Source organism: Urocitellus parryii, chromosome 11 (assembly GCF_045843805.1).
Source record: "Urocitellus parryii isolate mUroPar1 chromosome 11, mUroPar1.hap1, whole genome shotgun sequence".
Classification (NCBI taxonomy): Eukaryota; Metazoa; Chordata; class Mammalia; order Rodentia; family Sciuridae; genus Urocitellus; species Urocitellus parryii.
The window spans coordinates 92,392,786-92,464,874 of record NC_135541.1 but is presented as its reverse complement, the minus strand read 5'-3'; the positions used below and the strand labels follow the sequence as shown (position 1 = coordinate 92,464,874).

The 72,089-nt window shown below is 41.2% G+C and overlaps 1 protein-coding gene, 1 non-coding gene and 1 pseudogene across 2 annotated transcripts; 1 reads left to right on the top strand and 2 right to left on the bottom strand.

Annotated features, from left to right (window-relative positions):
• Positions 1 to 22,081: 22,081 nt before the first annotated feature.
• Positions 22,082 to 22,554, bottom strand: LOC144249434 (18S ribosomal RNA). Its single transcript, XR_013342231.1, has one exon. It is a non-coding gene; the product is annotated as an 18S ribosomal RNA (ribosomal RNA).
• Positions 22,555 to 30,594: 8,040 nt separating this feature from the next.
• On the top strand, positions 30,595 to 55,207 carry LOC113177306 (protein arginine N-methyltransferase 6-like; annotated as a pseudogene).
• Positions 55,208 to 67,165: 11,958 nt separating this feature from the next.
• On the bottom strand, positions 67,166 to 69,626 carry LOC113177307 (PRAME family member 5-like). The gene is made up of 5 exons (XM_077791581.1): positions 69,340 to 69,626; positions 68,671 to 68,962; positions 68,401 to 68,571; positions 68,107 to 68,265; positions 67,166 to 67,507 (listed from the first exon to the last, which is right to left on the bottom strand). Exons 1-5 carry the CDS (start codon positions 69,624 to 69,626, stop codon positions 67,166 to 67,168), a joined length of 1,251 nt encoding a protein of 416 aa, XP_077647707.1.
• Positions 69,627 to 72,089: the final 2,463 nt, after the last annotated feature.

Sequence of the window (72,089 nt, the reverse complement as noted above, 5' to 3'; positions counted from 1 at the left end):
TCAGATTTATTCTTATTTTTTTTCTGTGTGTGCCTAGCAAAGTCTTGGTATTAAAACAATATAAAACAATACCTCACTAAATATTGAATGAATTAATTAATTAATCAGCCACATAATCAATGGATGAAATGAGCATGCACATACTACTTGTTTCCTACTATCTCCATATTAAGAAATAGAGCCAATAAAGAGCTTGGTTCCTACTATCTCTGTATTAAGAAAGAAAGCCAATAAAGAGCACCACAGATAACAGTAAATACTTGCTAAGTTTAATTCATGCAATTTTAGAGCCAAGAGGACCTTAGAGATGATTCCAGTTATTTCTCTCCCTTTATGAGTACATAGTTGTATTGAATATGTATTAGCAAAAACATTCAGTTTTTCTCCCTCCTTGAGGGCAAAGACATTATAATGATCAGTGTCCTTGCCTTCACCTCACCTGTTCACCTGTTGCTTGGGGGATTGTAGGCACTCAAAAAGCTTTCTGAGTGATGGTGTGAGAGTTCATGTAGCCCTCTGTTGTCCAATAAGCAGTCATTAGCTACATGAGGCTTTAATTAATTAGAATTAAATAACATTTAAAATTTATCCTTTGTCACACCAGCCACATTTCAAGTGTCTGTCATCATATGTGGCTAGTGACTACCACATAAGCAGAGAACAATCCCTTCATTGTAGAAAGTTCTATTGGCCAATGCTGGTCTAGACTATTTCCCTCAATTTGCAGAACTGAATGAGCTCAGGGAAGTTGTCACTTGCACAAAAACAAGCTATTAGGAGTAAAACTAGAAACTCCTAAATCAAACCCATTGTTGTTAAGTTATAGATGATTCATTTCAGAATTCCAATTATGTGTAACCTTAACTTAGAGTTCCAGTAGTATTATACAAAACATGGTCTTTGTCTTATGATTGCTATAGAAGTTATTTGTATTTTAATTATCAATTCAAATGTTTTATAAAAAATATACAGCAGGTACAAAATGTATCTAGGAGTTCTGTACTTCTGGTTTATGAGGAATAAATGATGCTAACTTTCAAAATGCTTTCAAAGTGTTTAGCAAAACAAAATTAAAATATTATGGGTTTGTGCCAATTTAATTAGAAAAATTGATTCATAAAATAGGCTCTAATTTTAAAGGGTGCTTTTTATTTTGGTTTATTTAATGCAGTCCTAGATTTACTGATTTGTAAAAATTGACTGGATCTTAAACAAAAATATGAATACAGTTTGTTTTGACTTGAAATTAAAAGTTGGTTTGAATTTGAAAAGTTTTTTTTTTCTGCTTTAATAGGGAGCATCAGTGTTTTTTTTCAATGCCTTTAGAGAAAAAGTCTCATTTTCTACAACTTCCATGATGTCTTTGTTTATGAAATTAGTGTTTAGTGTTCTCTGGAAAAAAGAGAAATCCAGTTCAGCCTGATAGGACCGGAATAATTATAAAGAGGTGATGTGATAGTAGGAGCAAATGTGACTCTGTTTTGTTTTATGACTTCATCCTGTAAAACAACCATGCCAAGAAGAAGAGTCATAACCTTGGCAAAATGTTCTTTTCCTTTTGCTATAGAAACCTTTAGGAACACAGAACTACCTAATGGGGCATTGTTTCTGTCACTAGGGTAAATGGGCTCTGTTTCTGTAACTTGGGTGACTGGGCTAACTGTAATTGGTTAGGCTTCCCTCCACTTGACTGCACTGTCCTGCTTCTGTAACCTGGCTTCCTTGCTTTGGCTAGACCCCCTGAACATCCCTTTTGCAATTTTCAGGCTTATAAGGAGTGCCCTTGCAATTGTTCGGGGCTGATCAGGGGAACAGCTTTATGCTCTGGTCAGCCACCACTGGTGTGCTTCAATAAAGGGTTGATTCGATTATTCATGAGTGGTCTGGAAGTCAGTTTATGAAACCCTGGGACAAAGCTTTAACTATAACAGTGACAAAGCCACTGTTCCTGATCATTCATCTGGCTTCCCTAACAGTGGACTATCAAGAAGGCTAGGTATAAAAGGATCAAGTAAGAATTTGGAGATCCCCTTCAGGCTATCCCCTAGAGAGGACTTAGAGCTCTCACAGTTGCTAAGCTGAAGATCACTCTTGATCCACTCAAGTTATGTAGTAACTAGAAAAAAGTTCTTGATAAGCATTCTCATTTTTTTTTCTCTCTCTTCGTTTTTTTATTTGAGCTTTCTACTTATACACAGTCGTTGAGTTCATCCCAACAAATTCATGGTATTTTATTTTGTTTTTTATTCTAGGAATTGAACCCAGAGGCACTTGACCATGGAGCTACATCACCAACGCTTATTTTTTATTTTGTTCTCCTAAATTGCTTAGGGCCTTACTAATTTTTCCAGGCTGGCCTCTAACTTGTGATCCTCCTGCCTCAGCCGTCTAATTTTCTGGAATTACAGGTGTGCACTGCCACATCTGGCTAAACATTATAGTTTCTGATAGAAAATTATACAATCTACTATTTGTTTTTAAAAGCTACAAAGGCAATTTTTCATCTTTCCATAGAAATTTGAACATGGGTCAAACAAAAAGAAATAGTGAAAAAGAGATCAAGTTTTAGCATTAAAAGATAATTCAGAAAGGTTCTATATTTGAAAGCTTTTATTCTTCAATCAGGTAAACTAGTATTAAAGATGATTATGTATCAGTTCTTAGGGATCAATAATATCTATTCAACCACAATACCAAAGACAAATGTGTGTTTACCACCACATTTCTTCAGAAGTGAACTTTTTAAAAACATTTTTAGATGTTGATAGACCTTTATTTTATTCATTTATTTATATACAGTGCTAAGAATTGAGCCCAGTGCCTCACACATTCTAGGCAAGCACTCTATCACTGATCGACAATTGCAACCTATGAAGGGAATTAAAAAAAAAAAAACTTTTTCTTGGCTATGAATGTAATTATTTTGAGGTAATATGTGTTATTTAAATAATTCAATCTCTCTCTCTCTCTCTCTCTCTCTCTCTCTCTCTCTCTCTCTCATACCCCCCCACACAAATTTTATAGACTTCCAATAGGGAACCAGGCTGATAGAGCCTTTTCCATCTACAACACCTGACTTCAAAGGTCATTCTTGACACTAATATGCAGCCATCAGATGGGAAGAAGATTGACAGGATCACACCCAGGCGTTCTTCATGAACCAGGCTTGGAAGTTGCACACATTTTGTTGACTGAAATTTTCTTGCAGCTATATCTAATTACTAGGAATAGTTTATGTAAGAAATATCAGCTTTGGGAGTTGAAGGTGTTCGCTCTAAGAAGTTTATGACTTTATTTTTTTGTTTACAAGACCAAGGTAATATTTATACTAATAGGGCTCTTCATTTGAGGAGTTTATTTTCAATTAAGCTGGCAGTTGGTAGGATAAGGAGGATGATGGTGAAGTATAAGACTGATGATAGTTGACCAATAATAATGAATGGGTTAGTGTAAATAGGTCAGCTACCAGAATTCAGAATATACACTGACTCAATGGTAGGAACATCATGCTACTTTGTTTAGATATATGGAGTATAGGAAAGAGTATAAGAATAAGGATAGAAAAAACTAAGGCCAATATGTCTCCTAGTTTATTAGGAATAGATCTGAGGATGGCATAGGCAAATAGAAAGTATCATTCTGGTTTAATGTGAGGGGTTGTTTAAAGGGTTAGCAGATGCATAAAAATCGGGGTCTCCTAGGAAGTCTGGTGAGAATAAGACAAGGACTATTAGAACTAGGATAAGGAGAAGGCCCCCAAGGATGTCTTTGATAGTACAGTATGGGTAAAAAGGGATTTTATCTGAGTCAGAAATAAGGCCAGAGGGATTCTTTGACGCTGTCTCCTGGAGGAAAAGAAGGTGATTATTACCAGTGCTTCTATAATAAATGATAGTACAAAGTGAAATGCAAAGAATCATGTTAAAGTAGCTATGTCAACTGAGAATCCTCCTCAAATTCATTCCACTAGGGTGGTTTCAATGTACGGGATAGCAGATAGAAGATTTGTAATAATGGCTGCCTCTAAGAGTGATATTTGGCCTCAGGGAAGAACATAGCCTATAAATGTTGTGGCTATTACATCGAAGAGAAGAATAACTCATGTTTCATGTTTCAAAGTAGGTGTAGGACACATAATACAACCCTCAACCTATGTGAAGGAAGAGACAGATAAGGAATATTGAGGCGATGTTAGCATGTATATAATGAATGAGTCAACCATAATTAATGTCTCCACAAATGTGAGTGACAGATGAGAAGGCTGTTACGGTGTCTGATGTGTAGTGTATTGCTAGAAATAGCCTTGTAAGAATTTAGATAGCTAGGCAGAGACCTAAAAGGGAACCCAAGTTTCATCATATGGAAATATTAGAGGGTGCAGGTAAGCCGATAAAGGAGTGTTTGATGTTTTTAATTAAGGGATGAGTTTTGCAGATATTTATCATTAATATTTTTATACTTGAATAACAATGATGATTTTTCATGTCATTGTTCATGGTTACATTCCATGTAAAAATAATGACATATGTTACATATTTATTAAGCATACTTTTTGTTTTAGGTTTTCTAGGATTTTCCTCCAAGCCATCTCCTATTTACCTTAGATTAGTGTTAATTGTTAGTAGAGGAATCGGGTGTGAGGTTGTATTATATTTTGGAGGGTCTTTTTTAGGTTTGATAGTATTTTTAATTTATTTAGGAGATATGTTAGTGGTATTTGGTTATACTACAGCTATAGCAATGGAAGTGTAGTAATTTGGGATGTACTGTTGTTACGATTTTTAATGGAGTTTTTGATTGTTATGTTTATGGTATTGCATGATGAGGTAGAGATTGCAATTGAATTTAAGAATTCTGAGAATTGAATGCTGTTTGAGGGGGGATGACTTAGGGTTGATTCCTGAGGATTTAATGGGGGTGGCAGCTATGTATTATTATGGGAGTTGATTGACAGTTGTAGCAGGTTGATCATCATTTGTTAGTATTTTTATTGTAATTCAAATTACACATGGAAATAGAGTACAGTAATAATTGCAAGTAGTGTTGAGATTAGGAAGGAGAGGAAATACAATTTGATGAGACCCTTTTGGTTTGAGGTTTTAACAGAGACCATTGAGTGAAGGTTGGCAATGAGTTTGAGGATGGCTTTTTCTAATCAGACTAGGTCTAGCAGGGTTGATGAGAGTTTTGGACTCATAACGAGGTTAAGGTAGGTAACTGAGCAGTGAATAATAGTAGGGAAATAGCCTAATAGTTTGGAAAACTTTGATGTGCTTGAGTACATTTTAGTTTTAAGATAGAGGGTTATTAAATTTAGTTCCATAGCAATTATAAATTCTAGAATGGTGATTATTAGTGCTGAGATTTTTAGATACATAGGCATGGTTAATACTGGAACATTTATAGGCGGGATTTGGTAGGAAAGGATAAATCCTGCAAAGATACTGCTGATTAGAAAGCGTTTAATTGAATTAAGTAGCTGGGGGTTGTTTTCATTGCTAGAGTTTAGTGTTGAAAATCAAGGCTGTCCTTTAAGAGCATAGAAGATAATTCGTGTACTATATACAGCAGTTAGGGAAGTGGCAAGAAGTGTGATAGTAAGGGCTCAGGCATTGGTGGTATATGATGTGTTTTCAGACTCAATAATTAGGTCTTTGAAATAAAATCCATTTAGATAAGGGGTCCCTGTTAGTGCTAGGCTTCTAGTAATGAGTGAGGATGGGGTGAATGGAAGGGCTTTGAATAGGTCTCCTGTTTTTCGAATATCTTGTTCATCATTTAGGTTATGAATTGATTGACCCAGAACATATAAATAGTATGGCTTTGAAGAATGCATGGGTGCAGATGTGGAGAAATGCTAAGTGGGGTTGGTTAATTCCAATAGTGACTATTATTAATCCCAGTTGGCTTGAGGTAGAAAATGCAATCATTTTCTTAATATCATTTTGGGTGAGGGCACAGATGGCAGTGAATAAGGTGGTAATGGCTCCCAGGCAGAGAGTAAGTGTTTGGATAGTCTTACTGTGTTCTATTAGGGGATAAAAACAAATTAGGAGAAATACTCCTGCTACTACTCTAGTGTTGGAGTGGATTCGAGCTGATTAGGGAGTAGGGCCTTCCATGGCAGAGGGCAATCAGGGGTGTAGGCCAAATTGGGCAGATTTTCCTGTTGCTGCTAAGAGTAAGCCTAGCAGGGGAAGTAGAGATACATCTATTATGAAGAGTTGTTTAGTTCTAATGAGTTTGAGTTGAGTAGAAATCATGCTATGGCTGAAACAAATTCAATGTCACCAATTTGGTTGTATAGAATAGCTTGGAGAGCTGCTGTATTAGCATCTGTAGGATCATATCAATAACCAATACATAAGAATGATATAAAGCCTACTCCCTCTCAGCCAATGAATAGTTGGAATAGGTTGTTGGATGTGACTAAGATTATCATGGTAATGAGGAATATTAGTAGATATTTGAAGAAGCGGTTGATAAAGAAGTCTGAGTGTATATATCATATTGAGAATTCTATGATTGATCATTTAACAAATAGTGCTATGGGCATGAATAGCATAGAGAAGTAATCTAATTTGAAGCTTATGGAGAGAGTAAAAGTTTGAATTGTCATTCAGTGTCAGTTTGAAATAACAAGTTCATAATTTGAATTGATAAATATTAGTGTTGGAATTATACAAAATGAATATGCATAGATAATAGATATTTTTACATAGTTTGGGTAGTTGCTGTGTTTATAGGGGTCAGTTATGGTAAGGAGAATGGGAAAAGTTAGAGTAAGAAGTGACATGAGGATGAGTGAAGAAAATATATTAATTACTTTTATTTGGAGCAATTTTTTGCTCCTAAGACCAACGAATTACTTCTATCCTATAAAAGTTAAGAAAGTTATGGGTGTAATCATGGAGAGCATGAATTAGCAGTTCTTGCATACTTTCTTGGTAAATAAGGGATTATGATTCTCTATTGTTAGATTCACAAGCTAATGTTTTATTTAAACTATATTTACAGTATAAATGTCCCAGGATGATAGTAGGATTTGCTGATACAATGACAAGTGGGAAGAGGTGAAGTAACATGAGTTTGTTTTCTCACCTGAAAGAAGGATTAATGTTAGACGTGTGGTATGTAAATTTTCCCAGTTGTGTTATGATTAATATATATAGTGAGTAAAGGGCAGTGATTAATATATTAAGACCAGTTAAATTAATCTTAATATTTGATCAGGTGAATGATGTTGTGATAATGAATAATTCTCCAATCAAGTTAATTGTGGGGGAAGAGCTAGATTAGTTAGACTAGCCAGAACTCATCATGTTGCCATAAGGGGAAAAATGTATTGTAAGCCTTGGGCTAGCGTTATAGTTCGGCTATGAATTCACTCATAATTAGTGTTTGCGAGACAAAATAGTATGGAGGATATTAATCCATGGTCAATTATTAGTGCTGTGGTTCCTATAAAGCTTCAGGGTGTTTGAATTACAATTGCCACAATAACTAATTCTATATGACATACTGATGAGTAGACAATGAGGATTTTAGGTCTTTTTGTTGTAAGCGGATTGAGCTTATTATAATTATATCCTGTAGCAATAACATAATAAAGGGATATGCCATATTACTCGCAATAGGGTGGAGCAGAGCAGAAATTTGGATTATTGTGTATCTGCTAAGTTTGAGTAGAATAGCTGCCAGGATCATGGAGCCAGCAACAGAGGCTTCAATATGGGTTTTGGGGAATCAAAGGTGATGGAGACAATTCAAGGGTATTTTTACTATAAAGGCTATAATACATGCTAGTCACAGGATATCACTAGTTCAGGAAGAAGAGAGTACAGATGACTGGTATATACAGATAATAAAGTTAAGGGACCCGATGGATTTTTGAACAGACAAATGCTACTAGAAGGGGAAGGGAGCCTACCAGAGCATAAAATAGAAAGTACAGTACTGCATTTAGACACTCGTTTTGCTTTCCTAGTCGAGTAATAATAATTAGTGTGGGGATTAGGGTTGCTTTGAATAGAATATACAATACGATTATTTTGGTGGCTAAAAAAGTTATAATTAAAAATGATTGGGCTGGGGATGTGGCTCAAGTGGTAGCATGCTGGCCTGGCACGCGCGTGTGTTGCTGGGTTTGATCCTCTAACAAAGTAAAAATAAAGATGTTGTGTCTGCCGAAAACTAAAAAATAAATATTTAAAAAATCTCTCTCTTTTTCCCTCTCTCTCTCTTTGAAAAATGATCGAAAAGAAATTAGTATAAGAATATGAAGTGTTTTGTTTTGTTTTAGGATCCATGGCTCTCAGGCTAAGTGGTTTTGGCTTGCTATAATTATAACGGGAAGGACTCATGGTGTTAAATCAATAAGGGGGAGGATAGGGGATTTGAGAAGAAAGTTAGTGATAAAATTAGATCTGTGTTTGCTGTTTGTTTTAATGTAAGGAGCACAATTACGCTAATTATCAGACTATGGATCGAGGGGTTGATTCAAATTATTGAGGGGTTTAAGAATCATATAAGGGGGGAGAGTAGAACTGTAGGTATAATAATTTTTAACATTGAAGGATATTTAGGTTCTGAACATAGTCTAGTCCATATGTGTTAGACACTATTACAAGGAGAGTTAGCCCTAAGGACACTTCACAGGCTGAAACACTAGTAAGACAATAGGGATTATACATGATAAGGAAAAGTGAAAGTTTAGAATTAGGAGGGAGCATAAGACAAATATAGATAATATTATGCCCTCTAGGCATAGTAATGAAGATATTAAATGAGACAAGTAAAGATGTTGTATAAGCTAGGAGGATGTTAAGTATGATAATAGGCATTTTGATAATTATGGTAACCCATAGTCTAGTGAGTCAAAATCACTTCTTTTATCTTAAACTAATTATCATATTCAATTCATTCCAGGCCTTTATGAACTCATTCATATGCTAAACAAAGGATGAGAATTATAATTAGAAAAAAGTTATAGTTAGTATAAGATTGAGATTGTTTGAGAGGCTGAGGGAAGGGGAGAAGTAGAGAAATTTCTAAGTCAAATAAAAGGAATGTAATTGCAACAAGAAAAATTTTATTGAGAATGGTAGGTGGGTAGATCCTATGGGATCAAAACATATTCATAGAGACTTGTTTTTTAGGTGTATACATTTATCTGGGGTAATCACAATGCCACTGAGATTAGTAATAGTGCAATAGAAGAATTGATAGGTAGGGAGATTATAAGGTTTATTACTCTCTCCTGGGTTTTACCAAGGCTTATTGATTGGACGTCAACTGTACTGATTAATACTAAGGGAGTATGAGCCTCATCAATAAATAGTTACATGAAGGAATAGTCATACAGCATCTATAAAATGTCAGTATCATGAGGCTGCTTCAAATCCAAAATGGTGATTAGATGTAAAGTGGAAATTTAATTGACGGATAAGGCATACTAAGAGCAAGGTTGACCCAATAATAAGGTGGAGACCATGAAAGCCTGTAGCCATAAAAAATGTTGAGCCATATACACCATCTGAGATTGTGAAAGATGTTTCTAAGTATTCTGAGGCTTGAAGTAAGGTTAAATATAATCCTAGTGCAATCATGATGGATGATGCTTGAACTATGTGTTTTCGGTCCCCTTCAGTTAGACTGTGATGGGCCCAGGTAATTGAGACCTCTGAAGCTAAAAACATGGAGGTGTTGAGTAGTGGAACTTCTAGGGGATTAAGTGGGTTAATTCCCATTAGAGGTCATCAGCTGCCTAATTCTGGATTGGGATCTAGGCTGGAGTGATAAAATGCTCAGAAAAATCTAGCGAAGAAGAATACTTCTGAAATGATGAATAGGACTATCCCATATCATAAACCTTTTTGAACAATTGTTATATAGTGCCCTTAGAATGTACCTTCATGTACAATATCTCATCATCATTAGTATATTGTAAGGATGATGGCTATTAGGCCTAACATGAAGAGAAAAGAGGAATTAAAGTGGAATCATCTTACTAGACTGGATGTTAAGAGTAGGCGAGAAAGGGCTCCTGTTAAAGATCAGGGGCTAGGATTAACTATATGATAGGCATGGGTTTGGTGGGTCATTAAGTATTATCATGTAAATATAAACTTACTAGGAGGGTAAAGACATAGGCTTGAATTACTGCTACAGCAAATTCAAGTATTGTTAATATACTAGAATAATGAAAGTTAGGATAGCTGTGGGAGGGCTAATCAATGTTAATACTAGGGTGGCTCCTCCAATTAAGTGTATAATAAAGTGGCCAGCTGTAATATTAGCTGTTAGTCATTTGGCTAGTGCTATGAGTTGAAAAAAAAGGCTAATTGTTTTTTTTTTTAAGAGAGAATGAGAGAGAGAGGAAGAGAGAGAGAGAATTTTTTAATATTTATTTTTTAGTTTTCGGTGGACGCAACATCTTTGTTTGTATGTGGTGCTGAGGATCGAACCCGTGCCACACACATGCCAAGTGAGAGCACTACCACTTGAGGCACATCCCCAGCCCCAGGCTAATTGTTTTGATAATAATTAATATTGGGATAAGGGAGATAGGGGTTTCTTGTGAAAGAAGATGGGCGAGGTATGCTTTAGTCTTGTGGTAGAAACCAGTAATTACTGCACCTGCTAATAGGAGAATGGCCATTCCTAAGTTCATTGACAGCTGGGTTGTTGGTATAAAGGAGGGAGAGAGTAGACCTAGTAGATTTGTAGAGCCCATGAATATAATCAGTGAAATTAGTATTAGGGATCAGGTTGATCATTTTGGGTTATGTATGGCCATTATTTCTTTTAGTACAAGTTGAATTAATCACTGTTGGAATGATACTAGGTGGTTGTTGATAAGTTGGTTTGGTGAGGGAAAGATGTTGTTGGGGAACATAATAATAAAGATAACAATGGGAAGTCCTATTATTGTAGGGATAATGAAAGAGGCAAGTAAATTTTCGTTCATCTTTCTTCTCATATGGTTTTTTGTACAGTTAAACTAATGTCTTTGGGGGAAGGGTTAGACGGGTACAGATGGTTTGAAATTTTAAGTTGAAATATGAAAAATAGGGCTAGGATCATTGATAAAATTGTAACAAATAATGCTGATGTGTCTAATTAGGGCATTTCATTATGAGGAGATTTTGGCTCCTAATCTTCAACTTAAAAGATTGATGCTGCTATAGCTTCATAATGAATTTATAACATTGGTGAGGATCAACTTTCAAAATGTTTTAATGGGACCAGATCAAGGACGATTAGCATAAAGCTACAGATTTCAGAACATTGCCCATAGTCAATCCCCAGCCATGTTGATGTTAAGGCAGCTTGATTAAGTCAATCTGGAATTGCATCCTTTTTTAAGCCAAGGGGTGGGACCACTCAGGAGTGGAGCATGTCTTCAGATGAAATTATTATTCACACAGGTAACTCTATTGGAAGTACTACTCAGTTATCTACTTCCAGAAATTGAGGATCTCTTGGGGCCAGATCCAAGGTTGGAATCATATAGGAGTCAAAACTAAGATCTTCATAGTCTGTATATTCATAACTTCAATATCACTGATAGCCTATAGTTTTTATCATTATAGATGGATCATTAATTCCGTCTATTGTGTATAGAATATCTAATGAGGGAAGGTCAATTGATATGAGAATAATAGCAGGAAGAATATTTCAGATAGTTTCTACTTCTTGGGCGTCTATGGTACTTGTATGTGTTAGTTTGGTAGTTAATATCAATGAGATAATGTAGAGGATAAGAGAGCTAATTAAGAACACAATTATAAGAGTCTGGTCATGGAAGTGTAGGAGCTCTTCTATAATAGGTGATGTGGCATCTTGAAATCCTAATTCAAGGGAGTATGCCATAGAGATATAAAGGAGTTTAACCTATAAGTTAACTTTTACAAAGTTATCCAATTATTTTACTAATATCTCATGAAGAAAGTCATAATGGTTATGAGTCTGGCTTGAAGCTAGTTTTAGGAAGCTCAATTCTTCCCTTTCTTTGTCCAGGCTTTAATAAAAGTCGGTTCTTCAAATGTGTGATAAGGTGGAGGGTACCTGTGTAGTCATTCTAAGTTATTGGGTGTTAACTCTATGGTAAGAACTTCTCGTTTTGATTCGAATGCCTCTCAAATTATAAAAAATTATAATTATGATAGCCCTGAGGGAAATAAATGAGCCTATCCAAGACAGTGTTTCATGCGGTGTATGCGTCTGGGTAGTGGGAGTATCGACATGGTATTCCTGATAATCCTAAGAAGTGTGAGGGAAGAAAGTTAAATTTACCCCTACAAACATTACATTAAGTGGATTTTAGCTCATATGATATTTAGCATATAGCCAGGAAAGGGGGGAAATCAGTGAACGAACCCTCCTATAATGGCAAGTACGACTCGTATAGATATGACATAGTGAAAGTGGGCTACAACATGATATTTATCATGTAAGACAATATCTAATGAAGAGTTAGCCAGAATGGTTCCTGTTAGCAGGAATCTGCTAAACTCCAATGGTGAATAAGAAAATGAAGCCGAGGGCTCATAGTATTGCTGGTGACCATTTATATTACCACTGTGTAAGGTTGCTTTCTCAATGGAAAACTTTACCCCTCTTGGAATAGCAATAATTATACTTGCAGATTTGAAGTAAGCTTGGGTATCATTGACATCTATCCCAATGGTGAACATATGGTGCACTCATAAAATGAATCTGAGAAAACCAATAGATATCATAGCTCATACTATTCCTATATAACCGAATGGTTCCTTTTACCTGAGTATATGTTACAATATGGGAGATAATACCAAACCCTGGTAGCATAAGGATATAGATCTCAGGGTGCCCAAAGAATCAGAATAATTGTTGATAGAGAATAGGATCTCCACTTCTCACGGGGTCAAACAATATAGTATTTAGATTTTGATCTGTTAGAAGTATTGTAATCCCTACTGCAAAGACTGGAAGAGATAAAAGAAGGAATACTGCTGTGATTATACAAACAGAGGATCATACAAACAGAGGGGTTTGGTATTGGAATATAGCAGTGGGTTTTATGTTAATAATTATGTTTTATGTAGTAATAAAATTAATCGCTTCTAGAATTTATGATACTCCTGCTAAGTGAAGGGAGAAGATAGTTAATTCTACTGAGGTTCCTGCATGGGCAAGATTTCCAGCTAGTGGGGGATATACTGTTCAACCTGTTCCCATACCTGCTTCAACTATAGAAGAAGCAAGCAAGAGGAGGAAGAAGGTGGGAAGGAGCCAGAAGCTCATGTTATTTATATGGGGAAATGGTATATCAGGGGCTCCAATTTTAAGGGGTACTAATCAGTTCCCAAATCCCTCAATCATAATTGCCATGACTATAAAGAAATTTATAATAAATGTGATTGTAGTTACGATAACATTATAGATCTGATGATCGCCTAACAGGGCTCTGGGGGTTGGCCTAATTCAGCCAAAATTAATAGACTAAGTGCTGTTTGTTCTATTCCAGCTCAAGCGCCAAATAGGAGGTAAAGTGTTCTGATATCTTTGTGATTAGTTGAGAAGAATCAAGGGTTGATGAACATAGGTAGATAGTAAAATGGCTGAGTAAGTATTAGACTATAAATAAAGACAGAGGTTGAGCCCTCTTTTTACCAAGCCCAGAGGTGAATAATCACATTGAATTTCAAATTCAAAGGAGCAGCTTCAACTCTGCCAGGGCTTCTCTGGCCTTTTTACTTACTACAGGAGAAGTAGATTGAAGCCAGTTGAATTAGGCATTTAGCTGTTAACTTAAGTTTTATGGGTTTAAATCCCATTAGTCTAGATGGAAAGGGCTTAGCTTAATTAATTGATTTGCATTCAGTTGATGTAGGGTAGAGTCTTGCAGTCCTTAACTCAGGAATTAAGTGTTGGACACTTACTTAGGGCTTCAAAGGCCCTTGGTCTGGGTTAACCTAAATTCCTAGCTCAGAGATAATAGGAGAGGTGTGAGTGGTAGGGAGAGGGTAGAGATAATAATAAAATTTGGTAGAAGGGGAGTTAGTTTTGTATTTTTAAATTGTCACTTGATTTTAGTGTTGTTAAATGATGGAAATAGGGGTAGGGATGTAGAATAAATAAGTCATGTGTAAAAATATAAATTTAGGAGTGCTAGTATTGCTATTAGTATAGAGAAGATAATATTGTTGTTTGAAATTAGTTCCTTAATAATAATTCATTTGGGGGCAGATCCGGTTAGAGGAAGTAATCCTCCTAGTGATATTAATATGATTAGAATTGATGGGGTTAGTAGCAGAAATTTATTTCATAAATTTTATAAGGAGAGGGTAGAAGTTTTTTGTTGTATTGGAGAAGTATAAATATATTAATGGTAAGTGTAATATAAATGATTAAGTTATATATTGTTAAAGTTGGATTATATGTAATAATTGCTATTATTCATCCTATATTCGTGATTGAAGAATATGCTAAGGTTTTTCGTAGTTGAGATTGGTTGGGTCCTTCTCAGCCTCTTAACATAATAGACAGGATTTCCATAAGTAATATAAGGGTGGAGTTTATGGAAGATGCAATTTGATATGCAAGGAGATTGGGGCAATTTTTTGTCATGTTAGTAGGATTAGTCCTGATTTAACTGCAATTCCTTTATTTTTTTTTTTGCACATACATTGAAATTTATTGTTTTTGAGTAATATTTTATTTTTTTTAAATTTTTATTGTTGGTTGTTCAAAACATTACATAGTTCTTGACAAATCATACTTCACACTTTGATTCAAGTGGGTTATGAACTCCAATTTTTACCCCATATACAGATTGCAGCATCATATCGGTTACACATCCACTGTTTTACATATTACTATACTAGTGTCTGTTGTATCCTGCTGCCTTTCCTATCCTCTAGTATCCCCCATCCCCTCTGCTCCCATCATCTCTCTCTACCCTATCTACTGTAACTCATTTCTCCCCCTTGTTTTTTCCCCCCTTTCCCCTCACTTCCTCTTGTATGTAAGTTTGTATAACCATGAGGGTCTCCTTCCATTTCCATGCAATTTCCCTTCTGTTTCCTTTTCCCTCCCACCTCTCACCCCTGTTTAATATGAATCTTCTTCTCATGCTTGTCCTCCCAACTCTGTTCTTAGTTACTCTCCTTATATCAAAGAAGATATTTGGCATTTGTTTTTTAGGGATTGGCTAGCTTCACTTAGCATAATCTGTTCTAATGCCATCCATTTCCCTGCAAATTCTATGATTTTGTCATTTTTTAATGCAGGGTAAGACTCCATTGTGTATAACTGCCACATTTTTGTTATCCATTCATCTATTGAAGGGCATCTAGGTTGGTTCCACAGTCTTGCTATTGTGAATTGTGCTGCTATGAACATCTATGTAGCAGTGTCCCTGTAGCATGCTCTTTTTAGGCCTTTAGGGAATAGACCAAGAAGGGGAATAGCTGGGTCAAATGGTGGTTCCATTCCCAGCTTTCCAAGAAATCTCCATACTGCTTTCCAAATTGGCCACACCAATTTGCAGTCCCACCAGCAATGTACAAGTGTACCCTTTTCCCCACATTCTCGCCAGCACTTGTTGTTGTTTGACTTCATAATGGCTGCCAATCTTACTGGAGTGAGATGGTATCTTAGGGTGGTTTTGATTTGCATTTCTCTGACTGCTAGAGATGGTGAGCATTTTTTCATGTACTTGTTGATTGATTGTGTGTCCTCCTCTGAGAAGTGTCTGTTCAGGTCCTTGGCCCATTTGTTGTCTGGGTTATTCGTTTTCTTATTGTTTAATTTTTTTTTTAAATTCTTTGTATACTCTGGATATTAGGGATCTATCTGAAGTGTGAGGAGTAAGATTTGCTCCCATGATGTAGGCTTGCTATTTACCTCTCTTATTGTTTCTTTTGCTGAGATAAAACTTTTTAGTTTGAGTAAGTCCCATTGGTTGATTCTAGTTATTAACTCTTGTGCTATGGGTGTCCTATTGAGGAATTTGGAGCCCAACCCCACAGTATGTAGATCGTAGCCAACTTTTTCTTGTATCAGATGCCGTGTCTCTGATTTGATATCAAGCTCCTTGATCCATTTTGAGTTAACTTTTGTGCATGGAAAGAGAAAGGGATTCAGTTTCATTTTGTTGCTTATGGATTTCCAGTTTCCCAGCACCATTTGTTGAAGATGCTATCCTTCCTCCATTTCATGCTTTTAGCCCTTTATCAAATATAAGATAGTTGTAGTTTTGTGGATTGGTTTCTGTGTCCTCTATTCTGTACCATTGGTCCACTGCCTGTTTTGGTACAAGTACCATGCTGTTTTTGTTACTATTGTTCTGTAGTATAGTTTGAGGTCTGGTATCCCTATACTGCCTGATTCACACTTCCTGCTTAGAGTTGTTTTTGCTATTCTGGGTCTTTTATTTTTCCATATGAATTTCATAATTGCTTTATCTATTTCTACAAGAAATGCCATTGGGTTTTGATTGGCATTGCATTAAACCTATAGAGAAATTTTGGTAATATCGCCATTTTGATGATGTTAGTTCTGCCTATCCATGAACAGGTTATATTTTTTCATCTTCTAAGATCTTCTTCTATTTCTCTCTTTAGGTTTCTGTAGTTTTCATTGTAAAAGTCTTTCACCTCTTTTGTTAGGTTGATTCCCAAGTATTTTTTTTTTGAGGATATTCTAAATGGAGTGGTTGTCCTCATTTCCATTTCAGTGGATTTGTCACTGATATACAGGAATGCCTTTGATTAAGCGTGTTGATTTTATATCCTGCCACTTTGCTGAATTCATTTATTAGCTCTAATAGTTTCTTTGTAGACCCTTTTGGGTCTGCTAGGTATAGAATCATGTCATCTACAAATAGTGATAATTTAAGTTCTTCTTTTCCTATTTTTATGCCTTTGATTTCTTTCCTCTGTCTAATTGCTCTGGCCAGTGTTTTGAGAACTATGTTGAACAGAACTGGTGAGAGAGGGCATCCCTGTCTTGTTCTAGATTTTAGAGGGAATGCCTTCAAATTTTTCTCCATTCAGAATGATGCTAGCCTGAGGCTAAGCATAAATAGCTTTTACAATGTTGAGGTATGTTCCTGTTATCCCTAGTTTTTCTAGAGTTTTGAACATAAAGGGATGCTGTAATTTGTGGAATGCTTTTTCTGCATCTATTGAGATTATCATATGGTTCTTATCTTTAAGTCTATTGATGTGGTGAATAACATTTATTTATTTCCATATATTGAACCAGCCTTGCATCCCAGCGATGAATCCTACTTGATCATGGTGCACAATTTTTTTGATATGTTTTTGTATCTGATTCGAAAGAATTTTATTGAGGATTTTTGCATCTAGGTTCATTAGAGATATTGGTCTGTAGTTTTCTTTCTTTCAAGTGTCTTTTTCTGGTTTAGGAAGCAGGGTGATGTTGGCCTCGTAGAATGAATTTGGAAGTTCTCCATCTTTTTCAATTTCCTGAAATAGCTTGAAAAGTATTGGCATTAGTTCCTCTTTAAAGGTTTTGTAAAACTCTGCTGTATACTTATCCAGTCCTGGGCTTTTCTTAGTTGGTAGTCTTTTGATGGTTTCTTCTATTTCTTCCATTGATATTGGTCTGTTTAGGTTGTCTATATCCTCCTGACTCAATCTGGGAAGATCATATGACTTAAGAAATTTATGGATGCCTTCACTATCTTCTATTTTATTGGAGTATAAGGATTCAAAATGATTTCTGATTATCTTCTGTATTTCTGAAATATCTGTTGTGATATTGTATTTTTCATCCTGTATGCTAGTAATTTGAGTTCTCTCTCTTCTTCTCTTTGTTAGCATGGCTAAGAGTCTGTGGATCTTATTTATTTTTTCAAAGAACCAACTTTTACTTTTATCAATTTTTTCAATTGTTTCTTTTGTTTCGATTTCATTAATTTCAGCTCTGATTTTAATTATTTCTTGGCTTCTACTTATTTTGCTGTTGTTTTGCTCTTCTTTTTCTAGGATTTTGAGATGAAGTATGAGATCATTTATTTGTTGATTTTTTTTCTTTTTTTAAGGAATGAACTCCAAGCAATGAATTTTCCTCTTAGAACTGCTTTCAATGTTTCCCATAGATTCCTATATGTTGTGTCTGTGTTTTCATTTATCTCTAAGAATTTTTTAATTTCCTCCTTGATGTCTTCTATAACCCATTGATCATTCAGTAACCTATTGTTCATTCTCCAAGAGATGCATGATTTTTCCTTCCTTCTTTTATCATTGATTTTCAGTTTCATTCCATTATGATCAGATAACATGCATGGTATTATCTCTACCCCTTTATATTGTCTAAGAGTTGCCCTGTGACATAATATATGATTTATTTTTGAGAAGGATCCATGTGCTGCTGAGAAAAAAGTGTAGCTGCTTGATGTTGGGTTGTATATTCTATATATGTCAATTAAGTCTAGGTTATTAATTGTGTTATTGAGTTCTATAGTTTCCTTATTCAACTTTTGTTTGGAAGATCTGTCCAGTGGTGAGAGAGGTGTGTTGAAGGCTCCTATAATTATTGTATGGTGGTCAATTAGACTTTTGAACTTGAGAAGAGTTTGTTTGATGAACATAGCTGCACCATTGTTTGGGGCATATATATTTATGATTGTTATGTCTTGTTGGTGTATGGTTCCCTTCAGCAGTATGTAGTGTCCCTCTTTATCCCTTTTTATTAACTTTGGCTTGAAATCTATTTTATTTGATATGAGTATGGACAATCCTGCTTGTTTCCGAAGTCCATATGAGTGATATGATTTTTCCCAACCTTTCACCTTCAGTCTATATATGTCTTTTCCTATCAAGTGCATCTCCTGTAGGCAGCATATTGTTGGGTCATGTTTTGTGATCCATTATACTAGCCTGTGTCTCTTAATTGGTGAGTTTAAGCCATTAACATTTAGGGTTATTATTTAGATATGGATGGTTCTTCCAGCCATATTTGTTTATTTATGTTACTAAACATGGTTTGTTTTCCTCTTTGATTATTTTCCCCTCTTTACTGTCCTACCTCCTACTGTTGGTTTTCATTGTTATTTTCCATTTCCTCTTCCTGTAATGTTTTGCCAAGGATATTTTGGAGAGATGGTTTTCTAGCTGCAAATTCTTTTAACTTTTGTTTATCGCGGAAGGTTTTAATTTCATCTTCCATCCTGAAGCTTAATTTTGCTGGATACACAATTCTTGGTTGGAACCCATTTTCTTTCAGTGTTTGAAATATGTTATTCCAGGATCTTCTAGCTTTTAGAGTCTGTGTTGAGATATCAGCTCTTATCCTGATTGGTTTACCCCTAAATGTAATCTGCTTCCTTTCTCTTGTACCTTTTAAAATTCTCTCCTTATTTTGTATGTTGAGCATCTTCATTATAATGTGTCTAGGTGTGGATCTCTTAAGATTTTGCACATTCGGCATCCTGTAGGCTTCTAGGATTTGGGATTCTGTCTCATTCTTCAAGTCTGGGAAGTTTTCTCATATTATTTCATTGAATAGTTGCTCATTCCTTTGTTTTGGACCTCTATACCTTCCTGTATCCCAATGACTCTTAAGTTTAGTCTCTTTATGTTATCCCATATTTCTTGGATTTTCTGCTCATGGTTTCTTAATAATATTTTCTGCTCATAGTTTCTTAATAATATTTTCTGCTCATGGTTTCTTAATAATATTTGTGTATTCAGCTATAAAAAATAAGGTGAAAGGGCATATTCGATGTTGAAGCCTGATACAAGTTCTCACTATCCTTCTGTTAAGGCAAACAGAGTCGGTTGGTCTTTGCTAGTGTTGAGATGAATCACCTTATTGCTAGGGGTCATGTCGGTCGTAGTAGTCATGTGAACTGTTGAGTAGTAATAAGGGTAGATGGAGTAAAGGAGCCATTTATTAGTAATACAGAGAGGAGAATAATGGCTAGTGTTACTTCATATGAGATTGTTTGTGCTATGACTCATAATGCTCCACTTAGAGTGTATTTAGAGTTGGAGGCTCAGCCTGATCACAGGATTGCATGTACAGCTAGATTGAGGTAGCGAGAATGAATAGTATGCCTATATTTATGTTGATCAGGGGTTGGGTATGGGTAGGGGGACTCACTTGTTAAATACCAGGGCTAGGGCTAGGGTAGGAGCAACAATAAATAGTATAATTGATGATGTCAAAGGTTTTATAGGCTCTTTAATGAATAGTTTTATTGCATAGGCAAATGGTTGGAGTAAGCTGATGGGCCCGACAACATTGGGGCCTTTACAGAGTTGTATGTAGCCTAGTATTTTTTGTTCAATAAGGATTAGGAAAGCTATGGCTACTAGGATTGGGATAATTAGTAGGAGGAAGTTTACTAGAAACATTAATTTTAAGAAGAGGAATTGAACCTCTGGTATAAAGTTTTAAGTCTTACGCAATGACGGGGCTCTGTCATCTTAACAAGCCCTGTTCTAGGGCAGGGTATTTATAATAGTTTACTAGATTTAGATTATTTCATCTATATATCTAAGGCATAAGTGTTTAATTGGCCTCATTTCTTTTGTCCTTTCATACTGGGAGAAATACATTAATAGATAGAAACGGACCTGGATTTCTTGGGTCTGAACTCAGATCACAGATGATTTTAATCACTGAACAAAGGAACCATTAATAGCAGCTACACTATTTGGATGTCCTGACCCAATATCGAGGTCGTAAACCCTAAACTGTCGATATGAACTCTTGAGTAGGATTGCGCTGTTATCCCTAGGGTAACTTGTTCCATTGATCAATAGTATGGGTCAACTGATGAGTCGTTATATTGACATGTTATGTCTAGATTATTACCATTCGGAGGCTTATTTGTACTCCGAGGTCACCCTAACCAAAATTTTTATTCTGTTAACAATAATTTTGACCCTGTAGGTGAAGTTAAGGCTGTTAGACCATTAAATTTAAGCTCCATAGGATCTTCTCATCTTATTAGAATATTCCCGCCTCTTCACCGGAAGGTCAATTTTACTAATTAAAAGTAAGAGACAGTTAAATCCTCGTCAAGCCATTCATACTAGACCCTATTTAAGAACAAGTGATTATGCTACCTTTGTATGGGTTAAACATGTGTCACTGGGCAGGCAGTACCTCTAATACTGATTATGCTAGAGGTGATGTTTTTGGTAAACAGGTGGGGTTAATGTTTGCTTAGTTCCTTTTACTTTTTTTAATCTTTCCCTTAAGTGCATACCAGATTGGTTTAACAATGTTATTAATAATGGTTTTATGATTTATTTAATATTATGAATTTGTTAATTACATCAGTGAATTATTTGGTCTGATATAAATTTATGCAGGGAGAACTATCTTTTTGTTACTCATTTTAACATAATTTCTTCTATAAGAAAAAATAGATTAGTCCAGTGTTGGTTTAGGATGTTACTGATAGTTAGGTATTAAGTTTTGATGATTAGGATAAGTTTTAATGCTTTTTTAATTGAAGACTGCTTTTAGGCCAACTATGGAAATTAGCAGATTTACTCTCTAATTAAGGTTTTTCCTTGATTCTAAAGAGCTGTCCCTCTTTAGATTAACACTTAAAATTACATTTGGCTTGCTTGTGCTTCAGGTAAATTTAAAGTAGATCTAAAATTCTAATCTGGACAACCAACTATCACCAGGTTGCCTAGGCTTTTCACCTCTACTTATAAGTAATTCCCCTGTTTTGCAACATACACAGATGAGCTCTTATTAGCTGCTCATAAGTAGCTCATCTGATTTCGGGGTGCTTGACTTAATTTCTTCTTGTCAAGGTTTTTCTGGTTAAATCATTATGCAAAAGGTAAAAGTTTTAGTCTTTGATTTTTTAGACTATAAAATTTTTTTTCATCTTTCCCTTATGGTGCTTTCTGTATAGCTCCTGGTAATAATTTCTATCTCCTCTACATTTATTTAAGATAAATGTTTTATTTATTAAAATGAATCATATTTTAGTGGGAAGGGGTTGTGGGATAGCATTAGTTCAAAATGTTCATAGTGGGTGAAATCTCCCAGGTGTAGGCCGGGTGCTTTAGTGAATAAGCTACATTTTTTTTTATTCCAAACACACTTTCCAGTATATCTACCTTGTTATGACTTATCCTTTCTCATACAGTATAATCAAGTGGATTATGTATCAGGTTTTGTGTAATTATATTTAAAGAGGGTGACGGGTGGTGTGTGCATACTTTATTGCCCAATTCAGCTAAGCTCTCTATTCTTAACTTACTACTAAATCCGATTTGGGCTTTTAAGTTTCATAGAAGCTGTCATGAAGATTTATTCTAAGAAGTAGAAAATGTAGCCCATTACTTTCCACCTTATAGGCTACACCTTGACCTAACATATTTATGTGAAATTCTCTTGCTTACTATAAGAACTTGTTAGGGTTTGCTGAAGATGGCAGTATATAGGCTGATAAATGCTAAAGGTGGTGAGGTATATCAGGGTTTATCGATTATAGAACAGGCTCCTCTAGAGGGATGTAAAGCACTCCCAAGTCCTTTGAGTTTTAGGCTGTTGCTAGTAGTACTCTGGTGAACATTCTTGTTTGTTGAATGTTTAAGTTTAGGGCTAAGCATAGTTGGGTATCTAATCCCAGTTTGGATTTTAGCTCTTGTGAATTATGAGAAAGCAGGTTTGGTGATAACCTTGAACTCTATGCTATAGTCCATCCATTTGGTCACCAAATTACCATTTCGTCCTTTATTTTTTGCAAACAAATAATATGCTCATTCTCTCACCAAGTAAGATAACCTAGAATCCCACCCAGCTACTGCATTAAATTCAAAATACAGGATTCCCAGGTAATTCACAGGATTCTCCATCTGGTCGCGATATCTCTCCATATTATCCTGTGGCCCAATAATTCTCAACCAGAGGTGGCTTTTGTGGAATGTCTGGAAACATTTTGACTGACCCAATTGAGGTAGTGAGGTGGATACTATTGGAATCTAGTGTGCAGAGGCCTGGAAGGCTCCTGAACATTATAAAATACACAGGACAGCCCCACAAAGAGAACTTTCCAGTCCAACATATCAGTAGCGCTGAGGGTGAGAAACTCTACTGCAACCCATGAACTGATATCTTTTCCACCCTGCACCCAGTATTTAACAATGCAGCAAATTTAGTGCAGTCAACATGTCCAGGTAGGAAAGCAGGGAAAAAAGACACTGGCCTATGCAAAGATGAGATTCTGCTAGGAGGCACTGTGATGGACCTGAATAGGAAGTTCCTCCACTAGATCCTGGTACCACTCTCAGTGGGGAACCCCCTTTTCCTTGGTCCCCTGTGTCACTGGCTCTGTATTCTGTAAGCGCATCCTCTAAGCCTGCATTTTAAATGGGTTTTGAGAAGAATTACTTCTGTAGAGAGAATACAGCTTTTAAAAAAATCTCTTAAGTGATTTTCTTAGCAGTACAATTTCTCAAACACTGAAAAGACTTCTGATCCATTTGCTTCCCTGTCAGTTCCATAAGCCAGTAAACATGAAAGTTTCCTAGAGATAATTCTTGATACCATTTCTTTGCTTCTTCACTCCTATGCCTCTTTTCCTCTGAATTTGAGGGAGCTACTAGGAGACCTCCAATTTGAGGCCATGCCCTAAATCTAATTTTTATTTCATGACTGAAATTTTATCGACCTTTGTTGCTCAAACACCTTTTCAGATTTATTTCCTATTCTTTGACGTATAGAACAGTCAGCTTTTTCAACCCCTCAAGGCTCAAAAGTTCTGAACTCTCTATATTCCTTTTACATCATGTTTGGAAACCTTTTAATTATTCTAGGAGCTCATCTTATTTTTTCAATATCTTGTTAAATACAGCCAGTGAATATAGCCTACCAGCATTTCATTTTCCAATCTCTTCTAGAGCTATGGGATTTAGAGGCATCTTATTGTCCTTTTAATTTACTGCAGGAAATTCTTACCAAATGTCTTGTACTATGGTTTCAACATCCAAAATTTGTACTGAAACTGAATCCATATGGGACAGTAAGCTAAAGAACCTTTAGGAGGTGTTTAGAGCTCTTCCCCATGAATGGATTACCTCATTTATGTGATTGATAGATTAACACATTAATAGGATAATGGATTGAGAGTGGGTTTGTTACAAAAGGCAGTTCTCATGGTCCCTCTCTCCTGCCTTGTGATGCCTTGCACCACTTTGGGACTCTGCCAGGAAGAAGGCCATCACCAGATTCAGCCCTTTGACCTTGATGCAGAAATATAAGCCAAAATAAACCACTCTTCATTGTAACCTATCCAAATTGTGGTTTTATGTTTTTAATAGGAGAAAAGATACCAAGACATTTTGCCATGGATTTCCATTTTCCAGTCTCTGGTAAGTTTTCTTGCTCTCTACTGCTGGATGAGTTTGAGATTTTTAAAATAGCATCCTGCTTCTGTAACAATTTTTGTATGAAGACAATGCTAGTTGTTGTGGCAAATATACCTCAAAGGGTCACAATAAATCTTTGTTTCTTGCTCACTTAACAGTTCAGTGTAAGCATTTCCTGACCAAGGGAAGTTGGGTGAGGGCAGTAACTCTTTGATTCATAATCACCTAGAGATCCAGGCTAGTAGAGGCTCTGTCATCCAATATGTGATATCCAGTGTTTCCCTTGATGGCAAAAATCTGACCAGAAGATGCCAGAAATGAAGAGGATCATGTAAGGGAAGTCTCTATGGACCAGGCCTCAATTGGTATCATCACTTCTATTCACAGTGCACATTCATTTAAATGAGTTTTAAATAAAAGAGGAGTTTGCATCTTCTAGGAAGTGTTGTTGAAAGGAGGGAGCATACTTTCCTTCCTACCATCTTCTTGTTGACTGAAACTGAGAAATGGTGGCTAGTGAAAAAGCAGCTATCATCAACCATCTGGTCAGCACAACACATTAAAGATGATGGCATAACAGTGCATGAGTTCCTGAGGGTCAAGGAGCTCCCATGGCAGAGCTCCAGGCTGTTTACCCCCTGTCTTTAAGGAAACAATGAGCTCCTGTCATATTTAAGCCAATGCAGTTTTAAGTTTTATTTGCAGTTGAATCTAACTTAACTTACAAGGTATTCTCTAATTCTTTGGTATGGCTATTTTCTCTTCTGCCCACCTCCACTTCTTTGTATTGATGACTTCTGTTATTTCCTTCTCATAGCCCAGAGTACTTTCAGAACTCTCAAATCTTTAGCAGGGAGTACTTTTAGCACTTATTTTACATCTCTATTATTTCACCTGAGTGAGAAAAACTTAGGATTGGTTCATAAATTCAGATTATTTCAAGATTTTTTTGACAACCACTAATGTCACGACCCAGACTGGATACAAAACATACAAACATAATTAGCAAAACCACCCCTGCCTTTGAAGAACTTGCATTATGGTACATTACTGGTACCACATCCAACTTCCACTCCACCCTCCTGTTTGAAGAAGTTAAAAAGCAAAAAATGTAATTTTTCAGAATCCCTTCCCACTTGAGTTCTAGGTACAAATAAGGTCTGCCAAAGAGATAAAATTAGAAAAAAAAATATACAAGTAAATGACTGTTCCATTCCTGCATTTGCAGGTCACTTGTGAGGAGTGATTACATGTATGTGACATTCACACTCCCCTTGTGGTCTTCATGGTGTGAGAGTCAGTGCTGACAGCAGCAATAGCAGTGTCTAATCCTAGGTCCATTCTAGTCAGAATAAGCCAGGCTTATTAGTAACAAATGATGGGAGCAGAGGGGGTTGTGGCTCAGTGGTAGAGCACTCCTCTAGCACTTGCAAGGCCCTGGGTTCAATTCCAGCACAACATAAAAATAAATAAATAAATTAATTAATTAATTAATTAATTAATTAATTAATTAAAGGTACTGTGTTTAATTACAATTAAAAATTCAAAATAAATTAAAAATAAATAAAAAACAAATGATTCCCCAAATCTCAGTGGCCTAATGCAGTAAAAGTTTCTTTCTAACACCAAAATGATTACTGCAGATGTGGACAGTTGCTCTTCATGTTCTTAGAATCTAGGATGCTTCAACTTTGTACCTACTATGTTACCCCAGGATCTCTTGCATGACTTTAGTGGCAGGGAAGAGACAGTCTAAAGAATGCTCACAAGTTTGTGATGGTGTCATTCTGGAAGCGACACATTACTTCCTCTCAGATATAATTGGCTAGAATTAGTCACATGGTCCTATCTACATGTGGACCTAGAAATGTAAGCTTCCTTCCATATTTGGAAGTAAAGGAGTCACACAAAAGGAAGCCAGAATATGAAGAGAGAGCCTACAGAATGGGGGGGATATTTATTACCTGCACCTCAGATAGAGCAGTAGTCTTCAGGATATGTAAAGAACTAAAAAAACTTAACACCAGCTGGGTGTGGTGCTGCATGCCTATAATCCCAGCAGCTTGGGAGGCTGAGACAGGAGAATTGTAAGTTCAAAGCCAGCCTCAGCAACTATGAGGCACTTAGCCAGCCTCAGCAACTATGAGGCACTTAGAAACTCAGTGAGACCCTTTCTCTAACTAAAAAACCAAAATAGGGGTGGGGATGTGGCTCAGTGGTCACGTTCCCTGAGTTCAATCACAGTACCAAAAAAAAAAATAATATTAAAAATAACTTAACACCAAAAACCAAATAAATAACCCAATCAATATATGGACAAATAAATTGAATGTACACATCACAGAATAAATACAATTGGTTAATAAATATATGAAAAAATGTTCAACATCTCTATCAATTAGAGAAATGCAAATTAAAACTACATTGAGATTTCATCTCACTCCAGTCAGAATGACAATTATCAAGAATATAAATAACAGTAAATGTGGTGAAAATGTGGGGGAAAAGGTACACTCATACATTGCTGATGGGACTGCAAAATGGTGCAAATACTAAGAAAAGCAATAAGGGATTCCTCAGAAAACTTGGAATGAAACCTCCATTTTACCCCATTATCCCACTCCGCAACACATTACCATGAGATTTAAAATCAGCATACTATAGTCACAACAGCCACATCAATATTTATAACAGCTCAATTCACAATAGCTAAACTATGGAACCAAACAACGTGCCTTTCAAAAGATGAATGGATAAAGAAAAAGTGGGATACATAATAATGGACTATTAGTCAGCCATAAAGAAGAATGAAATTATGACATTTGCCAGTAAATGCATGGAACTGTAAACAATCATTCTAAGTGAAACAAGTCAATCCCAAAAAATTAAAGGCCAAGTGTTCTGATATGCAGATGCTAACACACAATAATGAGGGGTGTGAAGGGAAAAAAGAGAAGTTCATTGGATTAGACAAAGGGAAATGAAGGGAAGGGAGGGACAATGAGAATATGAAAGACAGTAGGATGGATCGGATATCATTTTCCTATGTTCATATACGAATATACAACCAGTGTAACACCACATCATATACAACCACAAGAATGGGAAGTTATACTCCATGCATTTACAATACGTCAAAATACACTCTACTATCATGTATAACTAACAAGAATAAATAAAAAAAAATTAAAAAAGAAGTGAAATATGACCAGACTAGTAATGTTCATCTTAACTGATGTAACTTTGGACTCACTGGTCTGGGGATTTCTACCCCTCCATCCCTTCCAAGGACCTCAGAAGCACTAAAATGCTGGATGAAATTCCTTTGTGTTTTGAAATATCTAGAGTGGTTGTGGATTCCTACAGTAAATGCTGGATGAATCAGGTGTGTGTTGGTAGATTTATATCATTTTACTACTACCTGTCCTTATCATCTCTGCCTCCTAAGGCTGTCCTGTATGAACTGCATATTCCAGGCTCCTTTACCTTCTGGCTTTGGTTGGGGCAGATCATGGGAGACTCCAGCAGGAGATGAGAAAACAGGAGTTGAAACAGATCAGATATTTATCTCTGCCTCCTTTCAACTCCCCACAAAACTGTGAGTTCTTGATTCCGCCTCCAACACTGTAAGGTCCTTTCATTAGGCTTCCCACCATCTAAACACTTTGAGTATGATGTCTGTTTTGACTCTGACCCATAGTATGTGTTTAATAAGCAAAGTTTTTCGACTATATATCTAAAAAAGTGTAACAGACCATCTCCCATCTTCCAATTTTACTACAGCTGGAGGTCTTTCTAAGATGACCTTCTTCTGCCTTAAAACATCAGTGGCTCTCATATCTACCCATCACCACAGCCACACTGTAAACTTCAGCCAGACAGAAGTAATTTCAGTTTCCTCTGAAATGTGTTCTCTTCCTCTGAGCCTCTGCACATGCAGAGTAGGCTGGAAACTGCTCCCCACCCCGTCTCTCATCAAAAAGTCACTTACCCTCAGAAGCTTCCCTGAGATGGTAAAATATTCTCCCTTTGCAGTCTTTATGTACCATTATACAGAGAGAGAATTCACTGTTACTTTGTACTAGGACTGCCTACTTACCTATGTCCTCCAAGACTGTAAGATCTAGAACAAGGAATGAGTCCTAGGACAGGAAATGAATCTTTCCCTCTCTCTGTCTGTCTCTGTCTCTCTTTCTGTCTCTCATTGATCTGTTGCATTTCTGTTTTCTTCCATTCATTTGTAAGCCCCTGTGTGTCTTATTCCTTTGTATCTAGATCCCAGCATAATAGCCTGCACACAGTAGGTCTCAGTAACTACAAATGTTGAATGGTTAAATCTCTCTCTTGGGCTTCCAAATCATATCTCTTTCTTGATTTTCTTCTTTCTCTGGCTCTTTGTTCTTAAAAGCCTTCACAATCAACTCCTCCTCTGTCTACACATTAAATATTCTTCTGAGAAACTCATTCATATCTGCCTTTTGGACTTCAACCATCAGTAAATACCACAATCACCAAAAGCATATTTTCAATCTTTACCTTTCACATGAGCTAAGGCTGGCCCTCTCTCCCTGCAAGCAGTTCAGATAAAGTCTCATTATTTCTCCATTCCCAACCTGTCCTCCTCCTGCTTCCAGTACTCAGTCCACCCAGTTGTCCAAGTGACAAACTTCAAAGTCCCCCAACCCTTCCCACTTTCCCCCTCTGTCCTGCTGGGCAACAAGTTTTACCCATTCTCACATTTTACACTCTGTTTCTGGGTCTTTATTTTTCCTATTTCTTTTACCAAGAACACTTTCCCCCCACTTTATCTCAAATCTTTTGCATTATTTGAAATTCAGAAACTGGTCAATTTCAATTCATTTTTTCTTCCTCCAACTTCTACCTAAATGAAATCTATGTTTGTCTTCTTGTTTGGGCACTTGTGGGATTTGTTTGTTTGTTTGTTTGTTTCTGCAGTTCAGGGGTTTGAACCCAGGACCTTGCACAAATGCTAGTTAAGCACTCTACCACTGAGCTACAGATCCCCCACACTTGTTAATATTTTGAGGCAGGGTTTTGGTTTCCCAGGCTGGGCTGCCACTTGTGATCCTCCTGCCTCAGCCTCAGAGCTGCTGGGCTTGATGGGTAGCTGAGCCGAGTAGACTCCTATGCACCTGGCTTGATGCCATGTCTTTTAATGTTGGATCTAAACAGGTCTGCATCAGTAGAGGGTAAAATTCTTAGTTTTTTTTTTTTTTTTAATCATTGGGTCTAGCCTGTGATTGACATTTTATGCAATTAAAATATTTTATATGAATGAATGAATAAATGAATTAACTGTGAAAGAGAATCTTTTCAATTACACCCTTCCAGAGGTTACTGCAAGAAAGTCCTTGAGATTAAAGGATAAAAATCTCAGTTGAAAAACCTGAATTTTATGTAACCAAGTGAACACAAACTTTAACAAGATATTGCATGTGCTTATACAGGACAGGTAATTGCTATGCAAGTAGCAAGATTTTTTTTTTTTTAAGCTTACCCTGCAGAATTTGATTTTAAGCATTTTCAGTTCCGAGTATGGACAAATTTTAAAAGGGAAGGTGTGATTTTAACTCCTTCTATGCTCTTTTTTTACCCTGGGTGACAGGCATTAGATAAAAGAAAAAAAAATGCCTGTATCAGTACAGGGCTGGGCACTTGTAAGGTCCTCAACACATTTTAATCCCTTTCCTTTTTCCTCTGCTTTATTTAGTATTTGAAGGTTCGCGAATATTGAGTATTTAAAATAAGTTTTAGTTTTGGATTTCAATGTGACTAAAACAAAGTCATATTCTGACAGTCCCTATTAACTCTGAAACCAAGGGAAAGAAATCGTTTGAAGGGGATGGGGAGAAAAGAGGCGGTGCAAAAACTGAAAGCAAAGGCGCCCAGGAAGGTATAGAAGGAAGCTTTTTTTGGCTGCATTTGTCTTTTTTAAGCCCAGAGAGGCGTGACGCGCTAACTGCCATTGTGGTTTAGTTTACCCCACAAGCCGCCTGCCTGCCATGAATCTCCCCGCCCTCCCCGTGCCTCCTGCTTCCACCCTGCAGTGCGCTGCAGATCGCGGCCGCTGGGGGCGTCCCGGCCCCAGTCGCTGAGGCTGAGACAGCCACCATACTCCGAGCTTTTCCACTCACAGCTCTCAGAAGGGTGGCGACAGAGGAGAGGTGCACAACTAAGGGAGCCCTTCCCTGGGCCAGCTGCAGCACAACCGCTCATGGAGGTCGGCGGAGGTTGGTGCCGCAGCCGCGCTCCCGGCCCGGGCTTCCGCGAGAGAGGGCAGCCGCATTCCCGCCAATGCCAGCCTGCGGCGCCCCTGGCCAGGTTCCTGTGCGCAGCTCCCGGGCCCAGCCCCGGATCTGGGCGGTTGCGGGGCTTAGGGGAGCTAAGGGGATGTCGCCCGCCTGTGCAGCCCAGTCGATGGCACCTGGCTCTCACAGTGTTAAAGAAGTTTAAGTTTAAGGTGGACTTCGAGCTCGAGGAGCTCTCTTCTGTACCCTATGTCAATGGGGTCCTCTTCTGCAAGATGGGGCTGCTGGACAGCAGCAGCTTCACCCCGGAGTCCTCCAGGTAAGGCGCCCTCTGGGCCTCCTGCTCCTCTTGAACTGCCACGCCCCCTGCGCAGCCTTGGCTGGTTCATTGACAGCATCCCTTCCCTTGGCCGCTTCATTCCAGCCCAGCAGCCAGCCTCCTGAGCTCGCTGTCCTCCAGGGACGGGTCTGAAACCAGTCAGAAATGTATGGATCAGCACAAAGTGCTTCACAAATGGGTTTATCTAGGCTGGCCTTGACTTCTGCCTTCCTGGATCCAAATGGTTTCTGGTGACAGCTCTTTCCTCCCAATTCTCTAAGAATGGGAGAGATGGCCAAAGGGAGAGAGAGGATGCTTCTTGTTTTCCTTAAGAAGCATCAAGTGCCTCTTACAAAGTGGAATTGGAGCTGTTGTTAAAAAAAAAAAAAATGACCACAGCTGCTGGAGTTCCAAGAATCTGCTCTGAACAGCCTGTGCTTGGTGTCACTCTTCTTTCTGGTGGGCTAGGAGTGATTTTTCACGCCCAGATTGAGGCTGAGGTAGGCCAGGTCAGCTTTAATCTAAGGCAAGTTTTCCTAGCAGATGAGGCAACAGTCCATGCGACTATAGATTGCACCTCCAGCTCCAAGCTAATGCTCATCAAATTACCTGTCTTGAAGTGACCACTGTGAGTCTCAATGTGGGGGACTTAGACCGGGAGGGAAGCCCAAACTCTGTGCTCATTTTGAAATGAGTGTCTCCCTGTGTGCCCTGTGCACTCTCTAGGAGAGATATTAGTAGGTCCCAGAATGCAGCCAGGTGTGGCTATGTTCCTTGAGTAATTCAGGGTTATTCACAGATTGACAGATTTGCCCTAGGGTGTTTTTTCTTTTCAAGAAAATAGAAAACAAAAAAAAAAGTTTATAACTGAATGCCAGGGGCTAGAAGGAAGTTCTCCTTCAAAGAATAGCCTGACAGTTACAAGAAACAGCCCCCTGGGAGACATCCTGCAGCCATCTATCTCCCTGAGACATCCTTTGGCCATCTGTCTTCCTGAAACATCCTGCGGTCATCTCACCTTGTGAAGACATTCAGCAACTGCGGATAAGAGAGCTTCCCCATCCCCAGCATATAGATACCCCTGTGTGAACACTAAACATTTGCAGCTTGATCAGAACTCCTGTCTTGCTGTCATCCTTCTTGTCTCTTGTCCCTTCATTCCTCCCCCTCTAGGTTCGATGCCCACGTTAATGTGTCCTGCTGGTCGGGACAACTGAATTTTTGAGTTCTTGAGGTCAAGGAGAAGGGTTAATAATCTTTGTTTAACCCACATTTACTGGTCACAAACTTTTTTTTTACACTAAAACTATTGTACTTTCTTTTTTATCTGTCATCCCATTAAAATTGTAAAGGAAATAATGTCAATGGATTGTGGAATTGGAGCCAGAAAATTGTCCATTGTGACAATATTGAAGTCTATGGGAGCCAAATAATGTCTGGTTGGATAAACCAAAGGATGTGTAAAGCACTATTGATTCTCAAAATTCATAAATAATCCAATGAGGATAATTTTAAAAATTAAATTTTGGTAACAAATCTGAGGATATTCAGCTAATTAATTATAGTACATAATTTTTAGCACACCTGTAAGAGAATACTGAAATACTATAATATTTCAAATTATATATATATATATATATATATATATATATATATATATATATATATGTGTGTGTGTGTGTGTGTGTGTGTGTGTGTGTGTGTGTGTGTGTAATACCAGCTCCCAAGGTAGGGAAAAGCCTATATCAATTCTGAATATATTGTATGTGAAAGTGACAGTCTTGTTTTGCTGCTAGGTTCTACCCCCTGCCTGGAGCAGTTAGGTGAATACTCCTGGCCCAAAGGTGACACCTGGTGTTCAGGACACTTGTTGGCTACCTTCTTAAGTCAGTTATTTAGTCATTGCAGGCAAACATGTCCACTAGGCTTTTTGAATATAATTTTTTTGGGATGTGTACCAGGGCTTGAACTCAGGAGTACTGGACCACTGAGCCACATCCCCAGCCCTATTTTGTATTTTATATTTATAGACAGGGTCTGGCTGAATTGCTTAGCACCTCACCATTGCTGAGGCTGGCTTTGAACTCAGGATCCTCCTGAAATATACTATCCTATTTAATTCTCACAGAAAGCTTAGGGATCCACATTCTGTGAATAAATGATTCAAAGTCCCTACAGATGATATGTGTAATGCCGAGATTCTGATACAGGTGTAACGTCAAACAGGGTGATGCCAGATAAAGGGGGGAAGTGTGTTCTGTGCTGAAGAGTTTCTAAATATGCAGCTTCCTAATGGTTTTAAGGTGCAGTGGGTATCATTTGATTTGTCCTCTGCAAGACTTGGAAATGAAAAACTATCCTGTGATAAGCTTTACCCTTTTTCTTCCAACTAAAATCTGGCTTTAATCAAGGTAAACACAGGTAAGCATATTGCTTCATTTTTTGTTCCTTTTTTTACATTTTAGGCTGAGCAGAGAATGAGAAAAGTCTGATTCTTGATTTATTCCCCCCTTCTTCCTCAATTCTTTTAAAAAGTTTTCAAAATTTTTTTCACAATATTATGTAATTGGAACTGAACAGTTTGGAGCCCTTTCAGACTGGTGTCTTTTGCTTAGTCATGTGCATCTAAGCTTCCTCCATGTCTTCTCATGGCTTTCTAACTTTTTTAGTGCTTAATAATATTATGTTATCTAGAATTCAATTCATTTGTTTTCATCAGAACATCTTGATTGCTTCCAAGTTTGGGCAGTTATGAATAAAGAAGCTATAAACATGCATAGTTAGGGTTTTAAATGGATATGTTTTCAATTCACTGGATTAAATACCAGAGAACATGACTTCTGGACCACATGGTGAAAATGTTGATAAAGGTGAATGGTTCACTGGAGGCCAATAATTAATATTCTGCTTTGTAAACATGTAACTTAAGGTCAAAAAAGTCAAATGACTTACTCAAATATTACACTAGTAATAAGTGATAGAGCAGGTCTAAACTTTGGGTTTTCTCCCTACTGGTCCAAGACTTTTTACTGTCTTATTTGGCTTCCTCATTACATGACAGAGAAACAGTTTAGATTTCTTACCCAGAGGTCTAAGTCTAAAATTATCACACAGCTCAAAAAAGACTGCAGTAATGTCATACCTAGAACTGGGTGGGGAAAAGGTACAAGCTAGAAAAGTATAATATTTTAAGACCTTCAATAGTGATGAGGATATTAAAGTTTCAAATAAACCCAAGAGTTTTATTTATATTTAAAACTTGTTAAGTCGATAGTGAAATAGCAACTTATACGAGGCATGAAAATACTTACAAATCCCATATCCCATAGGGTTTAATATCCAGAGTTGGACTGGGTTTGTGGCTCAGTGGTTGGGCACTTGCCTAGCATGTGTGAGGCTCTGGTTTTGATTTTCAGCACCACATAGAAAAATAAATGAAATAAAGTTATTATGTCCAAATATAACTAAAAATATTTTTTAAAATATACCGAAAGTAATGGGCTGGGGTTGTAGCTCAGCGGTAGAGCACTTGCCTAGCATGTGTGAGGCCCTGCATCACATAAAAATAAATAAGTAAAATTAAGGTGTGTGTCGAACTACAACTAAAAAGTAAATATTTTTTTAAAAAATCCAAAGTAAATAAAGAACTCCTTTAACTCAACAACCATAAAATTTGATTAAAAAATGGGCAAAGGATTTCTCCAAAGAAGTTGCCCAAATGACTAATAAGCACAAGATGTACAGCATCACTTATAATTAGGGAAATAAAAATCAAAACTACAATTAGGAACCACCTCACACCCATTAGGATTGGCTACTCTTCAAAAATAATAATATTAACAAGTGTTGACAAGGGAATGGAAAAATAGGAACCTTCTTGTGTTGTTGGTCGGGTAATGTAAAATAGTGCAGCCACTATGGAAAACAGTATGATAGTTGACGAAGAAACTTAATAAGCAATTCCTTGGGGTATAAGTACCCAAAAGAATTGATAACAAAAACCGAACAGGTATTTGGACACCCAGGCTCATAGCATTATTTGCATTAGCCAAAGGTGTACGCATTTTAAATGTCCATCAAAGGTTGAATGGATAAACAAAATTTGGCATACACACATAGAGTAGAATAGTATTCATCCTTAAAAAGGAAGGGAATTCTGATACATCATTAATGACATTTAAGGATATGATGCTATGTGAACTAAGGACAAATACTGTGTAATTCTACTTAACATTTGTTAATCTGACCCAGAGTAGTAAGATTCATAGAGAAAGAAAGTTAGATTGGTGATTGCCAGGGAATGAATAGTGGAATAAGGAGGTGCTTAATGGAAATGGAGTTTTGGTTTTGTAAGATAAAGAGTTCTGAAGATTGGGCACACAACCGTGTGACTGTAATTAAGTCACTGATCTGAACTGTACACTTAAAAATGGTTGTGATGGAGAGTGTTATTTGTATTCTACCATTAATTTAAGAAATGAGTAAATATTTTGACCAAGCCCCATAGTTTTATAAGGTTAAGCTAATTATGTATGTGTTATTATATTCAAGTAAACTACATGAGTGTTAAAAAGAATTTTCTTTAATACTCAATTTTTGATGAGTCCAGTCAGTCACTCTACTAACTAATTTGATTTAGTAGACATATAGCTTAGAATTATACAGTGATTAATTTTTATTTGACACTTTTGGAAAGTTCCTCCATCATAGTATAACTGTTTAACTCTGAGGCATTGCCAATTTGGTTTTCAAGAGGCTGCACTAAGAAATGGTTTCTTGACAGAAAGCATCAGTGCAAGCAAATGTGCTTCAGGTTGGCTGGGTTTTGGGGGCTCAGGGTTCTACAAATTTTAGATTTCAATCCAATATCATGGTAAAACATGTGAAGTTCAATGCCAGGACTGTGATGGTACAAGAGGGGAACATGGAAGGTTCCAATAGGACCCTCAGCAGAATCCTCACCATGGATGGGCACTGAGGACATAAAGCTATAGTGGTGCTGTCATGTGCCTGGCCTCCTGTGAAGACACAGAAACTGTGAAACTGCTGGTGGATCTGCAAAGTGAAAATGGCTCCAAAAATCAATTTCTTTTTATCACTTGCCAGTACTGGGACTGGAACCCAGGAGCATTCTACCTCTGCGCTGTATACCCAGCCCTTTTTACAAACTTTATTTTGAGACAGGGTCCTGCTAAGCTGCCCAGGTTGCCCTCAAATTTGCAATCCTCATGCCTCAGCTTCCTGAGTAGTTGGGATTATAGGAAGGTCAAGGCCAATTTCTGGGGTTTTTTTTATGTTTTTTTAATTTTTTAATTTTTATTTTTATTTTATGTTATTTATTTATTTATTTTTTTAATACTCGGGATTGAACTCAGGTGCGCTCAACCACCAAGTCTCATTGCCAGCCTTTTTTTTTTGTATTTTATTTAGAGACAGGGTCTCACTGAGTTGCTTAGCCCCTTGCTTTTGCTGAGGCTGTATTTGAATTTGCAATCCTCCTGCCTCAGCCTCCAAGGCTGGTGGGATTACAGGCATGCTCCACAGCACCAGGTGGAAGGTCAATTTCTTCATGTGAAATAATCAGGCAGATCTGTGGCAGGGCTGCTTAAGCCTGTGGATAGAGATCCATATATTTAGTTTTTGTCTCCACCTCTTTTTGTTTCCCTGTTTTATGTTACCTGTCCTTATAATACCCTCAATCATGTATATGCAGCAAGGCCTGCAAATATAGACACCACCCATTAGTCAGTGGTGGACCTCTCTCACTAAGTGAAAAAGAAACAATTCAAAAGTTCTCTAGGATTAGAGTGGATGTTGCCAGGGACTGGGAGTTATCTTTATTAAGCATGAAAAGTTGCAATTTCCCAAGATGGAAATGTTCTGAAGATGGTTGGTGGTGATAGTTGTATAAATGTGAATGTACTCAATGCCACGAAACTGTAGAGTTCTAGTTAAATATTAAATTTTGTGAGTATTTTACTAACATATATATATATATATATATATATATATATATATATATATATATATATATATTGTCTGATTCAGAAAGTCAAGGTTGAATGTTTTATCTCATAGAAGGAAGCTTGACCAAAGAAGGGGAAAAAGTGGGGGAGGAATCCTGTGAAAATAGAAGGGAGATCAGTGGAGCAAAGGATGGGGAGGGAGAAGGAATGGGAAAGGAGAGGAACAATTGAATGAAATTGACCAAATTATGCTATGTACATAATGCACCACAGTGAATTTGACCTTTATGTTTATATATAAAGAACTAAATTTTAAAATTATAAATAAATAGAAGGAATACCATTAGAGTAGAAGGGAAATAGGAGGAGGGAGAAGGAGAGGAAAAGGGGAAGTACTGGGGACTGAAGTGGAGCAAATTTGATTCCATGATATATAATTATGTCAAAATGAGCCCCACTATTATGTGTAACTATAATATACAAATAAAACATTCAGAAGTAAAAACATATGCTGTGTTGATGAAGATTTACTACTGATATACCACTCTTTAAAATGCCTTTTTTTAATTGATTTTTTTATATGACCGAGGAATGCATTACAATTCGTATTACACTTACAGAGCACAGTTTTCATATCTCTTGTTGTATATAAAATATATTTACACCAATTTTTGTTTTCATACATGTAATGTGGATAATAATATGCAAACATAAGTCAAATGTTATTCAAGTCAAAATGTCTGACTTTCTGTCATCTCATTTTTCCCTTTTCTGGTTGAATCCTATCACTCCTATTTCAAAACTTAGCTCACATACCACTTTTTCTAAGTAGTCTTTTCTAATTTCTCAGCCAAAATTAACAGTTCCATTTTTTTCTTTGAACTTACACTTAACCAGTAAGGGGAAAGGGCATATGACTCAGTAAGTCCCAAGGGTATATACGCTAGAGAAATGAAAATGAAATGTTCACATAGAAACTCGCACATGAATTTCATATGGCATTATTCATAAAAGCCAAAAATATGTAAATGACCCCAGGATCTGTCAACTGAATAAAATGTGGTGTATCCATAAAAGGGAATATTATTTTGCCATAAAAAGAAATGAAGTACTGATACATGCTTCACTGTAGGTGAAACCTGAAAACATCATGTTAAGAAGCCAATCACAAAGGACCACATACTGTATGATTCCATTTATATGAAATATCTGGAGAGTCGGGGGTTGCGGCAAAGGAGGGGAGAGAACTGAAGAAGAAGATGGAGGAAAGCAGGAGGTGGCCTTGCCATGATCCCGACCCAAGAGGACTAAGAGCAAGCAAGCAGGACCACCTGTACTAGGAGTGCTACAGGGACATGTCGGGGAGGAGAGGATCTCCAACTGTGTCCTCACCAATGCTGCCACCTTGGCGTCCTGCAGAACTGGGCAGCTCTGGAGGGCAAGACCTTGTTGGAGGTTGGTGCAGGCACCGGCATTTTGAGCATATTCTGTGCCCAGGCTGGTAGCGCCATTTGGCAAAAGGCCCCAGAGGTAGGGCGGCTCAAAGGGATGGAGGACCAAGTGCATGACCTGCAGGGTCCGGTGGAGACGGTGGAGTTGCCAGAGCAGGTGGATGCCATCGTGAGCAAGTGAATGGGCTATGGACTTCTGCATGAGTCCATGCTGAGCTCTGTGCTGCACCTACAGACCTAGTGGCTGAGGGAGGGTGGTATTCTCCTATTGGCTTCCACTGAGCTCTTTGTAGCCCCCATCAGCGACCAGATGCTGGAGTGGCGCCTAGGTTTTTGGAGCCAGGTGAAGCAGCACTAAGGCATGGACATGAGTTGTTTAGAGAGTTTCACCACAAGCTGCCTCATGAGCCACTTGGAGATCTTGGTGCAGGGTCTGTCCAGCCAGGATCTGTTGGCCTGGCTGCAGCACTTTGCTCAGCTCCAGCTGGCCTGCGCTGTCCTGGAGATGGAACTGGAGGCAAGGTGAGTGGGCGATTTCTCTACAGCTGTTATGACTCGGCGCCCATGCATGGTTTGGCCTTTTGGCTCCAGGTGACCTTCCCTGGGGGAGATTCAGAGAAACCCCTGGTACTGTCCATCTCCCCTTTTGACCGGGCAACACTCTGGAAACAGGCACTCCTCTACCTAAAGGAGATGGTACAAGTGGAGCAAGGCAGGGACATTTCAGCAGAGATCACGCTGCTGCCCTCCCAGGACGACCCTCTTCACCTGTGCTTTCTGCTGCTCTACAAAATGCGGGACCAGGAGGAAAAGACCAAAGACTTTGCCATGGGGGCACTGAGTGTTTCCTTTTCTCCCAGGCACCTCCCAAGGCAGCCTGGCCTGTTTGGGAGAGGGAGGGAGGTCGGAGGAGAAAGGGAGATCCCATGTGTAAGTAAGGGACTATCTCTCTTTTCTCTCATGGTTATTGGGGATGGAGAGTGACTTCAGTCTTCATTAGAGGAGATTCTTCTGGCAACTTATAAAGTGATCTCCTCAACTATGGATACAGCATGCTTATTGATAGGCATTTAAGCCTTAAAAGCATGTGGTAACAAGCACTTGTATTTCCATTTCTTTTCTTTCATGGAGGAAAAAAAAGAGAGAGAGAGATAAAATGTCAGTTGATGGTAGGTACCATGAACAAACTAAACACCTCACACCTTATCTAAGTCTGCAGCTGGGAAAAGGGTATAAGAGTTCAGTTTCACTCCAGAAGTTTCCACTAGGACTTAACCTCTCCAGATCCTTAATTTCTGTGTCTGAATTCCCTCCATTCCTAGATGCCTATAGGCTATGGTACTTGTTCCTCATTGTTTTCTAAATAAACTCATTACTGGTAATTAAGGGGTGGAGATGAGGAAGTAGTTTATATAGCCCAATTCCTACTACTTTTATTAGGTGCTAAAGTTTATGAACACATAGAAATGGACTTTATATAATTATATAACATACCTAAGAATTTCAAAATACCATATTTAGGAGAAAAATGTCTGAAAAACTGTGAAGTAGCATGAATTTTAAAAATTCTTATTACTATTGAAACTGAACCAAGAAAATGTCTTATTGTGTTCCATAATATTGGAGTAATTATGAAACAGGCTGATAGAGAAGGTTTCTGGACCTAAACCCAGGCGTTATTCATTACCATGGGTACATAATTTAAGCTCACTAAAATAATAAAAATACATTCCAAGCTAGAAAAGTGTAGTCAATTTAAACATGTGGAGGGATTAAATGACTTGACTTATTTACATCTTGTGAAAGTTTCTATCTTTTCTTTTTTAACTTTTTTTTTTTTTTAAGATCACCCACATGTGAAAGTTGTGAATTTGGGAAAATGACTTGTAATGCAGTGTGAGTCATGTTGTCCAATTCATTCAACAGATATTTCCCTCCTTATCTCTATGGCAAATAAAACATTTGCATTCCTATTATTTTTAGAGATTAAGTAAGTTTTGTGTGCTGTTTATAAGTTAAAATGCTTTTTGCCTTTTTAATGTCAGTTCTTAAGTATTTCAAACCCTTCAGAACATAGCTTCAGGGCAATTCAAAGGACTAAAGGTATGGATTTTGCATATTAGTAGCTTTTATATGCTAATAGAAAAGTGTGGAAATTGTGTTCTTAAGTACTCTAGCATTTTATTTATTGTAACTTGCATTTTCTTCTCTTTTATTCATTGCATGCTACCTCCCAAGGCAGCCTGGCCTGTTTGGGAGAGGCATAGGGAGGTCGGAGGAGAAAGGGAGATCCCATGTGTAAGTAAGGGACTATCTCTCTTTTCTCTCATGGTTATTTGGGAGGGAGAGTGACTTCAGTCTTCATTAGAGGAGATTCTTCCTTGGGCAGATTAGACTCCTGGGTTCGAAATTATTTCCCTTCCCAGCTGATAGTTTACCAGCATAGGCTTTGTAGGTCTCCCTCAAAGGACTGTGTAACCTCCAGGGACACATAACAGAGAACCAAACATCACACCCCACCCAGACCTTCACAGTTTTCGTGGCTCTCATAAAGTCCTAGTCCTCACCTTCAAGACATGGCTTCTAGAGAGATGCTTACCCTCGCCTTCCTCTCTCTTCCCCTGTCTCTCTCTTTCCCCTCTTTATGGCCCTGGGATTATCTGGCAGCTCCAGGAGGGGTCCCAAAAAGCCTTGGCCAAGGTCTCCCATGGCTCCGGCTCCATCGAGGACGAGAGCTTTGACTGTCCGGATACGGTGATGACCAATCTCTGCAGCTTGAACCTGCCACTAAGGCACTCCTGATTTTTGGCTGTAGTGTGGATGCCCCTTTTGCCAATAAATCAGTTTCCTTCTCCTCTCTTATATATGTGTCTCCTTCCTTCTCCCCTATACTACTGTGCATCCTCTTCCGTTCTCCTTATACTACGTTGGTGACATGGGTAATGTGTCCTCTCTGCTGGTAGACTCTCCCCTACAATGCCTCTTGGATAACCTCAAAACCCTCTCCTTGACACCAGGCATCAAACCCAAAAGAATTGATCAAATATAGCACCCAGGCCTGGCCCACTTATCCCTTAAACAACCAAAGCAGATGGCTCCCTTTTGGGTCCCTGGATCCCTCCATTTCTAAGGGATCTCTGCAATTACTGTGAGCATTCGAAAAAATGGGTAAAGATCACTTTCTTCTTGCTCCGTTCCAATCCTGCTCTCTGCACCTCTTGCAAACCTCTACAAATTCTTCCAGCTTGCAAATCAACTCCCCCAACCATCTATCTCCAACTTTCTCCTCCTCTGCACTCAACCACTACTTTTGACCCTGCTAATGAACCTCCATCCTATCGCCTGAGTCGAATAAGTCCTCACCCTCAGCCATCTGCCCCAGACTCTCCGCCGTCACTCCCACCTCAGTAACCTGCTTTCTCCCCTCCAATTACTAGATCAAAAATGTACATCACCACCCTTCCTCAGACTCTTGCCCCCTTGCTGAGGTAGCAGTTACTGAAGGAATCCCTCCACCCACTCACTTCTCAGTTCTCCTGTCAGTGCCCACACCCAGTCCCACCAGGTCCTCTTATCAGCTAATCCAAAGCTCAAACCAGCTGAGGAGAGCCCTCAGACCTCTATCCAAGATCTGGTAAAAATGGCCTTTAAAGTTGTCATCATTAAAAACAGGTTACTAGGAATTAAAGTCCCTTACATGCTTTTTGAGATATTCACTCCCCTCTTCCCCTCTTCTCTACCTGTTCTACTGCTCAAGTTTTCCTTGCTAGAGAAAACCCCAAACCTCTTTCCCATTATTCTTTTACATCTTCTTCTTCATTCTTACATGGATGGGAGCTGCTCTCATCCCTGCCTTCCCATCTTCCCCCTCCCTACCCAGGCCCACAGAAAAGTCTTAACTGACCTTCTCTAGCAATATTCACCGTGACTAATTTTAGGACTTTCAGCAAAAGAATCTCTACAAAAGAGTTCAGTGTAGATAAACTTGCTATTTTCATGTTGCCCTGTTTTACTTGGCTACTGTCTGGGAAAAATCAGCACTCCAGGTGCTGGACACCTCCTTACTAGTTTTTCATAAGATATGTGAACAAGGCCCACAGTGCTGACTACTTTTCTAAGATAAGGGAGTTACTAACTGGGCTCCATGGTAACAGCTGTCAGGGGGAGGAAAAAAAAGGGAAGAAAAAGCTCTCCCCTTCCCAGGTGTCCTTGAAAGGTTAACTTGCCCAGAACAGAAAAAATAAAAATTAAAAAAAATGCTTTTTATGGACGTCTGCAGACCGTGAACTTCTGAGCTCCTTCCCTTACATGCAAAATTCTGAAACTACCTAAACTTGGAGTTCAGGGGATTCATTGATTACAGCAGAAGCTGTGCCCTCTGAATTTGGCTGCAACCAAATAAAACTGTTTCCCTATCTTCACTGCTATCTTAGGTGCCTTGCATTGTCCGTCCCTACAACAATATAATTCTATATATTTTAACATTGTTTATGTTTTCATGAAATGGTAAACAGATGTAATTAATTGTGTACTGCAAATAACAAAATATCTCTTATTAACTTGGAATAATTTGCCTAAAATAAGAAATTTATAAGGATTATTTCAAAGTGTGAATAAAGAAAGAGTTAACAGATGGTAAAGAGAAATTAAAAGGTTTAAGTATGGATTTAATAGAAGGAAATGTGTTTCTGGATAAGAGAGTCTATTAAGTAAATAAGAGCATTTAAGCAAGTGATAAAGAAGGTCTGTGTACATTGGTTATGTTTGTAAGTTTTTTGAGCAAGTAATCTTGAAGGAATTAAGGATTATACAACTATGGTTAAACAACAACTGTTATTTTGCAATATTGTAATATGTTATTTCTTTAAGAGCTACACTTGATTATATAAAAACATCAATGTAATTGTGGTACTATTACTCTTCTTTGTATATTAAATGTGTTCATATATTCCAGGTATATAAGTCTTTAAGATAGGAGCTTTAAAAAAATTATATCAAGCTGATGTTCTCCAAAAGTTTGAATGTTAATTTTAGGCTTATAAAAATAACAAATTGGAGATTTATTTGTATCATTTAATGTTCTATAACTGGACCTGTTATCAATAAGATTAATATAAAGTTCTATACACTGGGTACAATTTAAATGTAATATCATATAGTGTTAGCTTGTATTCATGTGACATCAAGCAACAATATATGTAAACTTTAAAAATAATATTTAAAAAAAGATCAACACTAGAACACTTTACCTAAGATTTATAAAGAGCCCTGGCCTACCTGAGATAAGGCTATGCCTTCCATCATACTACATGTCAGAATTACTCCAAAGTAGGACAAACTTCAGCTAAAGCCCAATACTCTTAATTTAAGGTGAAACTTAATTTGCTGGATGTTTATGATCAAGACTTAAACTTAAATTAAAATGGCCAAAAAAACCAATATTTGGCTCTGGCCCTCTGAGTCAGTCTGAAATTCAGCAAACAGGGAAATTCTCTAAAGCGTTTTGCAACTCTAGGTCATATAACCTTCTGATCAGGGAGACTATTGAGACCACTGGAGAATAAAAAGTCAATCAGTGCATTTGCTATGAAGAGGATGTTCATTAGAGACAAGAGACATCCCTGATGTTTCCAAGGGAAGCCACATGGTCAAGCAAGACCTGGACCCATCCTAGCACAAATGGCACTAGCAGAACTAAGAAGCTGTTCTCAAGTTCCCCCATGAGTGACCCCTATGGGAACTCGGCTGACTCTTCACAATAGATAGAAACAAAGTCATTTTTGACCAGTTTGATCTTAAACACCTACCAAACAGTTAAGCCAAAACACAGTCATTCCTAGGAGTAATGAAGGACAAGAACAGCTAGAAAAGAGGAGAAAGCAACCAGGTCAACAGTCTCCATGGGAAATGTTCAGTCAAATATGACCTTGGCTCCTCCCCTTCACAGGACCCCTATTAGTTCTCTTTATGTTTCTCCTAATAGGACTATTGCATTGCCTACAGAAGTTCCTGCAAGATCAGATAAATAAATTCACCAACCAGTGTCAATCAACTACCAGCCCCTGATGCCCAAGACAGAGATATGGGACTCATGACCAACTCCTCTAACTCCAGAGAATCTGTGCCTATCTAAAACACTCTCTAACCCCTTTTTCCAGTTTTCACAACCTCTCTTTCACATCCTAGAAATGAGAACTACTGTCCAGCAGGTCCACTCTGCTTGTTCAGTCTGCTCTACAGTATCCCCCCAAGGAAGCAACAAACCTAAACTCCCCACACATTAGATGAGGAGCCACTAGCCAGGCAAAGACTGGTAGATCAACTTCACTCACATGCCTAGGCACAAAAAGCTTTGCTACCTACTTACTTTGGTTGATACTTTTTCAGGTTGGATAGATGCCTTCCCTACATCCAGGAAAATTGCTGACACTTGCCTCCATCCTCATTGAGGGGATCATTCCCAGGTTAAGACTTCCCACCTCCATCCAGTCAGACAACAGTCCCGCCTTCACTTCTAAGGTTTTTCAACTAGTCTCCAAAGGCCTCAATATCACTTGGAGGCTCCACATCCCCCACCAACCCCAGTACTCTGGTAAGGTTGAGAGGCCTAACAGCATTCTCAAGGATCATCTTACTAAACTTGCTTGAACTCAGGCTCTTCTGGCCCAATTTCCTACTGTTGTCCCTCACCTGAATTCAGATAGACCCAAGAGCCCCCTCAGGCCTTAGCCCCCTTGAGCAACTCTATGGGTGCCCTTTCTTAACCACCCAAAGCTTTCAAATCACTATTCCTCCCCTTGTGTCCTGCCTGTCCTATCTCACACTTCTACACAAACTCCTAAGGGAAATGTAGACCAGTGCCTTCCTGTACCATTCATTGCCTCAATTCCAGCACAACCACAAACTGAATTGGACACTTTTCAACTAGGTGACTCAGTCTTACTTCAGGAACTTCATTCTCAATCATTAGAACCTTGATAGACAGGACCCCATATGGTCATACTTTCTACCCCAATGGTGACCAAGCTTTTGGGCCACTCACCATAGTACCATGTCTCCCACCTTAAAAGGCACCTGTTCAAAATGTCCAGTCCTGGACTTCCACCATACCCACCAAAATCAAAATTTCTCACCAACCCTCTTCTTCTTCTTTTACTAATCATTATCCTCTCTCAAGTTTTTATCTCAAACCACAGATGCTGCTTCTACAACCAAGCCACCAGGATGACACCACCCACTCTCAGTTTATGGGTCAAGGCAATTGCTCTTCCACTGGCTGCAATCAGGCTGTCACCCTTAACATTACTGGATTCAACCAAGCCACTTCAATACTTCCTAGAGTCCCTACAACAAGACCAATGACTGATACCAAAGATCTCCTCCCATCAGAAATGGTTTGATGCCATTGACAACCTGTGGCTTCAAGAAACTTTTATGGACTTTACCCCTACCAAAATAGTTATCTAAATCCACTGAGTGTTATTTTTTTTTTTTTTTGAGAGCCACAGCCTAGTCGCAATGGCCTCTGGCATTTTTCCAGAAGTAATGGTTGAGAGGCAAGTCATTAAGATAATGCTGGATTGTGTATTCAATTGTATATAGACCCCTGCTGTCCAACTCCAGCTCATGTTACTTTGAAGTTCTTGTGGGGATTCCTGGGGAGTTTGGGTTGGTTGGTGAAGTTTTGGTGGTGGGAGTTGGTTGGTGAAGTTCTGGTGGTAGGAGTTCCGATTGGTGTTTGGTTTGCCTGGAAGGGCAGCGTGGGTGGCATTCTCGGGAGTTCGGAAAATAAATGAAGTTTGTTCCTGCTTGAGTGGCTGGTGATTTGTGCCCAGCCAGACTGCGGCAATTTTTGGCTGCCCTGGTGTTCTCAGACCTCCCCCCCCCCATCATTCCTCCACTTCGCATTCTAGGCCCAACTCTGTCCACCATTAAGCAGGAAGTAGCCAGAGGACTTTACCCCACCCCCCATGTCACTTAGAAAAACAAAAAAGGAGGAATGTTAGGTGCAGGACAGGCTGAGTAAGCTGTCTGCAGGGCATGCCAAACAAAGTTAGCCGCAGGATGACCTGGTCTCTCAAACCCTCTGTCTGGTTCTTTATCACCTGTTTGCTTCAAGCCCAAATGCCCAAGCCCCCCCCCCAAGGCTGAGCACTTCCTTCCCCTGCTCAAGGCTGAACACTCAGCCCACCACTCAAGGCCAAACACTTAACCCCCTTGTGCCAACAAGGAAGCTTGCAGACTCAGAGACCCCATTAGATTTGGGCTGTGAAAACTCCCTCCTGCTGGGCCCCCCCTCTCTCTTTCTCTCTTTTGTCCTCTGATGCACTGCTGTAATAAAGATCTCTTGCATGCTCTGAGTGTTGTGGTCACTTTCCTTTCAACTTCTGTAGCCAGTATGAACTTCTAAATATTTTTTTAGATGTAGATGGACACAATACCTCAATTTAATTTATTTGTTTATCTCTTGTGCTGAGGATCCAAACCCAGTGCCTTACACAAGCTAGGCAAGCACTCTCTACCATCAAGCCATAATCCCATCCCAGCAATATGATGTTGAACTCACTTTCTTACTGAGTCTAAAATTATAACAAGATCAGTATAGAAAATTTGGAAAATGCATAAAATTACCAAGAAGGAAAAATGTTACCCATCAGTGGTTATCACTATTAACATTTTGCAGTATAGCTTTCTAGTTTCCTCTGAATCATTTCTTTACATAGTTGAAACTAAATTGCATACACGTATTTTAACTTGTTTTGTTTAAAACTGACATTATAAAATAAGAATTTTCCATGTTGTTAAGAACTTTATCATATGCTATTTTAATAGTGCCATACATAATATTCTTTCATGATTGTAGTGTAATTAAGGATTGTTCGTTTTAGATATCCCTATTGTTTACAATTTACTGCATTTATTTTTTATACATATTTCTTTTGGATCTCTGAATGTAACGTGCAAGTTAGGTGTATGAAGGTATGCAGGTGGTTGAGGGATAGCAAATAAAACAATACCCAAGGGTCAGAGGATGGAATTTTGGTAGAAAGAGATCTGTTTCAGGAAAATGAGGGGCATGATACACCAATAAAAACATGGAAAATAAAATGGCTCTGGCACTGTTTGGATACATGGGGTGGGGTTAGAGCTGCTGTGTTTATTTGACAATATATTAGCGATCCCTGAAGGAGACCATTCACTGAGTCCTAGGAGCAAAAACCAGGTTTCCAGGACTAAGTGGGTGAGCAAGTGGTGAAGCTCAGAAGCATGGGGTGTAACTTTACTTTTGGGAGGTTTGTTGATGAAGAGGAGAAAAATGGAATAATGTAAAAGGGAAAAAACAAGAACAAGTAGCATTTTTATTTTATGTGTTTATTTTTAAAGATAGAGACTGGAACATTGTTCGGGCCAAGGTATAGCATAAGAGAAAATAGGTGGTTGGGATTGTGGCTCAGCAGTAGTGCACTTGCCTGGAATGTGTGAGGCACTGGGTTTGATTCTCAGTATTGCATAGAAATAAATAAATAAGGGACTATTTGATAGGGTCTGTAAACCAGTCAAGATGGTGCATGGCATTTTGCCAGAGGGAGTGGTTTGTGACGTAACATCAGCGAGCCATTAAGTTTGGAGATTCCTTATTGGTTGACTGCTGAATCTAGTTTATGTTAATTAAGATAAGCTGTGTGTAATGTATGTATACCCCTCCTGTTCTACAATAAATGGCTCCCACTCCTGCTGTATCAATGTACACAAGTTGCTCGTTTCTCCCGGTTATTTTGCTTCAGCTGGACTATGGCAGATGGTGGCCCTTCTGGGGAGCCCCAGGACACTTGGGGGTAAGTTATGAAAAAAAGCTGCCCATCCATAGATAGGACAGAATCAAATCTGCTCGTCCCTATACAGATAGGGTGAAAGGAAATATGGCCATTTTGAGAAAATGGAGAAGATTGATACAGTATGTTTGTATCTTGTTTTGTCTCAGTGTATTGTATTGTCTTTGTGAAGAAAATATGGTAGGGGTGAAAAGTAAATTACTAAGGGAAGGAGGCACCCCAGTGGAAACAAGAATAGTTAGGGCATGTGTTGATGGAAGCCCAGGCACTCTAGTCAGAAAGAAAAAGAAAGTTCAGAAGAAGAAGGATTATCAGGAAAAAAGTTGCAGCAAAACGCTATTACTGAATAATTTTCCTTACTGGATGGTATGTGAATCAGCACAGTGGCTGCCATGTGCGTGAGCCAGTCACGGCACAGCAAGGACTTACCAAGTGGCAGCAGCCAACCCTTCCCTGCCCCCCCCCCCGCCTGGGGAGTGGACACCACTGCGGATAGCTCAAATCCAAACCTGACCCAGAGGCACAGTCTCACAGGCTCTTGCTCCCTGTGCCTGGAAGCAGTTTGAGTCCAGGACACTCCCCAGGGCCATCTGGGGCTGCCCAGGATGCTGCAGGCAGAAGACGACCCGTGCCCCTGAAGTTTGATTATTTCTAAGGCCAATAACTACAATGGTTCTCCCACACCTGGAAGCTAATGAGTAATGAGCACTATTAAGGCTTATTTCAAATGTAAAAGAAAACCTTGAGATAATGTACTAAATTGTTCAGAAGGTTGTTTTCTTAGTGCCTGCTGGAATACTACAAGGTTTTCTTTAGCCATCCAGAGTTCCAGCCTTCGTCCCAGTGCCAGTGAAGAAGAAGGTGGAAGAATTTCCAGTGTTGCTGAGAACCTGAGGAAACTTCAGATCAAGCTAGCTGCCTACAGAACTTCCCTGGACTGTGATTTAAGCTAGCTGCCTGCAGAACTTACCTGGACTGTAATTTACCTGGACTGTGAGTTAATCTATTGAGACACTGCTTTACCTGGACTGAGACAACAAACTGTAATCTACAACAAATTGTAACTCAGTATCTTTGCTAACGGTGTCATTGCAAGGGCTTCTTGCATGGAGCCATCAATTGGCTTGGTATGGTGGCATTTTGTATCCTCCCCTTCTGCTTGTAGCAGGTTATTTATGGTGTTTCTGTAAAAACCACTATGGTCGTTATTTAAATTAAACAAAAGGGGGAAATGTTAGGGTCTGTAAACAAGTCAAGATGGCGCGCCTGGCATTTTGTCAGAGGGAGTGGTTTGTGAAGTAACAACAGGGAGCCATTAAGTGTTGAGATTCCTTATTGGTTGACTGCTGTATCTAGTTTATGTTAATTAATATAAGCTGTGTGTAATGTATATATACCCCTCCTGTGCTACAATAAACTGCTCCCACTCCTGCTGTATCAATGTACACAAGTTGCTCGTCACCCCCCTTCCCCGCCAACCCCCCCCCTGCTTATTTTGCTGCAGCTGGACTGCGGCACTATTAATAACTAAAAAGAGAGAGAGAGAGAAAATAGGGATATGAGTATTAAAAACAAACTAAAGATTGGAAGTCCATCTGCTGTTTTACATTTTTATTCTTTTTTGTCTTAACCCTGGTAGTTAGTGTCAGAAGAAATTTTGAGACTCCTCATAATCATTTTATATTTCCATGCATTGTGGCTTAGAATCTGACTTACACTCAAGACCTATTTTAGCCTAATGAAATGAGGAACTACACATAATGTTGATTTTAGATGTTGCATGTTTGTTTTTGTTTCATATGTGTCATAGTAGCATATCATTAGAATAAGCTCATTTAGTAACATCCTCTCTGAAATTTTATATATTTTATATATTTAAGTATATAAAATATATAAAATTATATAAAATTTTATATATTTCCTTGTCCACAGACTGCAAACACATTTCAATAGCAGTTTATGGGAATTTTCTAGTGCTGATGTCTGAACAAATTATTACCCTTTAATCTCCTATTGTTAATCTTTTTTGACCTGTTCAGGCTCCCAGTAAGTTTTCTATTTTTAAAATATCACCGTTATGTCTCATCTGTGCATTTTGGCCATTCCTTATTGTTAATAAATGACTTCTAGCAAGCTCACATGACTATCTTGCTTGGACTGTTCTTGTCAAATAAAGACAGCAGCTGTAACATCACCGCATGTATCCACAAAGTGCAAGAGCCATTTTATTTTCCATACAAAATATTGTTCATGGAGCTTGCAAATGAAGGTAATTAGTCCTAAAATTTTGCTTTAGACTAAATTAATAAAGAATCTTTTATAAGCAACTGTTAATGAGCCACTATACATGACACAATTTCTACTAATGGAAAAATAATCATCAGGCTAATAATACAGATAATACAGATAATAATACAGATAATATGTATATGTATATGCAATTAAAGAAGAATTGTAAATTCATTATACTAATAAAATGCCAGGCTTCCTTCAGCAACCAGGAACTCAGTAATAACTGCAACATTAGCACTTAGCATTTCCTTATTTGAGAAAACAAATATATCAGCTGGTAACAAGTAAAAATGAATTTTAAAACTCTTTTTTGCTACTCTAACTTGTATAAAACCTAGATGCTATATAACTCTCTGCTGTATTATATTGCCTTCAAAGAAACATACCTTTAGCATTCAAAATAATTAAGAAGATGTTTTAATTTTTTTTTTTTTTTTGCAGTTTCTCTAACTCAGCTACCTTGTTCATTCTATCTTTCCTAGATGTGAGAGGTGGTATCAGACAGGTCAAGTAATGCAATGTCATGCATAAATATGAAACTTATTTGTACCAATTGTGATCATTATAAGCAGGAGATTCCACAGTAAAACTGTGCCATCATTGCACCAGAAACAATGCAACTCCTAGAAGAAAATATAGGATCAACATTCCAGCATACAGGCATCGATAATGACTTTCTCAATAGGACCCAAAAAGCTCAGGAAATAATGCTAAGAGTTAATAATTGAGATACCACCCAATTAAAAGGCTTCTGCACAGCAAAGGCAATAATTAAGAATGGAAAGAGAGAACCTAAAGAATGGGAGAAAATCTTTGCCTAGCTACTGTTTTGAGAGAGGATTAATATCTAGAATATATAAAGAACTCAAAAAAATCAAATAACCCAATTAATAAATATAAACATACTAATGTATTAAACAGACACTTCTTAAAAGAAGAAATACAAATGGCCAACAAATATATAAAAAAATGTTCAACATTATTAGCAATTAGGGAAATGCAAATCTCACAACAGTCAAAATGGCAGTCATTAAGAATACAAATAATAATAAATGCTGGAGAGGATGTGGAGAGAAAGGGGCACTTTTACACTGTTGGTGGGATTGTACATTAGTACAACCACTATGGAAATCAGTATGGAGGTTCCTTAAATGGAATCATCATATGACTCAGCTATACCAATCCTCAGTGTTTATCCTAAAGAATTAAAGTCATCATATTATATGGATACATGTATATCCATGTTTATAGCAAAACAATTCACAATAACAAATCTATGGAAGTAGTCTTGGTGTCCATCGACAGATGAATTTATTAAAAAAATATGGTGTACATACAAGATGAAACTTTATTGAGCCATAAATAAAAATAAAATTATGTCATTTGCAGAAAAATGGATGGAACCAGAGACTATTATGTTAAGCAAAATAAGCCAAAGTCAGAAGATCAAAGGTTGTTATGTTTTTCTCTGATATGTAGAGGCTAGAGAGAAAAAGGAAAAAAAATTTGGGGTGTATCTCCTAAAAATCAGTGGGAGGTCAAAAAGAGGAAAGGGACCAGGGAGTGGGAGATGGGGAGTGAGGGAAAGGTGCTAAGGAATGATATTGGCCAAATTATATTCCTATAATGTGTGCATGTATGAATATGTAACAAAAAGTCCTATCAATGTGTATAACTATGATACACCAATAAAAATATTGAAAATAAAATTCCTAACACAAAAAGGAAAAAAAACTGTGCCATTAAAGAAATACCCAGCATGTGTGCTCAGTACAGGTCTTTTATATATAGCCTCCTTGGAATCTCATCCTTTCACAGATGTGTAGATACAGCCCTTCCAGGCTCCTCCTCAGACCTTCCTTCAAAGTAGAGCTAGCTAGTAGTGTTGCTGTTTCTTTGATGGTAATTCAGCTGCAGGAGTTTGAATGCTTGTGATATCATTATTTTAAGGATAACCCAGATAGCCAGAATGGAGCTTCACACTAAAGTTTGCAGCATTCTTTGTGCTGTTTTGTCATGCTCCAACTGTGTCATATTAGCTCTTTCATTCTTAATCTCAATAATGTAAACCTTTTGCATTCTGCTCCTTATCTGTCTCTCCAAGAATGTTTTGGTGGCCTATACAGGCTTTTCTGACTTCACTACTTAATATTGCTGTTACAGAAAAACCCCGTACATTTTATTCCTCTAGAATTATGTATTTCTCTTTTGATAAGAACTTTTGTGGTAATATCAGCAAAATACTTTCATAATACATATCAAAATTACATTAAACTCTTATTCCTTGCTCTTGTATCTTTTCTTTACAGTGCAACTACTACATACCTACATGTAAACGACTTCAGGAGTTTAGCAGAACAAGAGAAATATTTTAAGCAGGGACATAAGAAAAGCTTTGGAGTAAAGTCTTAAATAATAACATTTTGTGGTTTATGTAATGCTTTATGTGTATCTATAAAAACCAGTAAATATTCCTTCTTATAGTTTTATTTTTAATTAAGAAGCTACTCACATATGTTTATGGGGTACCATGTGATGTTTCAGATAAATTAGCATATGCATCACCTCAGTATTTGTCATTTCTTTGTGATGAGAGCATTTAAAAATTCTGTCTTAGCTATTTTGAAACACACATTATTGCTAATTATAGCCCTCCTCCTATCTAACTTAACCTCATGCCTGTTTACCAAAGCCCCCTCTTTTCCCCATCTACCCTCCTGGCTGCCTCCTGCCTCCATGCAACACACATGAGACTTGGTAAACACCATTGTACTCTCCACTTCTATGATTTTGACTCTTAGATTCCACATGTTAAGTGAGAGCATAGTTTTTTTCTCCCACTACTTCGCTTATTTCACTTAACATAATCTCCTCACTTAACATACTGTCATCCATATTGTTATAAATGCAGAATTTCCTGTTTTGTAGAATTAATAGTATTTAATTGTGGATTTATACCACCATATTGCCTTTTGAAAGAGTCCCTTCATGTGTGGGGGGACACTTAGGTTATTTCTGTATCTTGGCTTTGCAAGCAATGCCTCAGTTAACATGGTGGTATACACACTAAGAGCCACAAGTTTCTTGATGAAACTGCCCATAAAATTATAAAATATGTGACTATAGAAACTGTCCACAGCTATTATTTTCACCTGTGTTTTTAGAATATTCACAAAGGGCAAAAAGACTTTTTCTTCAAATATACAGCACTTTTTAAATAAGAGATAACCTCAGTTTTTCTTAATTTTTGAGCTAACTTTTTATTTATTTTTTCCATGTTATTGTATATTTCTTTGTCTTATTCAGAAAGGTGTTAGTTTTATGCATCTCTGAGAAACATTTCTACCTTCTTCTGAAAGGCATGTATTGGACTAGGTATAGACACCACAGTTCACATCAACTTCTGAGTTCTACATTCCCTTGTTGCTTTCTCCATTTTTTTTATAATTGCAGGACTGGGATTGAATCTCGTGCTTAGTTGTCCTTCATTCACAAAGCTACATTCCCAACCCTTTTAACAAGTGTGATGAGATGTATCCATCATACAGTACCATGCAGAATGTATCCACCATCCAGTACTACTATGTAGTGCCAGGTAGAATAGTTCCATTGCCCTAAAAATCCACTATGTACCATTTTGTCTTCCTTCCTCTACTCCAACCCTAGATCCTTTCACTTTCTTTTTAGTTTGACCTTTTTCAGTAGGTCACAGTTTATAAACTGATTTTAATTTCCTATGTCCTCTCAGGTGCCACAGTCTGGCTGGGCACAAAATAACCAAGCCGCCACACAGCCTTGTAGGTTCAAACAGCAACTCTTTATTCCAGAACTCTCACCAGCACTCTACACACAGTTCCCAGGAACACACTCTCTCCACCTGGGTCCTTTCACCAATTCTCCTGAAACCCAAGAGAACTCCATGGGAACTCCAAAGTAGCAGGTGCCAGAGGGAGCAGGATTCTCCCTAATCCCAGAGCAGCCTTATTCCTGGAGCAGAGTCATCTTTCAACCATTCCCTCTGGCAAAATGCCAGGAGTCATTCTGACTAAACTGTGGCTCTGGACATGCAGGATTTTTAATCTTATTGAAATTGGGGTGTTTTGTTTGATTTTCTAGACTGGGTGTGTGTTCTCAAAATTTCATTATGAGGTCTTTCCTTGGATTAATCTAGCAATTTTTGTTTCATTTTTTATTGTGTCTTCTGCGTCTGTATTTTTCATTCTGGAAAGTGTGGAATTGATGAATTTGTATAGCTCTAGCCAAATGAATTTACTTTCTTCAATGAGTTTGACTTTTAGACTCTATATAAGTGAGATCAAGCAGTATTTGTCTGTGTCTGGGTTATTTCACTTGGCATGATATCCTCCAGGTTTATTTACATTGTTGCAAATTGTAAAATTTCTCCCCCTCAACCCAGTCCATGATTCCTCTGCCTTCCTGTGGAGCCCTGGTGCGGGGGCCTCAGTAGCTTATGGTGAAGTGGGGATATGGGTGGGGGTGAGGGTGGGGTGTGGGACTCTGCTATCCAGGTCCACGCTGGCCACTCCACCACCATCCAGTATGCCTCCAGGCACCACATGACCCTGGGAATGTCCAGCATGTCGGAAGCCGCCACACCCAGCCACATCGCCTTACCCGTCATGTGCCCAGGCCCCAAAGCCCCAGACAGCCCCTCCCAGCACCTTGCCATGGAGCTTTCTCCCAGCCCAAGGTGCTGACATCCAAGGCACACTGTCAGTCCTGGATCTGATGCTCCTCTAGCCTCGGCTTGTGCTTGGCCCAGTCTTGTCCCCCTCTGGGGATGGGGAAAGGCCCCTGCCTTTGGTCATCTTCTTGTCAGAGCTGTGCCACACCACCCATTGCGGGAGTCCCAGCCGTGACACTCTGGAGGTCCTCCATGGCCAAGGAGGTCATCTGAATAGTGCTGACTTTCTCTATCTCCCCTGGCTCTGGCAGCATAGGAGTTCCCCCCAACACCCAGGTTATGGGGTCTCCCACCTGGAGGGGCAAGTCCCCTCTACACCGCTGTGGGTGTTTACGAGCTCCCCCTACACATCCAGGTGGGAGGGGTCTCCTGCCAGAAGGGGAAAGTACCCTCTACCATGGCTGTGGTTGTGTAACAGCTCATCTGACACCAAGCTGGGAGTGGTCTCCTGCCTAGAGTACCCACTACCTTGGCTTCAGGGGTATAGGAGCTCCATCCACCACAACCAGGTGGGAGGGATCTCCCATCTGGAGGAGCAAATCCCCTCTACCCTGGCTGTGGTGGTATAGGATCTTCCCCACACACAGTTGGGAGGGGTCTCCTGCCTGAAAGGGCCAGTCCCCTTTACCCTGGCTGTGATGGTATCTGAGCTCTCGCTGACACACAGGTAGAAAGTGTCTCCCGCATGGAGGGGCGAGTCCCCTCTAGCCTGACTGTGGCTGTATATGAGCTCCCACTGACACCCTGGTGGGAGGGATCTCCTGCCAGGAGGGGCAAGTAATTTCTACCCTGACTGTGGTAATATATGAGCTCCTGCTGACAGCCAGGTTGGAGGTGTCTCCCGCCTGGATGGGCTAGTCTGCTCTACCCTGGCTAAGGTGGTATACAAGTTCCCAGCGACACCCAGGTGGGAGGGGTCTCCTGCCTTGAGGGGCGAATCCCTCTTCCCTGGATGCTGTGGTATATGAGTTCTCCCCCCCCATACACACCCTAGTGGGAAGGTCTCCGCCTGAAGGGGCGAGTCCCTTTAACCCTGGCTGAGGGGGTATAAGAGGCCCATCCTAACTGCAGGAGGGAGAGGACACTGGCCTGGAGACACAAGTCGCTGCTACCCAGCTGTAGCTGTATAAGAACCCTCCCTCTCCAGACACCCATATGGGAGGGGTCTTCTGCCAGAAGGGCGAGCCCCCTCTCCCCAGGCTTAGGCGGTATAGGAGTTATCCCCATTCCCAGGTGGGAGGTGTCTCTCGCCTGGAGGTGTGAGTCGCCTCTACCCTGGCTGCTGGGGTATAAGAGCTCCACCAGACACCCAGGTGGGAAGGGTCTTGCGCCTGGAGGGACAAGCCCTCTCTACCCTGGCTGCAGTGATATAGGAGGTCCCCCCTACACCCAGGTGGGAGGGGTCTCCCGCCTCGAGTGGGAGTCCCCTCTCCCCTGCCTGTAGCACTATATGTACTGCCCTGACAATCAGGTGGAAGGGATTTTCCGCATGGAGGGTGGAGTCCCCTCTCCCCTGACTCTGGAGGTATAGGAGCTCCCCGCAACACCCAGGTTATGGGGTCTCTGGACTGGAGAGGCGAGTCCCCTCTACACTAGCTGCGGGGTTATAGGAGCTCCCCCTGACACCCAGATGGGAGGGGTCTCCGACTGGATGGGGGAGTTTCCTTAATCCTTGCTGCAGAGGTAGAGGAGCTCACCCAGACAGCCAGGTGGGAGGGGTCTCCCGACTGGAAGGGCAGCTCTACACTGGCTGCAGCAGTGTAGGAACTCCCCGTGACACCCTGTGGAAGGAGTCTCCCGCCTGGAGGAGCAAGTCCCCTCTATCCTGGCTTCAGTGGTATAGGAGCTCCCCAGGACACCCTGGTGGAAGGGATCTCCCTCCTGGAGGATCCAGTCCCCTCTACCCTGGCTGCAGCAGAATAAAAGCTCCCCCAGAAACCCAGGTGGGAGAAGTGTCCCGACTGGAGGGGCAAGTCCCTTCTACCCTGTCTGTGGCGGTATAGGATCTCCTTCTCACACCCAGGTGGGAGGGGTCTGCCTTCTGGAAGGAGGAGTCCTCTCTACCTTGGCTGCTGCAGTAATCAAGCCTCCCTGGACACCCAGGTGGGAGGGGTCTCCCGATTGGAGGGGCGAGTCCCCTCTAAACTTCCTGAAGAGGGATAAGAGCTCACCCAGAAACCCACATGGGAGGGGTCTACCAATTGAAAGGGCAAGTACCCTCTACCCTGGCTACAACAGTATAGGAATTCCCCCTGACACCCAGGTGGGAGGGGTGTCCCGCCTAGAGTGACTCCCCAAAACCCTGGCTGAGGTGGTGTACCAGCTCTCCCAGATACCCAGGTGGGAGGGGGTCTCTGCTTGAAGGGGCGAGTCCCCTCTATTCTGGCTGCTATGGTATAGGAGCTCCATCCTCCATGCCCAGATGGGAGGGGTCTCCCTCCTTAAGGGGTGAGTCCCTCTACCCTGGCTGCAGTGGTTTACTAGCTTTCCCTGACACCCAGGTTGGATGAGTCTCTCTCTTGGAGGTATGATTCCTCTCTACCCTGGCTGTGGCTGTATAGGACCTCACCCTGACAGCCAGCTGGTAGGGTCTCTGGATTGAACAGTGCAGTGGTATAAGAGTTTCCCTACACCCAGGTGGGAGAGGTCATCCACCTTGAGTGTAGAGTCCCCTCTACCCTGTCTGTGGCAGTATATGAACTCTCCTGACAACCATGTAGAAGGGATCTTCCGCCTGGAGGGTCGAGTCCCCTCTCCCCTGGGTCTAGCGGTATAGGAGCTTCGCCCACCCCCCACAACCAGGTTATGGGGTCTTCCGCCTGGAGGGGCGAGTCCCCTTACCTTGGCTAAGGCGGTATAGAAGTTACTACCATTCCCAGGTGGGAGGTGTTTCTGGACTGGAGGTGCCAGTTACCTCTACCTGGCTGCTGAGGTATATGAGCTCCTCCCCCCATACCTAGATGGGCGGAGTCTCCCACCTGAAAGGGCAAGTCCCCTCTACACTGGCTGAAGTGCTTTACTAGCTTTCATTGACACCCCGGAGGGAGGTGTCTCTCACCTGAAGGGGCGAGTTCCCTCTACCATTGCTGCTGTAAACAATCTCCCCCTGACACCTAGGTGGGAGGACTCCAGCCTGGAGAGGCGAGGCCACTCTACCCTGGCTGCAGTGGTATTGGAAGTTCCCCTACATGTAGATGGAAGGGGTCTCCTGCCTCCTGTTGCGAGACCCCCCTACATTGCTTGTGGGAGTATATGAACTCCCCTGAACAACCAGGTGGAATGCATATTCTTCCTGGAGGGTCGAGTCCTCTCCCCCCTGTCTTTGGCAGAATAGGAGCTCCCCCATCACCTAGGTTATGGGGTCACAAGACTGGAGGGGCGAGTCCCCTTTACCCGGGCTAAGGCGGTATAGGAGTTACCCCCATCCCCAAGTGGTAGGTGTCTCTCGCCTGGAGGTGGGAGTTGCCTCTACCCTGGCTGCTGGGGTATATGAGCTCACCAGACACCCAGGTGGGAGGGGTGTTCTGCCTGGAGGGGCTAGTCCCCTCAACCCTGGCTAAGGCAGTAGAGGAGTTACCCCCATTCCCAGGTGGGAGGTGGGAGGTGTCTGTTGCCTGTAGGGGCTAGTCGCCTCTACCCAGGCTGCTAGGGTATATGAGCTCCACCTGACACCCAGGTGGGAGGGGTCTTCCACCTGGAGCAGAGAGTCCCCTCTACCCTACCCAGGGTAAGGGGGTATAGGAGTTACTCCCATTCCCAGTTGGGAGGTGTGTCTTGCCTCAGGTGCGAGTTGCCTCTACCCTGGCTGCTGGGGTATATGAGCTCCCTCTGACACCGAGGAGGGAGGGGTCTTCCGCCTGGAGGGGTGAGTCCACTCTATGCTGGCTGCAGCAGTTAAGGAGCTTTCCCTGTTACCCAGGTGGGAGGGGTCTCCCGCCTAGAGGGGTGAGTCCCTCTACCCTGGCTGAGAGTGTGTACCAGCTCTCTCAGACATCCAGAGGGGAAGGGTCTCCTGCTTGGAGGGGAGAGTCCCCTCTGTTCTGGCTGCTGTGGTATACTAGCCCCCCCATAACCAGATGTGAGGGGTCTTCTTCCTGAAAGGGCGAGTCCCCTGTACCCTGGCTGCAGTGGTTTACTAGCATTCCATTACAGCCGGGTTTGATGGGTCTCTCACCTGGAGGGGTGAGTCCCCTCTACCGTGGCTGCAGTGGTATAGGAGGTCCCCCTACACCCAGGTGGGAGGAGTCTACCGCCTTAAATGGCAAGTCCTCTATAGCCTGCTATGGCAATATATGAACTCCAATGGCAACCAGGTGTGAGGGATCTTCCACCTGGAGAGTCCAGGCCCCACTCCCATGGCTCTGGCTGTATAGGAGCTGCCAAGACATGCAGGATATGGGTTCTCCAGAATGGAGGGGCGAGTCTCCTCTACGCTGGCTGCAGGGGTATATGAGCTCCCCCAGACACCCAGATGTTTACGGTCTCCCGCCTGGAGTAATGAGTCCCCTCTACCCTCGCTGTGGCTATATTCAGGCTCTCCCAGACACCCAGGTGGGAGTGGTGTCCCGCTTGGAAGGGTGAGTCCCCTCTACTTTAGCTCTTACCAGACAAGAGCTCCCAGTACACCCTGGTGGGAGGGGTGTCCCCTGCAGGGCCATGTTTCCTGTACCCTGGCTGTGCCAGTATAGGAGCCCCCACCCCGACCCAGGTGGGCGGGGTCTCTAGCCTGTAGGTGCCAGTCCCTTCTACCCTGGCTTCTGCCTTAATCAAGCTCTCCTGGACACCCAGGAGGGAGGGGTCTCCCGATTGGATGTGCAAGTCCCCACTATCCTGGATGCGGATGTATAGGAACTCACCCAGACACCCAGGTGGGAGGGTCTCCCGACTGGAAGGGCAAGTCCCCTCTATCCTGACTGCAGTGGTTTAAAATATCCCCCTGACACCCAGGTGAGAGGGGTCTCCTGCCTCGACTTGGGAGTCCACTCTACCCTGGCTGCTGCAGTATAGGAGCTCCCCTGACACCCAATTGGGAGGATTCTCTGGGTAGGAGGCTAGAGTCCCCTCTACACTGCTGCAGCGGTATAGGAGCTCCCCAGGTGGAAGCGGTCTCCCTTCTGGAGGATAGAGTTCCCTCTACGCCCACTGCAGTGGTATAGGAGCTCATCTGACACCAAGGTGGGCGGGGTCTCCCGCCTGGAGGGGTGAGTCCTCTCTTCCTTGGCTGTGGTGGTATAGGAGCTCCCCCCTACAGGCAGGGGGGAGGGGTCTCCCTATTGGAGGATGAGTCCTCTCTACCCTGGCTGTGGAGATATAGGAGCTCACATAGACACCCATGTGGGTGGGGTCTCCCAACTGGAAGTGCAATTCCTCTCTACCCTGGCTATAAAGGTAATAGGAACTCCCCCTGACACCAAGGTGGGTAGGGTCTCCCTCCTAGAGGTGCGAATCACTTCTACCCTGCTTCAGTGGTACAGGAGCTCCCCAGGACACCCAGGTGGAAGGGGTCTCTCTCCTGGAGTAGCGAGGCCTCTCTGTTTTGGCTGCAGTGGTATGCAAGCTCCCACAGACACCCAGGAGAGAGGAGTCTCCCGCCTGGAGGGGTGATTTGCTGCTACCCCATCTGCAGGTGTATAAGATCCCCACCTCACCCCACACCCATGTGGGAGGTCTTCCCCCTGGAGGGGCGAGTCCCCTCTACCTTGGCTAAGGCATTATAGGAGTTACCCCCATTCCCCCAGGTGGGAGGTGTCTTTCGACTGGAGGTGCTAGTCCCCTCTACCATGACTGCTGGAGTATATGAGCTCCACCTGACACTCAGGTGGTTTGGGTCTTCCACCTGGAAGGGCGAGTCCTCTTTACCTTGGCTGTAGCGGTTAAGGAGATTCCCCTGACACCCAGGCGGGAGGGGACTACCACCTAGAGGGGTGACTTCCCTCTACTCTAGCTGAGGGGGTGTACTAGCTCTCCTAGACACCCAGATGGGAGGGGTCTCCTGCTTAGAGGGGTGAGTTTCCTCTATTCTGGCTGCTTTGGTATAGGAGCACCCCTCATACCCAGATGTGAGGGGTCTCCTGAGTTAAAGGGCGAGTCCCCACTTCCCTGGCTGCAGTGGTATACTAGCTTTCCATGAGACACCCAGGTGGGAATGGTTTCCCGCCTAGAAGGGTGACTTCCCACTACCTATCCGGGGTTTACCAGCTCTCCTAGACACCCAGGTGGGAGTGGTCTTTTGCTTAAAACCCTCTATTCTGGCTGCTGTGGTATAAGAGATCCCTCCTACATACCAAGATGGCAGGGATCTCCCTCCTGAAGGGGCATGTCCCCTCTACCTTGGCTAAGGTGATATAGGTGGGAGGTATTTCTCGTCTGGAGGTGCAAGTTGCCTCTACCCTGGCTGCTGGGAAATATAAGCTCCACCTGACACCCAGGTGGGAGGGGTCTCCGGCCTAAAAGGGTGATTTTCCCCTTCCTTGGCTGCAGGGGTTTACCAGCTTTCCCAAGACCAAGGTGCAAGGGATCTCCTGCTTGGAGGGGCGAGTCCTCTCTATTCTGGCTGCAGTGGTTTAGGAGCTCCCCCCAATACCAAGATGGGAGGTGTCTCCCACTGGAAAGGGCGAGTCCCCTCCACCCTGGCTCTGGAGATACATGAGCTTCTCCCCACACCCAGGGGAAAGTTGTCTCTTGCCTCGAGGGGTGAGTACCCTCTACAATGGCTGTAGCAGTATAAGAGCTCCCCTGACAACCAGGTGAAAGGGGGTCTCCCACATGGAGGGGAGAGTCCCCTCTACCCTGGCTAAGGCAGAATACAAGCTCGCCCTGGCACCAAGATGGGAAGGGTCTCTCGCCTGGAGGAGCGGTGTCCACTTTACCCTGGCTGCAACAGTATATGAGTTCCCCCTGAGACCCAGGTGGGAGCCGTCTTCCAACTGGAGGTGCATGTCCACTCTACCCTGACTGGTGGTATAGGAGCTCCCCCTGAAACCCAGGTTATGGTGTCTCCCGACTAGAGAGTCGACTCCCCTCTACACTGGCTGAGAGGGTACAGGAGGCCCCCCCCATAGCCAGGTGAGAGGAGTCTCCCTCCTGTAGCAATGAGGCCCTTCTACCCTGGCTGTGGACATATACAAGCTCTTGCAGACACCTAGGTGGGAGTGGTCTTCTGCATGGACAGGAGAGTCCCCTCTACCCTGGCTTTCTCGGTATACAAGCTTCCCTGACACCTAGGTGGGAGAAGTATCCCGCCTGAAAGTGCGAGTCCCCTCTACTTTACCTTTTGCCATATAAGAGCTCTTAGTACACCCAGGTGGGAGGGGTCTTCTGCCTGCAGGGGCATGTTCCCTCTACCCTTGCTGTCACAGTATTGGAGCTCCCTCTGACAGCCAGCTGGGTGGGGATCCTGCCTGTAGGAGCGAGTACCCTCTTCCTTGGATGCTGAAATAATCAAGCTCCCCTGAACACCCAGGTGGGAGGGGTCTCCAGATTGGAGGGGCCAGTCCTCTCTACCCTGGCTGCAGAGGTATAGAAGCTCACCCAGACACCCAGGTGGGAGGGGTCTCCCGAATGGAAGGGCAAGTCTGCTCTATCCCGCCAGGAGCAATATAAGACCCCATGACACCCAGGTGGTTGGGGTCTCTCTCCTGGAGCTGCAAGTCCCCTCTACCAGGACACCCAGATAGAAGAAGTCTCTGGTCTGGAGGGGAGAGTTCCCTCTACCCCGCCAGCAGTGGTATAAAAACTCTCCAGCCACGCAGGTGGGAGGAGTCACTCACCTGAAGGAGAAAGTACCCCCTACTATGGCTACAGTGGTATAATATCTCCCTCTGACACCCATGTGGGAGGGGCCTCCTGCCTGGAGGAGCAATTCCCCACTACTCTGTATTTACTGAATTAAAGAAAAATGCTAGAACTGTGGCTCAGTGGTTTAGTGTCCTTGGGTTCTACTCCTGGAACCAAAGGGGGAAAAAAGGAGGAGAAAAAGAAAAAGTGACTTGGGTACATTGTTCTGTTGCTGAATAAAATTTTGGGGTGCTGAGTTTTAAAGGCTGTTATTCTGCCTATAAGAGGAATAGGTTGTTATATTTTTACTTGATTTTTTTATTTTAAAAGAGAGTACTGGTATCAGACAAGAGGGAGCTTTTGTTCAGCTTAAAATGCTCTTTGGTAACTGTACGAATTTTCTAAATCCCAGAGAAAGCCCAAAGGGAAAAAAAATGACAGCATGTTCACAAATGACAAAGAAGGAAATCCAAACTTATCCCAGAAGAAAACACCAACCCACAGAATCAGACTAGAGAGTAAGGGAGGAAAACAGAGAAAAAGATCTAAAGAGAAATCAGAAAAAGAAACTAAAAACAAATAAGACCAGTCAGAAATAATTCTGTATCTTTCAATAAAAAGCCTTGAATGTAAAGGGAATAAACTCCCCTTTTTTTTAGATGTAAAGTGACTGAATGGATTTTCTTCTTTTAATGGACTCAGTCACCTGCTGTCTACAAGAAAGGCACTTCACCTCAGGACACACACAGAGTGACAGTGAAGGGATGGAAATGATATTCCACATAAAGAAAACCAACCTAGAGCAGGAATGACTAGACTCCTGTCAGATAAAATAGACTACAGATTAAAACACAATAAAAAGAGACAAGGTGATCACACCATGATAAAGGGGTCAATTCAGCAACATGAGACAGCACTTGTACACATACATGTGCCCGACACCCGAGCACCCACATGTGCAAAACAGATATTACTGGAAAGTAAAACAAGAAGTCGACTACAACACAGTAAGAACAGTGGGGGCTTCAACTCCTCCCCCCCTTTTTTGAGAGAGAGAGAGATAATATTAATATTTATTATTTAGTTTTTTGGTAGAAACAATCTTTGTTTGTATGTGGTGCTGAGGATGGAATCCAGGCCGCACACATGCCAGGCAAGCATGCTACTGCTTGAGCCACATGCCCAGCCCAGCCAACTCCCCTTCTCAGCACTGGACAGATCATCTCTGCACACAGTAGACATTTACACACCATCCCACCAAACCACTGCTGAGCAAACATCCTTCTCAACAGCACATGACACATTCTACATTTATCCTCAAAATAAATCTCCATAAATTTAATAAGAATGAAATCCATAGCAGGGAGAACACCTGGACTGTTACAAAGCATGGGAATTCTTCAGCGTGTTCCCCCAAAACCAATGGGTCATTGAAGAAATCAAAACATTGTCATCTATGTAAGAAATAAGAAAAATAAATAACAATAAAAAAGAAAGTGTAAAATGCCTGCAGACCAATAAAAAGGGCCACACAAGATATTCAAACCTGGGGATACAGCAAAAGCAATTCTAACTGGGAAGTACTCAGCAAGAAATAGCTTCACTAGGAAAATAGATCTGGAATAAATGGCCAATATTGCATCTCAAGGGACTGGAAAAAATAAGGATGGGTCATGCCCCAGTTAGTAAATTTGGGAGAAGGAATAAAATCATAAAACTTCTCGAGTAGCTGAGATCCCAGGCATGTTCCACTGCAACCGGCTTTTCATACTTGTTTGTTATTGTTTTTGGAACCAGGCAGTGAACCCAAGGGTGCAACACCAGTGAGCCCCATATGCAGGTAGGATATTGAAACAGGGTCTCACAAACTTGCTTACAACCTCACTAAGTTGCTGAGGCTGGCTTTGAACTCACCATCCTCCTGCCTGACCCCCGAGCTGCTGGAACTACAGCTGAGCAACACCAAGCCAGCTTTTCCAGTTGTTTTTAGAAGAAAATCTTTCAGGACATCAATTTGACCCACCTGTCCAGACCAATTAAAGAATGCATTCCATTGTTTTCATGTGGGTGGTGGTTCTTTCTTTTTGAATATTTCTAACAGAGAGACAGCACTCTTCCAATTAAACCTTTCCAATGTGGTCACATCATTTTTGGATTTATTTATTTGTTTACTTATCTCTGTGATGCCTTGGATGGAACTCAGGCCCTTCCACATGCTAGCAAGTGCTCCACCACTGAGAAACGTCCCCAGCTCCCTGAGTTAGCTTTGATGAAGTTCACTCATTTCTCTAGAATAGCATGGGTTCTGGGTTTCTAAATTGTGGAGGTAAAGTTGGACAGTGTTAAAGAAGGGGCTGTATAGTCTTTGGATACAGGTGCACAAAGGACTCTGCATCTTTCAGAGGCCAAGGAGTGAAACCCAGTTGCCACTTCCTGACCCAGCCACCCTTACAAACCAGGTCCTGTTTGTTATGACATCCTACAATTGTGTGCTTGCTCACAGCACAAATGAACCTAGAGTCAAAAGATGAGAAACTCAAAGAGAGGTGAGTGCTTTATCCCCAGGTAGCTTAGAAAACAAAGTGCCCTCACAATCCTTCCAGTGTTCAAGGGTTCTGGAGGCACCCAAAAATCTTCAAGTCCCTTTTTATTCATGATAACTCTTAGAAGAACACATGATGATAGATCTCATTATGCAGATCTTCTTTGACTTTATTTGATCCTAGAATCCAACAAAATGAATGCCCTTCAGAACCTTCTGCTTGCCTCACACATGCAAGCTAGACTAAGAGCCCGAGAAAAGGAAGTACCTCAAAGAGGGAGCAAGGCACAAAGATCACTCTGTGGTGACAGAGGGGCCAGCTGTGCTTGGCCCAGACTCTGCAACCAGTTCCAAAAGTGACCTGCAGTCTTCTGACACATCAAAGTGGGTTCCAGTTCACTAAGTGTGGAGAATTATTCAAGCATAATTATAACACGTCCACAGGCAGCTTTAGAATACCTCAAATGAAGACTGGGTGGACCTTGTTCTCATCCTTGGATGGGAAACTAAGGTGGCCACACAACCCCATCAGCCCAGTCCTCAGTGGAGGGAAGTGTTAGAGGAAGATCTCTCAGTTATGTGCTACCCGCCCCCCTGATTAGAGCTTATAATTGATTCAGTTTCATTTTGAAATATTTACTAGTGTTATCTACATATATGATTCTACTATTTTGCTGAAAGGGAATTTGGGTACCTTCAAGGGGCACCAAAGGTTTAACTGTGGACAGACTACCTAGGTGGATGAGAGGCAAGGTTTGGTGAGGCCCAGAGGCTCTGATCAATGTGCAGCATGGACACCTCCTACAGCACTGGGCGTGGGACAATGTGGCCTGTCTTATGCACAGATGCCCTTGCCCAGCACACCCAGAGACCAGGACCTGAGTTTTCTGGGTCTACATGGAGACCCATGAGGAAGAACCAGCATTGAATGTATGGGTGGCACTGAGGTCCACTAAGAGGTTTTCTTGCAATTTCTCATGTTCAATGCCTACATAGAATGTTCCAATCCACCCCTGTGAACCTGCATGTGTTAAGCCACAGAGTAGCCACACATTATGACCAGATTTAAGTTTGATACCTTGACTTCCTGGGGCTGAACCTCATTGTTCACCAAGTACCCCATGCCTTCTTTCTCCATCAGCACCTGGAGAATCCCAAGGTTTCATTAGAAAGCCAGGTAAATCCAGTGCAGATGCGGTAGAAGACTAACCTTGAGATAATGTTCATTTCTGAGGATTTATGGACCAGCCATGAAAGAATGTAGCATCTTCCTGTGCCCATCAAGCCTGAATCCTATTCTAGAAATCCAGGTCCCTATGTATGTCTCTATAGAGACACATGTCCTGAAGGTCCTAACCTCAGAGGGCTTCCCTCCAATGGAGCCCCCTGCTGTACTTTCCTTTCTGCAACCACACTGTAGGCAATGTCTGAAATTGTTGGCTCTGTATTTCATCTAAGGTGACCTTACATCCTGGTTATAACTCCAATTGCCTAGAGGTACACTTTTGAAACACACCCAACTAGGCATCTGTTGGACAGGAGCAGTGAATGAGGCCCTAGTTATACATGAAATTGGAGCCACAACGACGACAGGGGACAGTACAGAACACAAGGATGTTTGGCTGCCTAAAGTCCCTCACTATTGCTGTCAGCTCAGCAGGGTTGGGAATATCTCCCTGAGTGGATGGTACCCCAGGCATCATTGCTCTCCAGAGGGGCAGGATACAGCTCTACACTCAACTGGCTCAGCCTGGCAGTGTGAAGCAGCAGGTCACTCAGGGTTGATATAGAGAGGTGGTTCCCATGAATGCTCAATATCACAAGCTGGGAGCAGTGGCTCAGGGCAGGTAAGAGGGCTTGGAGCTGTGAGTCAGTGATCCAGCAAGCTGCCAAGTCCAGGATGTTCAGTGTGGTTGCAGTGCTGTGCAGCAGGATTTGGAGGGGCTCTAGACTGAAATCGGTCAGTTTGATGCCCCTCAGTTCCAGGTGTCTGAGCTGTCTGGCATTTGGATATCAGGAAAGGTATTTCCAGTAAGAATCTGACAGTGGGCAGTTGGTTATCAAGAAGGTCTCCAGGGGGTTCTTCAGGTGCCAAAGGAAAAACCAGACAGTTAGTTCTGAGGAGAAATGTCAAGGAGGGAGAAGACAAATTGGCCCAAACCCAAAGTCACCCTGGTGATCTGACAATGGTCCACACTTAGGATGCTGCCTTTTGCAAAATCTGGTCATTCACATCACCCCATGTCAGGGTGAGCCTTGCACAACGTATCTGTGTCCCCTTCTCACTGCCAAGCAGAAAGTCACAGGTCTGGCCAGAGGAGGTCATGGGGAGTCATGTATGAAGGACAAATTTGGGCAGGATGTAACAAAATCCACTTGGGTTAACCCTCTGAGAGGCACACACCCTATATCCTCAGCAATATTTCTACCTCTGCTCCTGACCCTTACACCCAGGATCACTACCTGGAGTTCAGAACAGCCTTCCCCAGGTGGGTGTAGAGGCTGGTCCTCTGCTCCCAGCTAGGGAGCACAGAGCTTCCCTGTTGACAGGTGTCAGTGTTGGGGCTTCCCTAATTCCAAGCACTCTTCTCTACCTGCTTTCCACCACCTTGGCTGGACAGGCCTCCCAAGGAGGGAACATCAGTCCCATTTCTAGCTTTTGTCCCTCCCAACTGGATTCCCAGCATGGTGGCACGTCCCAGACACTGGACCCTCATTTTGTAGTCTGCTCCAACATACGTTATGCGAACTAGCTTCAGGATACAATAGGAACTAAAGGATGAGTTATTTACCTTCCAGGGCCTTATTAACCATGAGAGTTTCAGTGGTGCCAATTTCCTCTAACTGGTCTGCAGAGGATATTCACCCCCTCTTACTCATCTCAGCACCTGTTCCAGGTGGCCCTCGAGGAGGAAGACAGCATTGGCACAGAACTTCCCCAGGCAGTCCATCCTGAGGAACTGCAAGGTGAGCTGGGAATGCTGCTGCTCCTGCTCATCTTGGGAGGTGTAGGCAGGCACATAGACCTTGGAGACAAGCAGCTTCCTCGGATTCCTGATCTGGCCCAAGAAAGGAGCACAAGCAGCCAAGGTGGTGGGCACCCAGGCACCATGCACTTCCACCTTCTGGACAGAGTCCAGCTACAGCAGTCTCAGGACCTTCCTGGTGTAGCTGGTGGGTTTCCCAATGATCTTCAGCCTATTGCAACACAGGTGCAGCCTGTCCCTTCTCTGTCTGACCCACAGGAACAAGTGGGTCAGAAATTCATCCAGGGATCTTTTTCTGAGGCCCAAGTCTATGAAAACCTTGAAGGGTGGCTTAGCTGCCATTGCTGGACCAAGTTTCAATGTTCGATTTGTCTTAATGTCCTCTGGTGAGCAGGCATCAACCAGGACTCCAGACCACATCTGGGGAACATTCCACAAATCTAGCACCTGCAGTTTCCACCTCCTGCGGGGATGACAGCAGAGTCTCAGCCCTGAGGCCCCTTGTTCACCTCTTAGCTGCTGCCCCCAGCTCCCCCGCTTCGTTCTGACTCACTTTTCTCCATCCACTTCCCTCCCATCCAGCCTGGTTCCCCCACTTGTACAGACTGAGGCAGGGGCAGGTATAGCCTCCTTCATAGGTCACCACAGCTGCCACAAGTACCTGCACATCTGGAAGCCTTTCCCAGATGGGGCTCAGTATGGCCTAGGCCTCTCCACCCCTCCTTGCTGTCAGCACAGGAAGCCTATGGTGCACAATTCAGCACCCACTCTCCCTTCCTATATCCATCCCTTCCCTGGCACCCAGGGTGCTCCCTTCCAGGCCACCTAGGTCCCCCTCACCTGGCATGATCCTGCTGGGCAAGCAGCATGTCCAGGCCATCTAGGGTCACTTCGATCATCTCAAGATGTGGCTTCCTCATCAGTGCCCCCAGGGGCAGGCAGGTGAAGGGCCAGGCCTGCACCATTTTCTTCAGGACCTCAGTGTGTCCCCTGCTGAAGGCCTCCACAAATAGTGGTGGGAAGAGCTCTATGGGCAGGTCCTCCAGCTCCAGGATGGCCCTGAACTTGTTGCTCATCAGGCTGTGCCCTGCCAGCTCCAGCAGCATGGGTGGGGAATGGATGCTCATCCTGGGGAGTCTGAATGAAGAAAAATCCTGGAAAATGGTCCAGGGAAAAGGTTACTATCCCATCCATTGCCAGCCTCTTGGAAGGGGGTACTGGGAAGTATACAAGCACATCTCACCCTTATGGGGGAAAGCTTTGGATTATTATTTTGTCCTTTGAAAAGGGGGAATTGGAGTGTCATGTGACCTAAACCGTAGGCTCCTAGATTCAACAACTATATGGGTGGAAATAGACTAGCCCTCATATGGATGACATTCCTTTTAATTTTTTTTTAATGAGCATTTTTAAAGCATGTACCTATATTATAAAACACTTGGAAATTACAACAGAGTCTCATGGATATCTGTTACACATGTGAGATTCTGCCATCTTAGGGGAATATTGAAGAGAACAAACAGATCAGAGTAGAGTCTGTGAACTGTTCCATGAGATCATTTGAAGCTTTGGTTTTAATTTGTTTAAACAAATTATAAAAGTACAAAACCACTTAGGCCATACAGTATACTCTTTTAGGGGCCAATATTGGTGACTGAGTTTAGGACACTCAAACACTGAGCCACTTCCTTAAGCCTATTTTGTATTTGAGATGGAGACAGGGTCATACTGATTTGTGTAGCATTTCGTGTTCTGAGTCTGCCTTTGAATTCTAGTCCTCCAGCCTCCTCAAACTCTTGAGTTGGAGGGATTATTGGTGTGTGCCACCACACCCAGCAAAAGAGTATAATTTATAGGCACACAATGTAAATATTTCCATCATCAGAAAATAGAATTGCAATCAATTAGAATGAAATAGGCATCCAATCTCCTTGGTGAAGAAAGTGGCTGGGCCCAAACTGGGCTTGATACTCAGCAGCACATAAAAATTAATAAATAGTGACCTGGGGATATACCTCTGTTATTAGAGTGCTTGCCTCACAAGTACAAGGCCCTGGGTTCAATCACCATACCACCAAATAAATAAATGGATAAAAAATTAAATTATATTGTTCATATAAACCTTAAAAAACAAAAATTAAACAAATCAATAAAAGTTGGGCATGTGAGCCTAGACCTATAATCCCAGGGGCTCTGGATACTGACACAGGAGGATCAAGGGATCAAAGCCAGCCTCAGCAACAGCAGGTGCAAAGCAACTCAGTGAGACCCTGTCTCTAAATAAAATACAAAACAGGGCTGGGGATGTGGCTCAGTGGTAGAGTGCTCCTGAGTCCAATACCCGGTACTTCTGAGTTCAATACCTGGCACAAAAAAAAAAAAGAAAAGAAAAAAAAGGAATTTGAAAATGACATAACCCAAAATGGAAATCCTAATATTCATCATAAAGGCAAAACCAAACTGAGAGGCAAAATCAAAGGCCTAAGTTGGTTCATGAGAAAAGACAGAACAAAATTGTTCCTGAATCCACACAGGTGAGGAGGGAAGGTGCTGTTTCTTAGGACAGTGAGGGACTTACAGGATCTGGCCAGGTGTGCAGGTGCTCTGAGCTTCAGCAGGTCAGGATGTGTCTCCTTAGGCTGCAAGACTCTTGTGCTTCTCTTCTGGCTCTGCAGAAGATTTTATGAACCTCTCTGGCCACGCCCCCACCTCCATCTGATTGATCAGCATCCAATCAGAAAGCAGTATGTGATCACCTTCCAAAATCTCCACCCACTTAATAATGCTGGGATTTTCTTCCTTGCATTAGTTCATTGAATCTGATGGTCATGCAAGAGTGCAGAATCGGGAGATGTGAGAGTCAGCCATGATTTTGTCCATGCACTCCCCACCATGAACTCAATTTTATCCATATGTGACCCTCCTGTTTTACTGTGAGATATAAAAGTATTTAATTGCTAATGTAATAAAAACATTACTTGAAAATACCTTTCTACAGGGATATTTGCCATATCAAAATTATTTGAAAAAAAATAATTTTCAAAAATAGTTTGAAAATTCCAGAGACAAAACAGCTTTTTGAAGACAGTAGTGTCATCCACAAAGATTATAGAATGGAAACCGTGTTTCCCACAGTCACACAAGTATCAAGTTAACTTGCAGCAAATATGAGCACAATAAGTTAGGTAGAGCACAAAGGAAGGTAGAATCAGTCTTCTAGACTTAGGGCAAGATTTCTTCTGTCTCTTTGTACTGGGGATGAAACCAATTGGCTCTCTTCCAGTGAGCCACATCCCCATCCCTTTTTATTTTTTTGCTTTTATTTGGAGGCAGAGTCTCACTAAATTGCTTAGGTCCTCCCTAAGTTGCTGAGGCTGGCCTCAAACTTGCATTGCCCCTTCCTCAAGTCTCCTGATTGCTTTGATTACAGGCACGGGCCACTATGCCCCATCAGACTTGGGAAACTCTGAAAGCCACTAAGGGTGGAAGTGGCAGGCAACTTGGGATGTTGGAGAGAAAGACACAGGGTTGGACAACAGGTGTTCTTGACTTCAGGGAAGCCACCAATTAGAGAGACATCCTTCAGAATC

Excerpts from the sequence above, each read along its gene's own strand:
- LOC113177307 (XM_077791581.1), bottom strand. The coding sequence starts at position 69,626 with ATGAGCATCCATTCCCCACCCATGCTGCTGGAGCTGGCAGGGCACAGC. Across the intron at positions 68,963-69,339 it reads GCCCAGCAGGATCATGCCAG|GAGGTGGAAACTGCAGGTGC; the intron begins GTGAGGGGGACC and ends TCATCCCCGCAG. Across the intron at positions 68,266-68,400 it reads TCGAGGGCCACCTGGAACAG|CTAGTTCGCATAACGTATGT; the intron begins GTGCTGAGATGA and ends TGTATCCTGAAG.